At 43.0% G+C, this 61,050-nt stretch overlaps 1 protein-coding gene and 1 long non-coding RNA gene across 2 annotated transcripts; one reads left to right on the top strand and one right to left on the bottom strand.

Annotated features, from left to right (window-relative positions):
* Positions 1 to 2,070: 2,070 nt before the first annotated feature.
* On the bottom strand, positions 2,071 to 25,626 carry YWHAQ (tyrosine 3-monooxygenase/tryptophan 5-monooxygenase activation protein theta). The gene is made up of 6 exons (XM_065059561.1): positions 25,430 to 25,626; positions 23,898 to 24,282; positions 8,216 to 8,339; positions 5,665 to 5,828; positions 5,184 to 5,279; positions 2,071 to 4,100 (listed from the first exon to the last, which is right to left on the bottom strand). Exons 2-6 carry the CDS (start codon positions 24,189 to 24,191, stop codon positions 4,041 to 4,043), a joined length of 738 nt encoding a protein of 245 aa, XP_064915633.1. The 5' UTR covers positions 24,192 to 24,282; positions 25,430 to 25,626; the 3' UTR covers positions 2,071 to 4,040.
* A 180-nt stretch (positions 25,627 to 25,806) lies between these two features.
* LOC135579196 (uncharacterized) lies at positions 25,807 to 28,172 on the top strand. Its single transcript, XR_010471861.1, has 2 exons — positions 25,807 to 26,064; positions 26,243 to 28,172. It is a non-coding gene; the product is annotated as an uncharacterized LOC135579196 (long non-coding RNA).
* The last annotated feature ends 32,878 nt before the right edge of the window (positions 28,173 to 61,050 follow it).

Below are 61,050 nucleotides of genomic sequence, written 5' to 3'. Positions count from 1 at the left end.
TCGTTTCCAGAAGTAGAGGGATTTTACAATGATGATGACAACAGCAGGAAGGAGCATTTAACTAAGCGAAGAGATTGAACAACTGAGAATACCATGGGCGATAAAAGAGCTTATGAGCCACTTCTAATGGCATTTACAGAATCTCAGCTCAGGGATTCCTACACTCATGTCAACTCACAGATCCTACACTACAGACAAACTTCCCTTAAACAAGTTTGCATATACAGAAATTTAAGTTTTATAGTACTTGATCACATAGTTCAAGGCCACACTTCATTATCAGAGATGTACTTGTGCCTGTTTATCGATTTAAGGGTCCTGGCAGAAGATGACAAAAGACATTCCTCTAGCAAGCTGGAGCCTCTGCAGCATAGTGGAAATAGCATGGCAGCGATCCAAAGCTGGTACTAACATTTCACCCTTCCCACACTGGCATTTTATTCATCTGAAAACAGGCCAAGCTGTAATGGCTGGAGCTTTCAGCAGTCGCGTCATCCAGCCCCGCTCACACAAAAGAGGGCAGGCAGTTCTTGTTACAAAAGTCTGGGATTTCATTTGCAGCAGTGGGATCTTGGGGTTGTAGTCTTTCAGTAGTATCGGGACCAAGGTTCAAAGTTTGTCCTTTTCCTGCATATATGGGAGGTGATTTTAGGTGGCATCAGACCCTTTCTCAGACATATTTAGGATATTACTATTACTCTGGAAAAAAAAATCAACATTTCTGCTGACCCAAACTTACTCTGGTCTCTTTACACTGATTTGTACTGCACAAAAAATAAAAATCAGGTGCAAAGCTGCAAGTGCTCTATCAGTTTTACAGAATCACAAAATAATTTGTCTCCGGGTATAACAAGTACCCTGCTAACAAACCCAGAATACTGCAGCTGGACCTGGAGAAGAGGAAAACTGTGTTTACTGACATTACTCATTTCAGCAAAGATCCTGAGAAATTAAGTACAAAACTTCATGTTTTGCTGCTGAACTGAATTATAACCCAAATACCTCAAAAGAAAGTGGCTTAGTGTGATGTACCATCTCTACTACCAGCACCTATCTAGCAGAAAAGTGAGAACTTTGTTGTTAATATTCTGAAAATAGTAAGTTGAAATGATTAATGCACTACTGTGAAATTTGTCGCAGAGATGAAGATAATAAAATCCCACAGGATTTACCGCATACAGCCACACTGAGCAGATGAAAACCCCACCCTTAAAGCAGACACTACTGTTGTACTGAGGTGTCTTAGATTGTGCTGTCAATTTTATGTCTGGCTTACAAAGGGCAAGCACAGTCCGGAACGGGAGGTGTCAGCCTGTCCCGTGTTTCCCAAGCTGTGGGGCAGGTCCTTGGGTGAGGTGGGGCAGCACAGAAGTGCAAATGATCACCGGGAGCTGGAAACCACCATACCGCATGCATGCACCCAATTAGCCTGGGTATTGTACTAATAATGGGATTTAAATGGGACCGGGGGACTAGGCAAACTCATTTAGGGAGTTATGGTCTATTCCTTTTTTGTACCATCATCCTATTTCCCTACACCTTTAATTCCCTTCCCCTTCCAAAACAATACATATTTGGCCAAATTGTGGAAGTAACAGTGAGGAAAGATGATGCTGCATTCATTGTTATTGAAGTTCAAGAGCTGATGTTGCAGCTTCCAATACTCATTTTTTGTGCAAAATGTAGATGGAATAAACAATACAAGCTACAATTTGCCCAGCTTGGTAGACATTAGAAAGAACACTTAATAAATTAAGCTATAATCTAGATACAGGGCCCAGTTACTGTTCCTCTGAGGAAAACCGACAACTCTCCTGACAAGCTGCAAACGGAATGAAGGAAGAACAGCATTAGCTGACAACGTAGTGCAAGCTAAGGCCGCTCTCCAGAAGAGTGCAAAGAAAGCAAACTCTTAAACGAGCTGACAAAGCTGACTGCTAACACGCCAGTACCGACACATCTGTACTACAGAATGAGACCACCTAGGGGTTAAAAACCTTTATGAAACAAATAAAGAATCAATAAGAACTGTATTGGGGAGGGGAAGAAATTATGAAACCAATACACCAATTAAGAAGCATATGAGTTTATGTAGAATCCTGCCACACAATACTTTGACAGCAATTCAAAGTGACTGCATGAAGAAAACTGAATTGATACATTTTTTTTTAAAGCAATGCATGTCAATTGAAGCACATAAACTGAACAGTTTTATTGTAGGAACACTCATTGTGCACATTCAAAGAATGAACAAAAACATGGAAGGTGGAAGATGTACCATCGGAAGCCTGCAAGGACTAGTAATACGTCCTTTTTCATCATGTCATATCCTGTCTAGGCAGGACACTAATAGGAGTTAAATAGTTTCAAAAACCCACCAACATGGGAAACTAAGAGGTAGAGGTTTAAGAAATAACTCTTAGATGCTCTAAGGGGGAGAAAGGGGAACAGAAACAAAAAAAAGCAGAGCAATGTATTACTACTAAAAGCTCCAAAAATTGGGGACAACAGTAATATTAAAAGCAGTCTAAGAACAACAGAAAGCAGGTTATGATGTGGCAGCACACAAACTAATGTTCTAGAGCAGGACAAATTCCTCTGCATTTCTAAACATGTAGCTGGAATACTGTAATAATAATGATGACCATCAGTGAAAAAATGCAACATGAGGAGAGACTGGAGAACTTAGTGAGATTACCAAAGAAAAAAGTATCATTTAGATAAGATTTGATTTGCTAGCCATGGAAGAATATCAAGAAATTGGCTATTTTTTCTTAGGTCATTATTCAGGTGAAGCCATTAGCTCAAGTAGATTTAGTCATTGAGAAGTCCACATGTCAGGTTAACTGAAAAATTATCCAGGATATTTTCATAAAATGCAGTGTTCAAATAGGAAGTAAGTTCATTTAAGAGCAGACTTTTAAAAGTATGCACTAGATTTGAGAAAGACACTTTGAGCACAAGTTACTTACATTTAAGTTTAGCCCTTAAGTGATTACATGGAATTGTTACAAGTCAACAGTAAGTGGTTTATAAAATGTAATTTTATTTAATGTTACTTTGCTGTTACAGAGGGCATAACATTTTCACAAGGCTTTTTTGGGACTACAATCAATGATTAGCAACACACAATAGTGGTCCAAACTCTCTAAATAACAATCACTGGACAAACTTGACACCTTCTCACATGTGCACAAACCTGCATGGAAAAGTACTAAATTTTATACTTGGACATGTGAACTTCAATTGGTTTTCCCATTCCAGTGTATTAAGAAATGACATGCACTTTAGTCCGCCAAAAAGCACTGCCTGTACTCCGGCAGTAACATGCTGCTTCTAATACATAGTAAAGTGAATACCAGAACTACGAAGGCAGGAGTGTAAGTGAACTTTTATTGGGAAGGGATATCAACTTAAACAGCAGCAACTGAAGATTAAGAGAAGCTCCTGTTTTTGAACACACAAGCTTCTGTATTACATGATACAGGAAGCAACTCAATTTGTCATTTTCCAAACTAGAAATGCTCAGCTTGATCTGGCCCAATACTTCCATGTTCCTACTGAAAAGAATACACAGTAGCGTGTGAAAGTCAATTATGGAAAGGAAACCCTGCAGAATAAGAAGGGAATGTGGAGAATTAAAAGCTAGGTGGAACACTCTTTAGTTGCAATTAACTACATTTTCATATCTTACTGTAATACAAAACACATTCAACTGGCAGGAACTGGTTCAGATTTGTTTTTAAATACCAGGTACACTTTAGTCTGCTACATAAGTGTTTGGAAGTTACTTATGTTTATATGAAATGAAGCTATTAATACTTTTCTACAGCAGTAACCGCACACCAGGAAGGCCAGGACAAACACAAATCAAGGAATGGAGTTTTCCCAAAGCTGCAGTGTGAAAAGACTATAAATTGATTTCCATACACATGGATGGGTTTTCTTTGCTATAGGAAATCCAAGTGGAGCTATAAGGAATGGAGACGTGTAAAAAGGTTTCTTGAGAAGGAAAGGGAGAAGGACGCCCCACGTGCAGTTTAGTTTTCTGCACCTTCTGCAGCATCACATTCTTCTCCTGCACTGTCTGATGTCCATAACTAGAAATAAAAGAAAAACAGTGTCAGCTTTCAGAAGTTCAGCTTTACTTCCAAAAAGGGACAACTACGGACTGTATAGAAATGATAACGAGTTAGACTCAAGGATGTCTACAAAGTACCAGTGCACTGGAGCTGTGCAACCCTGGCTTCCAGTACTTGGTCAGAGAGAGGCAACTGGAAACAGCTCCCCATGCGCAGGGCACAGCCAGCCATGCACCTCGGGCATTAGAGGCCGAGCAGACAGCGTTCTGACCAGGCCCAGACTTGTGTGCTCAACAGCGAGCTACGTCACCCATCCTAGATCATTCGACAAGTCTGAACGGTAGCGTCATAGGCACCATCAATTTCAAAAGCTGCAGTCTGAATCCTGGAAGTGGAAATTACCACTTTCGTTATTGAAGCTAACAATTTCATAGTTCTAATAAAAGACAGTTCTACTGAAGGAATATTGCAAAATAATAAATGTTGCTGTAACCTTAAATGCAGTGAACATCCAGAGAGGATAATGCCTAAAAAAATGCATTAGTTACATGTTTTAATAGAACTTAGTGCTTCCATTAAGCAATTGTTTAAACGGTTAATCATTGTAATACACGCTCAAACATGAACGAACTTTATTCTTAATGTATTGAAATTTCGGATCTTTTCTTTTAAATGAAAATCAGGAAAATGAATAAAGCAAGCTGCACTGGATGTACAACAGGAAGGATGTTTTGTTTCTAAGGAGGTCACCAAAAAGTTTGAGTAAGCATCCCTGACAGATCCTTGGCTACTATTTTTCAACTCCTTGTTTTATCTTGCATGTTAAAGATAGCTGAATGCACCTTCTCCTCCTCCACCGAAAAGGGCAGCAAACAATGAAGAATGTGAACTATGCAAGCTAGATGACACAGCATGAAGCCGCTGACATCAACTTACGCTACATTCAAACTACGTTATGAAAATGTATAGCAGGGCAAGTAGCCCAAATCAGTGCTATGTTTTGTGCTAGAGCAAAATAAAGGGTTTGTTCCATGACAAATTCAGTCCAACTAAGCTAATACATGGTTACAGAACCAGACAGCACATGAAAAGGCAACTTACTGTTAGGTTGTCTCTAAGCAACTGCATGATGAGAGTACTGTCTTTGTATGAGTCTTCGTTCAGTGTATCAAGTTCTGCAATAGCCTCATCAAACGCCTAGAATAATTAAACCATCTTTAGTCTTTCTGTTAACTGATCATTAAACAACCAGAAGCTAAACCCATTAGTAAAGGTAGCTTAAAAAAAAAAAAAAGCAACATTACAGCAGTTCAGGTCATTAACTTCTATTTGAAACAGAAGCAAAACAGAAGCATAATAAAGGCATAATAAAAGCTTGTCATGATGCTGAAAATTTAAGTCACATTGTAAATACAAACTGCTTGTACCCCATTAATCCCACTAACAATATGAGCTTGGAAACTAGATCCATTAAATAGGATCATTTCCTGCATAAACTCTAGGAAATAATAATTCATATTATTTTGAGCATAAACTCTCTTCTACTGTCCCTGCAGGCATACAGAAGAAAAAAGTAACTTACTGTCTTTGCCAGTGTGCAGGCAAGCTCAGGGTTGTTGAGAATCTCATAATAAAATACAGAGAAGTTAAGAGCTAGACCCAAGCGAATTGGATGTGTTGGCTGCATCTCCTTCTTGCTGATATCAAATGCCTCCTGATAAGCTCCCTGTGAGTTTTCTATTGTTTCTGTTAAAAGAATGAGAAACATTAAGGTTTTGGGTTAAGATAGGACTACTTAAAGTACTCCACCAGTAAAACACTGAACAGTCCTCTGTTTAAGCCCTCTCTTAGCAAATCACTGCACTTACTTTAATCAAGGTAATGACTTTAAACCCACCTCAAGTACAGCTGCCACAGTGACAAAACACAGGGAGCAAATTAAGCTGCTATAGAGCAAAGGTATTCAGAGAGATACACAGAAGTTAGTAAATTCCAACATCCAAGATGACTATATTACTTCAATGGCCTTTGATGCTTTAAGTACAAAAAAAAATTGGCCCTACTACTTCTTGAGGAAGTTTGGAAGGCACGTCCTGCATGCTCCTGACAAACTGAAAGTGCCTCCAAAAATTAGGTGTAGAAGGGTCAAGACAAAAAAAACCAAAAAACAACAAGGTTGTGCCCAAAATAATTTGGAGAAAGATCACAGAGAAAACCAGTTACCAGGCCAGGGTGAGTACTTTAAGACTGCTACATACAGTCTATTCCAGATTGTCTTGTGGTAGATAATCAAAGGGCCAACAGCTGCCCTAAAGATGCCTGCAGAATGGAATGAGACTGCAGAAAAAGGCCATTGTCAGAGCTCAGAATACAGCTCTCCAAGGGAGCTAATGCCATAATTGCTCTAGAACGTGCTGGAAAAAAGAGTTTGGTAAGTAAAATCTGTTAAGTATTCAGAAGAGTCACAACACACACTTGGGTTTTTTGCAGTTCGCACTGTAAGGAGTGCTAACGGCCTAATTTTTGTTGAAAACAGGTGGGAAAAGGCAAAAAACCCCTAGCAAACACAGCAAATAGATTAGCTTATAAGTATATAAAATATATTTGAAGCTGAGAAAGTGAACAGATGCTTAGAGGCAGAACTTCAGAAAAGCTTCAGGTAGAACTCCTAGAAGTTTGTGAGAAGTCAAGCACAAAATATATGTGTGGTGTTACGCATAAGCTGTAACTTCCCAGCAAAACACTGAAATCTGCTAATAAGGTTGTCACTCCCCCTTCTCCAGTAAGCACCCGTATCAGCCTGCATATCACTTCAAATTCCATCTTTTTAGCCAAGACAAGCAGGTATTTCTCTGCTCAGACAAGCCCATGTATTTACAACTATTGCTTGAGACAAAATATAAACCAGATTACTTTTGTGAAAGCTAAAGACAAGTTGTCTCTGCTACACTTGGACCTGCCGTTGTCATTCAAATCAGGCAAAGGGTTAAGAATTCCTGAAAGCAACGCATCAATGCAAAGACTTTTCCTCCATTTTGTATATTTTCATCTTTCAACTTAAATGCTCTTACAATACACAGAGACTAACAAAGCCTTTATTTAAGTGACAATCAGCTCTGTCCTCCCACTTTGCAATTCAATCGGTTTAAACCAGCCAACACTGCCAGACGCTGACCATGCGCAACCCAAAGGGACAGGCCCTGCAGCGCTCCACCCGCTCCACCAGTCCATCCATCTCCCTTCTGTGTCCAATCACCATTCCAGGGCTAATTTTAGTTTATTATGTAGAAATGTATCACTAGTTTTTGCCATACTAAGAGTTTTTAACATCGCAACAGTACCCGGGCACCTTGCAAGACAGTTCTAATACTTAATTCAACACATCCTCTGAATAGAGATTTAAAATCTTCCCTAGATGAGCTTCCTGAGGTACTCAGAACCATCTACGCACATGTTCTAACTTCCAGGAATGTTCTACATTCTCAGGACGTCCAGTAAAGGATGTCAGCTGTAAAGTTTTCCAGGCCTTTTGTGCTGGATCCAGAGGGCAAACTAAAAGTACAGGAACAGTATTATTCCAGTGAATATCACAACCACTTCAAGAGTGCAGCTCACACTTCTTTGGATAGTGTACTGACCTACTAATTCTGTTGCTTCTTTATAAACTTAGGTAACTACAATGAAGTCTGCTTCACACTGATATAGTTAAAACTTATAGATCAACAGGACTCCATCATGGAGTAAAAAAAGTTATAGAGATCTGTTTACTTTTCCTCACCAACTTTATTTTAGTAAAGAAATACAAATAAATACATTAAATATGTTAGCAGACCTTCACCTAAATTGTTGTCCAGAAATCCTGAATAAGCATTATGGAATGACTATTCAGAAATTTAAGACAGATGACAGGAACACCAGCTAAAATTCCATGGCATACTATGCTTAATGTCTATTTAGAATTTTACTTTCCATTTGTATGAACACTGGAGATTTCCAATTGAAATGTAGTTTTTCCCACTCAGCTAACTCAGGTGAATTCAGAACAAGTCACTTGCACATGCTTGTTCCCTTGCTCAGGGCTGAAAACTGAAGTTCATTGGCTATTAAAAGGCTGAAGACCACAAGGTACTTACGTTTTCTGTCATCGCCACATGCAACTTCAGCAAGGTATCGGAAGTAGTCTCCCTTCATCTTCAGGTAGAATACCTTGCTCTCTGGATTAGTTGCATTAGCTATTAAATATTTGTCCAACAGCTCCTGAAATAACAACAAAAGACATTGACATATTACATACACTGTTGCATTTAAGTTCAATGTAGTTTTCAAAGAATCACAGAATAGTTTGGGTTGGAAGGGACCTTCAAGCTCATCTAGTCCAACTTCCCTGCAATGAGCAGGGACATCTTCAACCAGATCAGGTTGCTCAGAGCCCATCCAGCCTGGCCTTGAATGTCTCCAGGGATGGGACATCGACCACCTCTCTGGGCAACCTGGGCCAGTGTTCCACTACCCTCATTGTAAAAAATTTCTTCCTCATGGCCTCTCTCCAGAAAGTTTGGATGGACTCAAATGTTTGCTAGAGCATTTTGGATAGATGCACGCTTATTTAAACAAACTATGTAAAGGCATAAAGCTAGAGAGTGCATTGAGATCATCAGTCAGACACATCTGATCAGACAACAGAAAAAGTACCAAGAAAAGGTTTACTAGTGTGTAGTTTCAGGACCAAGTTTAGTTTCAGGATATGCACTTTCATTTCAAAAACATTGTTGCAAATAAGTAAGCTTTTACCGGAAAAACGAAATTTCATGCAGAATGTATCAAAGCTATTTATAAATAAGAACTAATTCCCACTTCACAGGAAAAAACCCAACTCTGCTATTTTTTTGTATAGGTTGCGTTGATTAGACTTGTGATAAGGACTCTCCAGCTCACCTACCGGAGAGCACCAAGGACTCCAACCCATGTAGCTGGTAGCCAGCCCCGCCAAACCGCGCCAGCCCTTGGCTGGGCAGTAACCCCCGCTCCTTTGTGTTCGCTGCTCCTGGAGAGCTGCACAGAGCTCCCACGCTCCCTGAGCTGCTGCTCACAGCTGCCCCTGCTCACAGCTCTCCTACCTGACCACCAGAGGGATAGGGAAAGGTTTACAAGCCTCCGGCAAGAGGAGATAAGTCTCTCTCCAAGGCTGCAAGGCCTCCTAGCACTTCTGAGAGAGGGGTGAAGGTGAAGGAGAGAACAGGCACAGGATTCTACCCCAGCAAAGGGGGAACTTCAGAGAGCTGATGAGGAGAACAGCTCCTGGCTGACCTCCTTGTCCCTGAGCCCCAGCCAGTTCACCCAGTTCACTACCACAGCACACCCATGTTCTCTGGAGTTGACAAAAGATGTGAATAAGTTCCAACACACTCAAGGAAACCCCATGATACTGAGCGCAACTTTACACTAAGAATTTCAGTGATAAAGATCTGCATTCAGTTACCTGGAAAATAAACAGGTCATAAAAGCAGCAGAAAGTTTCCACCAAGCTTGCAAACTGTGGCTAGTTAAGTAAGATTTCTGTTACAGAACGTGTAATCCAAATTCACGAAGCAGCTATGAATAAGATGTTTAAGGAACTGTAAGCTTTCAGGGCAAAAACCCTTAGCATTTTAATTAGCGACTACAGCACTATAATGAAAATGAGCTAACTTTAGACACAAATCTACTCCCTATGCATACCATCATACCATTATTACTTCCTTTAATAATCAACAGTAGCACAGCAATCCAGCTTGAAGCATTTACTCATTCCAAGTCCATTTGAGATGTTGGCAGCTATTCTAAACCGACACTTGTAGTCGGGTACTTCCAATTGGGTGAAAAAAGCATTTTTGCCTCCACACAGTGTGCTTAGCACGGATGCAATATTATACACAGATCCACAAACACGTTCCCTTCAGAGATCCCCCCACCAAGGCATTAAGAACCAGTAAAGACTTACAAGAGTTCTTATTACCACCCCAGAGAAAGCAGTGGGAGGGTAAGATGATACCGAGCCTGACATACCCTTCCACTTACCAAATCAGAAACAGACATTTTTAGGACTTTCTGTAAGGCTAGAAAACCACTGCCAAAGACTAGACACTGGTTACTATGGCACAGGGATAAGTAGGGGATTTGTCTAATGGTGTAACAGTGAAGTATGCCAGGGCTTGAGCAAGTATTTGAATGGTACACCTCACTGGTGTTATGGAAAAAGCAGCAACACCTTAGGTATATTTTAAAACAAGAGTTAAGACATAGTAGGCAGAGTGATAATACAATCCCATATTAATAACTTATGTTGCATGAGTGATTCCCATGTTACAAAGAGTTATTCCCACCCTACAGGTTTCTGCAATGAGTAAAACTTCACATTTTGGCTCAGTGTTTTCCTGATGCTTTTCTCTCATGACAGATGTCAACACCCGCCATAACAGCACAATGCTACACAAACCAGTTTCAAGTCTCAGAGATGATAATCCAGTGATCTTAAATTTAACACCAAAGTTACATTTCACAAGAAACCGCCCAGAATAATGAAAGTTGACATGTAATACACCCAAGTTTAGAAAGGTTCCTTAAATCAGTCACAATCAAAGAGTACCTACCAGCCTCTAAAGCAATCCTAAGGCTGGGATTGCATTAAACAGCAGAGATCTGATTTATCCATGTCCTCAAATTAGATGTGAAAAACCATGCTAGTCTAAAAATCACTGACCAGACAAAGAAAAACACATTGTATAGGATTTAAAACCAAATATTTGACAAAACTCTATCTTCATCCTGAAGGTGCTGCCTCCAATACACAGGTTTGAAAACTAGTGGTTTAGTGCACATTTCTGAGAAACTTAGAGAAAAAAAGTGGTTGCTGGGAGTGAACTATAGTTTTTCAGACAGCCGGGAGTGGGTTACATACACTGTGTTATTTCCCAGGTGCCCCTCAGCCGGAGGAGCTGAGCTACCCTGTCAGCAGCTCCCACTCCCCGTTCCTCTCCAGGGCCCCAATCGTACCACAGCACATGGTACAGCAGAGACCTGCGCCTCTGCCAGCCAGGGTGGAACATCCTCGTTCTGGACTTTATGTACCCGTTTGGGTTTTTAGTAGCCTTAAGTGGAACAAGACCTCATTTAGGATCAGGTAGGATAGAACGGAATATAAACAGGGTTTGAGTAAAGCTAATCATTTATCTAGCCAGGTGTTATCTTTCAAATCAATAATGTATTTGGTACATGTACTGAGCCATTTATCTCAGGACATCATCATCGTTTCTTGGAAGGCATCTTGCCCTCCCTCTAACAGACAAAATTTTGGCGGGGCAGTGAGAGCAGGCAGCACAGTAAGCTCAATGATTTACTTCACTGTGTTGTGAGTCAGTAATAGCCAGGATAACTCAAGATTTCCTACATCTGTTCTCTGTCTTTTCCCACTTGGGCTTTTCCACCTTTCCATCTGACAGCAGGCAGCCAGGAATCCTCATCTGAAACATCAGCTGACAGGAAGCAAAATGAACAGAGGCAGCCTGAGCAATGAAGCAGACCTCAGCTAACCTCCAAATTTATTATGATAAATCTCACCTAAAGAGTGACAGGCACTGCCACAAGTGGGATTCTGTGATGAAGTCAGCTAACACAGCAGACTGCCATCCATGTTCACACGCACCAGACATGCCCACCACTTCTTTTTTGGTCAGAGAAAATTATGTATCAAACTACAGTTCCCATCATCATAAAGAATTGCAACAGTTGTTATCACCTTCTAAACCAAGACCTGAACAACCAGCAACTACATGCTCTACAATGCCAAACACACCTCAGATGCTGCCATGAAAAGACACAAGATGTTCAAGCTGCTGGCCTGCCCTGGCGACCCCCAAAACCACGAGTAGTAGGAAGACAGAGGAACCAAAGCTTTGTCCTCAAGCTGGTCCCTTCGTGTCCTGGTGCAGCTCCATTAGAGCAGTTTGCACTGTGACACTCTGTGGTTGGTATCTGCTGCCGCCCCCGCACCAATACACTTTTCTCAAGTGGTACACAGGTCCTCCTGTAGCGTGACAGGTTTCCCCACCCACTTCTCATCAGTGTTGCTCATCCATCTCAATTTATTTCTACCTTCACCGTGTGCTAGCACTCTTGCCATCCTAATAGCATCATATTCTCATATACAATATTCTTTCCCCTCCTACAGAAGACAGACTTATTTATTTATCTATTAAAGAGATGCCAGCAACAATGGGCTACCAGTCCCTGGACGAGATCTGCATCTGCCTGAAGGAGCAGTGGGGAGCAGCCTATGGACCTGGCATCAGCCTACTTTCTCACCCTTTAAAGCTGAAATTCTATTTTCTTTAATTTTTCCTCTCCATTGGCAGACTTACTCATTTACATGCCAAGAGAAAGTTACATTTCAATTGTGGTTTTGGATCCCTTTCCAGTTCCACGTTTGTTCTTTCCCAACTGAGTACCTGTCTATCCTTAGTCTCTTTTCCCCTCTGCTTAAGCAGGAACAAGGGCTGGACACATGGCTGTAGCATCAGACCACTGCAATTAACCTGAGCATTGTCTGCTTTCAACACTTCCCCATTATTTCAGCTTTATGAAAAGCAAGTCCTAAAGCAATATACCAGACGTATCTTCACTTGATGTGCCTGATGCAGACAAAGCAGCTCCCTGAAGACACAGCTCCTTCATAATTATTTGTTGAGTGTGCATCCAGCCAGCTTCTCCTTACATACACCGTGCTTATATCCATCCCCTCCAATTCACATACTGGTGGTCCCACTCCACATGTGCTGTTTGTTACCTGTTTTCAGGACAAGCCCTTCTTTTAAAAGCTGACAACAAAGCAAGAAGTCCCACCAACCTCTCCCCATCTAAGCCTATTTTAAAAGGCAAGCCTGACAGAGACATCAAGTTCAACCACAACATACACTAAATACTTTCTGTACTATTTAACTACGTGGTAGGTTCAAGTGGCAGAAAAATAGCACCACTATCTGATCTGTGCTGTTCTCTCTTCCCACTTATTCAGCTATAAAAAAACTGACAGCAAAGATGAATTAAAAGGAAAAAAAATCGAATATCAAATTGACCTTTGAGCTGCCTTCAGCACTTCTGCCATTTAGAATTGGACTTCAGTAAGAAAAGCAAATACATAATTCTCGGCATAAATTCCAACACCATTAGGTAATAGATATATTCTTCACATTTATCCGTTCAATACCAGAGGATGAACATGAACCAGGTCAGCTCCCAAGATTATCTACTGATCACAAGTAGTCTAAGGTCAATTTTCAAAGGAAGCTACAGATATATCACATGCCTAGGTACAAAAGTTCTCAATGTGGTAAAGTGAAGTAACTAAAAATATTTACAAAGCCACCATTACTCAGATGTGGACACTTATGACATGTTTGGGTCACATCACCAGCACCAAGTTATTTAATGATATGATATCAAAAGACCGATCTACATTGCCATTTGCATTTCTTACCAACTTCGTATGGTGTATCATTACTGTTACTCCACCAGAAGGAAAAACAGTAAATACAAAAGCAACCACCATAAGCAGCAATGCTCTCCGGAAGATTGCCCCAAAAATACAAACTGGTTAAGTTGCTGCATGATCTTCAGCAAGGCGTGTGCTGATGTTCAAAATTGCTGGCACAGAGTTTTGTGAATAAAGTCAATATAAAGTTGAATTTTCAAGTCTGACTGTTTCAGCAATATTCTTGAGCCTAGAAGGCCCATACATCTTACTTCAAGTTGTTTAAAACACTTTATTCCAACACCACCTTTCATCTTGTAGGCATACAATTTTAAATGCTATTCTTTAAAAGCAAACATCATAACAGTTTGTGGGAAATAATTTGTATTTGCAGTTTTTAGTAATTTAAGGGAAAGTCCTTTGCTGGACTTTAACTCATATGACACAAAAAGATCTAGAAAAAAGAATATGCAATAGTATTATTCCTTTTCCATACAAGATCAAGCTAATCAATATCAGTGCATTTAATATAAAAATATTTTATATTCTTCCTCACCCCATGATGGAAAAAATTCAATGATAAATCAACTATTCGGAACCTCTCTGCTGTCCAAGTGATGGTCAGATCTGCCAGCAGAGGAGGTGCTACCATTCCACAGATTGTCACAGATGTTTCAGAGACCAGATTAAGTTTTTTTTGCCATTTCCTAGGTGTTCCTTCCTTTCCTGAGGTGACACTGAATGTTCCCTATTTTGAGCTTTTAAGTGCTTTCTTGTTTTGTTTTGTTTTTTAGGGTGTATTGAAGCTAGCCACCGGAACAGGTGTTACATGGGTGACAGCAAGGAACTCTGACTACTTAACGTTGTACTTGCTCGTAAGCACATACTTTTTGGCCAAACCCCACAGAACGAAATGATCACATGCAAGTGAAGACCCTGGTTCGAAACAAACCTATTTTGAGACAAGGTTCCTTAAAAATAATGCACACGCACAGAGTGCAAGTCCACACCACTTCTTTTAGCAAGTTAACTCACCACCCTGAACATGGATTCAACGTCACAGTCTCATCTAGAAGCTGAGCAGCTTGCACCCAACACTCTGCAGTGTGTGACACTACAGAAATTCAGCCAGAGCTGCAGCGTGCAGAATACTTGGAAAAGTTCTTCAGTCTCAAGTATTTCTTAAGGTCCATCCAGCTCCTATACGAAAAAAATCACCTACAAGCAGCATACAGGGAAATGGTTTCCACCCTAACTGTAGTCAAAAAGTAAAGCTAAGAAGTTGGTGAGGCAGCTCAGAACAACACATTCCCTTAATACTAACTGTTAAATGATAATTTAAACACATTAGATGTTCCAAAGCGTTTGACAGCACAGATGATCGGTGTAGGCTCAGATCTTTCAATAAGGCTTCTACTCTCAAATGACTGCCTGCTTTAATAGTCTAGTAAATTGGCATTAAGACTTCTCGACTATTTCAAGTATAATCAGTCATTCCAAAGTCCACAGAATGACTCACTGCAACTTAGGTGTGTTTTAACATTCAGTGGTTGTTTTCTTGACAGGAAAGGGAGAGTCCCCTGCTGCAACAGTAAGATCACTTTACTTTCAAAAGTGTAATTCAGCAGAAGTAAGTTCTTCATCCTTCTGGATTCAAGCTCGATTAATCAACTCTTTTTGGAAGAACATTAGTCTTCATATAGACCTCTTAAGACCATTAGTATTTCAGTTTATACATTGAGGAAAATATGTGTGCGCCTTTCCAGAAATGGCATGGCCTTAAGATAACCTGATGAAACACTGTCAAAAGCAGAGGCAAATGTACCTGGCATGGAAACGGAGAGGGTGACCTAATTTGTCTTTTCCATTTGGATCTGAGTCTTGGTCTACATAGTTTTAAAAACTGGCAGTCAATATTTAGGATTGGCCCTGAATGAAGTATCTGGAATCGCACTTAACAGACGCATTGGAAGCCTCAGCTGCAGCACATCTGCCCACACTATTCCCACCTGGGGCTGAGATTAATTTCATCTAGAATTTACATTCACCAGTTACATTTCTCCTAAAACAGAAGTTAGAAAGTTCTGTGGTCCCCAAAGCACTATATAAGGCAGGAACTAGAAGTGTGTGGAAATGCAAGTTCTCATTTATATAGATTTTCAGACAAAAGAATTTAAATAAATAAAAATCAACCAACCAGTGCAAGTCAAAGAATTATTCAAGCTTTTACAGAAAAGCCTGAAGTTTTCAAGTTTCCCTGTGCCAAATGTAGAAATGAGTCTTCAAACAAAAGTAATTACCCTTTTTAATAACTACGATTTTTTGCTGAAGTAATGGCCATACAACACAGCCAAAGGCTTTCAAGAAAATTTTCTTGGTATCAAACAGATTTATCTCAAATTGATTCTACCTAACATTCCTCCATAGTTGCATTTTCTGTATTTCTAATACCTAAAAATGTTATTTTCCTCTTAGTAAACATGCATTATTGACATCAAACTCTTCAGAATCCTGACTGCCTACAGTTTCTTCTAGCATCCTCCATTTGTGATCTTCTATAATACAACAGAATCTATAATACAATAGAATAGAATAGAAGTCTAAATTTGCATTTTAAAATATTTCTATGCTCTGCAGCTACCAAAGCCCTGAAGGTATGATTAAATGATTGACTGAGATATATCTAGACTAACAATACTCAAAATGAACAACAGCATGAAGGAGTTATGTGAGTTTAAGGTACTCTGCCCTCATTCAAATAAATTATTTTAAAGCCAGCCTTTCAACTCGGGAGGGCCTAGAAGTTTCACTTGCCCCAGTTCTAGGAGACCTAGATCAGAGGTTTGTGAACCCCCAAATCCAGAAAGGTAATTAAACAGATGCACTTTCTTCCCATCGCTTAGTGCAGCGGGAAGAGCCCTTTGCACTGTTTAACTTCACCTTGAAGGAAACCCAGCAATTATTTCATTCACTGTATCAAGAATGTGCCAATAATTTGTTAGTCTGCAAATGAGACAACCTACAACAATAAAGTCACAAAAACTACAAGTCAACGTTTTGGATAACCTTGTTATAACAATTTCTCATAGCAAGTGAAACTTGACTTTCTTGCTAAGGCCCTGCTACCTACTTTCATTTAAAAAATATTCTGCTTACAAGAATCTTGCAAAATGTATTCAACTGCAGAACAGAACTTCCCACAGAAGTTTTATCCAGGAAATATGAGGCTGGCAGTCTGATAAGAATGTATGTAGTGTATTCAGAAGATTTATTATCAGGGCAAATGGTAAGCTTTTAGTTTCCAGAGCCTAATGTGACTCCTATATCCATCTACTTTAGTTGATGGATCACATAAATTAAAGGACAGAATAAATGTTGCTAGAACAAAGAATCAACTTCTATAAATGTTAGAAACTGGCAAATCAAACCCTTGATTTCTTTAACAAAGTAAAAGAACGTAATAAGCAAAATCACAGCTAATTCAGGACTTTCTAATTCATAGGTCTTTACATCTGGTGTTTTGGCGGGTGCACATATGTGTGATGGGTTTCACAGGATGTGAAACTCGGCACTTGAATTATTTTTAATGACTCCTATGTCTAAGTGCCCAGTACACCTTAACCGTTATTCAGATGTACAGAGTGAATTAGCAAATTACAAGCTTACAAGTCAGCTCTATGCTCAACTGGAATGTTCTGATGTTGGTTCTGACAACCTGGGAAGCAGAAAGGACAAGGAGGAACCTGTAACCATCAGGCCAATGAACTCGGCAGAGATATATGGACTAAGTGCCTCTAATGTAGTGTGCAAGAACTCTTGTACTTACCTTACCTAGTTAGTCCATGACACAATTAGCTTCAAGTTTATGGTCAAGTACAAAAGCACTTAAACAGTAACTAACATCTAGGGGCACTAGGCCATCATTCTCAAAAGCAAAATGTATAAAACTAAAAAAGAGATAAGAACTACACAAATAAGAAAACACTGATTAATCAAGCACACACCTTCACCTACCGAGCTCACAAAGAAATTATATCCATGCACTTTTACCAGCCCCCCCCCGCCATTTACCTCACTTCCCACAAATCAGGTATCTCCCATCACTGAAAACAGAACACTATGCTTTTGCATCCATGCAGAAATTGGTACGAACTACGGCTTTAATAAGGCGCTGAACAACCCCAATCTGTGCCATCATAAAGAAATCAACCACTAATAAATCTTCGAGCTCAACTGTGTTCTTTCTTCATCAAGTTCTGTCTCTCTGATACACAGCCTTCTACGTTTTACTTCAAAAAGGTACTGATCATATTAGTATCTAAGGTAGCAGAAATGCCTGCGAGACAACTGTCTAGCAGGTAAGCATGATGGTGATTTACAAAATCTGTTAAAAGCTTCACTACATTAGCAGAAAAATGGAATTTGTGTCTTTGTTGTCAAGTTTCACCTAGTGGGTACATCCTACTTTCTCAAGGCCACCAAACCAGTAACCGTGTACATTTAAAATTATTAAATTTCCTCGAATACAGGTGGACTGACAGATAGATGGAGCTTTAACAGCCCTGACTACAATCAGACTAGTTAATCTATAGCTTAACCTCATCAAAAAATTGATATTGACACTGGAGACAGCAGAGGCTTTGGCCACTCCATTCTCAACAGCTGGTCACCTGTATCAGTATTATCATTTCCTACTTGCAGTGACTCCACATCCTGCTTCTCACAGGATGTTAACATTCAGGACAGACCTTGCAGAGCTGGTAGGAGCTATGACTTTGCAGAAGTGCAATTCTCTGGTGGTCATTTCTTTAACTTTTAAGAATAAACAAGACATTTATATTCAGGTTTTTCTACTTCCAACAGACAGACCTAAGTTAACCCTATTCTCAGTTTTACCTCAAGATGGAGATACCCATGCAAATCCAATCAGTGATCTAAACTCATCCCAGTAGCTTCTGAAAAAGAAAAATGACACCACAACACACACAAATAACATAATGGCACGAGTTTTCAGAACCTCAGACAGAAAGAATACCTTGCTGCCGTTTGCTTCACTAGCTTGCTTGCACATTTCAGAAATTCAGCATCCAGTTGCAGATGGAGGGGGCAGCAAGCAATGACTGCATGGGAATGGAGGCCTTAGCTACCACCAGAATTCTTCAAACTACTTTTAGTTGGGCTTTAACAGTTTTCAGCCACCTCAAGAACCTCAGTGCATTCTAGGATTTGCTTCTGCAAGTACCAGTCCTTTCTTAGAAAAGGATTCAGTTTTCCTTGCACAAAAGTGTAGTACTGCAGCAGCAGATTACAACCAAGGGCAAAAACTGATGTAAGAGAAGTTAGAACTATGAATAAGTTAAGTTCAGATCGTGAATTTAAATTTAAGTTTCACGCATATTAAACTAGAAAAGATTAATGCATTAAGTTCCATAATTCTTATCATTACAGTGTTGAACATTTGCTCGAAGTTGTGCTAAGAACACCAAAGAGAATCAACTCTCTCCCCACATATTACATTTCATCAAATAGATGACTTATTAGAAATTAACACATTAATTTAATATTCATTCCACAATTCTGGATTTGCCAAAAGGCAATATTCCCAACCCAAGGTCTGGCTTTGAGTCATGAAGCAGCTAGTCCTTTTAGTCTTACTTTAAAAGGATGAGTCAATAGCATTTGCTTTCGATTTACGAAAGGTAAAGAAAGTGATAATTGAAATGCTGTCCACTGAAAATAGGAAAGCAGAGAAAAAGGATTCACAAGACATGAAACTCTAGTAAATTGCTCATATAGCAGCATCAAGAGGATGCTTACTGAATCTGCCAAATTTCTGCATGTAAATAAAAATAAAGATTTCCATCTTCGGTAGGTCAAAGGTAAAAGTAGGGGAAAAACAGGGCTATGGTCAAAGCTTATTCATCATCTGACATGAGATACTTTAACTGACATGAGGAATCTATCTGCTGCTGCAAGAAAATACCAACTTCACTTTCAATGAAGCTATGAACCTGTGGTGTTGAAAAGAGCTGCTTTGAACCTTACTTTCTAGTATGGAGATTTTTTTTTGTTTGAGTGATTAACCTTAGAACAACATCTACAAAATCGATAAAAATCAGCAACAGACATATATTTTTGCTCTTGTTTTTATTAGCATTTATTGTTTCTTAATTATGCAAAGCAGAAGTAACACTGCAACCTTGAGGGGGGAGGAAGGAAGGAAGGAAAGGGGAGCTGGCAAGAGCAGCACACTAATACATGCTTTCTACAATTAACACTGCAATCTCACAGAAGATCAAATGTTTACAAGCATCCTCTCAACCTTGAGACAGTAAAAACTGAAATAAGATACACCTTACAGCTCACGACTGTTTCATTGCAGGCACTGCTGCAGGGCACAGAAAAGAATCCACAGCACAAGTCATGTTACTGTTGGTCCATTTTTAAAGTTCATGATGCCCTTGCTCATCTCTAGAAAACTAGACACAGTGCACTCTAAAGCTGTTCACAGAGGACACTAAAAATAGATGTTTGGAAACAACTGAAAAGCCTCCTATATGTAAGTTTTCTAAGCAAAAGCTTAAAAACATATTAAAATAAACTTCTAAGTTGCAGCTAGAGACATGAGGAGTAAGCAACCACCAAGATACAATTGTTTCCAAGCCCAATGATTTTAGCCATTGCACCTTCATAAAGTTTTAAACTGTGGGCAAGTAGTTACCAAATCTCATCTCTACTGGTCTGTGAAGAGCTTCAACAACATCAGAACCTAGAAACTCCACAAATAATACACGGAAAAATCCTCAAGTTGCAGGTGGAGAGTGAACTGCTCCCAGGCCAAGGGCTGGTGTCCCTCCTTAACACTATTTCGCTCCAAAGAATGAAGGAGATTGAATGGAACATGCAGAGGGACAGAGGCTCTCAGAAAACCCAGCAACTGGATCTGCTCCCCCAGAGAAGTTTCAATTCAAAAGTTACATTTTTAGAAAATTTGATGTCACTGAACAGGAGGGTATATATACAACCAAGCATTAGTCTTGTACATTCCATCTTCAAAGTTTTACATGTTATTTCACTAATTACATGAAAGTTGCTGCTGCACCCACCCCTTCTATGTTATCTATTATCCCCGTCTTGAAATCACTCAGAGAATAAAAAGAAACATGAACTTCATGCTCAGAGTATATGAAACAACATAGTCCAACTTCACCTCGAAAAAACAGTTAAGTTGCCAACCTATTTCTTTATTCAAGGACAAGAGAGTTTCAAGAACAGTTTCAACTATGATTCATAAGGGGTGATTCAACATTAATTTTCTACGTTGTCAAAGAATTAGTCAATCAATACAGGGACTTCAATAAAACCTCCTAGTGTACTTTTCAAATAAAAGATTCACACAAGATGTTTGACAAAGTCATACCATTTCTTCATTAAAGAGCTACTCCCAGAAAAAAGGCTGGTCATTTAAATTAACAGTTAAAAAGGGTTCAGATCACATCAACCCCTACGTGCAAGACAGGCAGTTAAAGAAATGTCTTCACCCCTTGGCACGATGGAATATCTTACTGTGAACACTGATGGTGGCTGTATGCTAATTAAATGATTAGTAAAAGCTTTATTTTTATTTATGTATCTTTCTATATATACCTATATAGATATCTCAAGATAATAACCACTAGAATACATACATCCAAAATTAAGTTCCTTATCAAACCATGCCCTAAAACAACACCGTACAGGCTTGAAGCATTCTTTACAGGAAAAAAAGTAAATGCAGATTTAGTGTTGTTGCCTTTCAAAATCAAAAATTACCAGTAGTTTGTAATGCTAGCACAAGTATTGCCAAATGAAGGTTTCTATAACAGCAGATATACTTCACTTTGAAAAGCTCTGCCAAACCAGTAATAAAAAAAAGCCTTTTGAAAAAAAAAACTGTTAGTAGTATGACTAACAGCAGTCACACTCCACCCAACGCATCCACCCTTGCTAAATCCAATTACTCCAGATGACAAGCAACCTTTCCATACTACTTGCCAGCAGTTGTTTCAGTTTAGCTGCCTTCCTAGAACTCAAAAAGCATCTCTGAGATTCACCTTAAGAGATCTAAAAAAGCTACAAGCAGTTACTGTAGTATTAGTAAAGAAAAAATTATCAAAGGACGAGTCAAAACCACTTTGTGGCTCAGCTTTAGGAAACCTGTCCTTTGTAGTGCCTGCACATTGTGAGTTCCAACAGCTCAGCTGCTGACTCACGGGTCATAGGAGTGGTAGCTGGAGGAGGAAAAGGAGAGAAGCAGAAAAGAACGTAATTGGACATGGCCCTCGAAGGAAGAGTGAAAAAAAAAATAAAAACAAAATCGGAAGGCCTGCAGCAGATAGCTGGCATCTCCTGCCAAAGGAAGGCACACCTTGGCCAGCAGCGCAGAGGAGGAGAAGCAGGCACAGCTGTAGGTTTCGGTCCTCACTACTGCCTGTTGCCTTCTAGGCCACCGCTGAGAACAGAGAACGACTGGAATGCAGGCACAAAATCGTCTAGCACAGGAAGATCTTGCTCTTCCTACATCAGCAGTTCGCATTAGCACGGCTACCAGGCTACCTGCTGTCCACCATTTGATGAGACTGGAATAATTTCAGTATAGACACTGCGTGAAATGGCTCGCTACCTTTATCATCCAGACATGTTCAATCCCTCTGTGGGAGCATGAGCTCCCTGTCAAAATGGCAAAGGAACCAAAGTGAGATTTTATGCCCTTTATACCTTCTCCTTAGGAACTAGATTTGGTAGAAGGACAGAGGGAGATTAAGTCTGAAGAGTGAGCTTTATGTTGAGGTCCCACGACATTATTCCTGAAGTGGGACGCTGAGTAGAGGAGATCGAGAGCAGTGACAACAGGACAAGTGCTGGCACCGAATCACACAACTCTTGTCACAGGAAACAGGAACCAGCCCCCTAAACAAGTCACATCATTTTCATAAAGGTGAAAGTTTTACAACTTAACTACACTTACGAGTTAAAGGAATTAACTCAACTGATTCACTAAGCTAATAGATTTCCAAATGATTTTTCAAGCAAAGGTAACTCATTTTGACTGATTTAGAGGAAGAAAAAAAAAAATCTGGGTGGCAGGCAACATGCAAGGAAACATATAGGTATTTTCAGAACCACCCAAAGAGGTACTCCCTTGTATGTGAGCCAGAACACCTAATGAAGAAGCAAATTCAGTTACTTCCAAACCAGTCAGCTTTAAAGTCAGGTCTCTGAAAACAATCTAGGACACATTTACCTCAAAATTATTTATTTCTTTGTAGACTTGCTTCTTCCTGTTCTCATGTTAGCAATACTGAACACATACAAAAGAGGTGTAACAAAGAGGAGCAAATAAACCGCTGAAGATTACCCGCCACACAATTACTATTGCATTACGGACATGCAGCTTCCTGCAGCCGCAACTCCCTGGTCACGTAGAACAGGGTCCAGCAGCCTCCTCTCCACACTGCTGACACGCGTCTCTTCAGCTCCCACTACAGTGCAGCGCGGTTTCGCTATCGACAGCATCTGGAATTCTGCTGCTTGCACAGAAATGTACTCCTGGGTGCATGCTTGGGGTGTCACGCCTGTCTTCACACCTTGGTTTTACATTATTCCATAATTACTGCAACTTCACCTTAAAGATTCCCCTGAGAAGTCAGTTTGGATCTGACAAAACCCATTTCTACAGATCTTAATTTCCCATCTTCCACATAGGTGTCTTACTTTATAAAATCATATTTTATATTAAAATAATCCTCAAAACGTCTCTTAAAGACCCCTTAAGAGTATTTTTCTTCACGAGAAGTAAACAAAGTGCACACGCAGTTACTTTAAAAGCCTTAACAGGTGATTAGCTCTGATCTAAAGAAATAAAGGGGTTTTCTCATTTTCTTTTCAGCTTATCTTATAAATAACCTTACTAACCACAGCAAAAACAAGCATAAGGCTAAATTCCTTGCATCTCTGCAACTACCTCACAGAATACTGCATATGGATTGCTCAATCCAAAAATGTACTCCAAATATACCCTCAAAATTGAGCATGTATCTCAAATACCTCTACACATATGGGGCCCACACCATAGTGCTGATGATCTTCATCCTCACAGTAACCCACACAACAGTTGCAGAAGTTACTGCACTGACTTCCCCTACCCAAGCATAATAGTTCACATTATATTCCCCAGTCAAGTTCCCAGTCTTATTCTCCAGTACAGAAGCACAAATTATCTTAAAAGAATAAAATAAAAACACAAAAGAAAAAAGGAAGTCCCCACTCACCAACACAGTGGTGCAGATGGACCTGAGCTCAGACTCCACCTTCTCCCGATAGTCCTTGATAAGCTGCATCTTCTTGTCACTGGTGTCTGTCTTCTGCTCAATGCTAGAGATGACCCTCCAGGCAGAGCGCCGCCCCCCCACCACGTTCTTGTAGGCCACTGAGAGCAGGTTGCGCTCCTCGTTGGACAGCTCGGCACCTTGCTCAGTTACTGCCTTCATGCAGGTGGCCATATCATCGTAGCGCTCAGCTTGCTCAGCCAGCTTGGCTTTCTGGATCAACTCGGTTTTATCCATAGTGGCTGGCAGTGGGGCAGGAGCAGTGTAGTAGCAAAGGCAGGAGAAGCTGGCGATGTCACACTATCAAAGCAAGAATGCACCTCACGACCTGCCAGAAAGAAGACAGTAACCATGACGCTGGCATAAGTGCTACATAACATGATCTTACACCGCTCCTCACAACCCACCAAAAAAATCAGGGATCGCAGCGAGCCCCACCTCCCCTTCCCCATCTTCAGGTGCTTCCCATGGCAAGACAGAATGCAGCAACCTGCCCTTCCATGCAGGGTCATGGGGTGGCACTTATCTCAAGGGTCCCCCTCATGGGAAAGCACGGCCTAGAAACACAACTGGGGAAGGCACGCTCAGCGCCAGCCAAGGGACAGCAGCCTGCACACCGAGCGCTGGAAATAGCTATTTTTCCATCAGCGTGGACTTTCTGTCCTCACACTGCTTTCCTTCCTTGCCTTATGTGAACATACTAACATACTGTCTACCGGCGGCCTGGAGGAGGACACGCCGCCCCCAGCCAGCCTGGGGACCCTTGTCCAGAGCCCCGCGTGCCGCAAGCCGTGCAGGCGAGAGCTGAAGAAAGGTGGATGCCCGAGCCAGGACAAGCGGGGAGAGAACAAATGATGAAGGATCGAGCCGAGTTCGCACCAGGGGAGGCACGTAAGGGGCTGTAACCAACGGGCTGGCCGAGCGCGCCCGGGATCCGCCTCCCGCGGGCGCCCGCGCTCCGAGCGGGGCCGGGGGAGCCCGGGGCGGGCGGGGCGGGGCGGCCCGGGGACAGCCCGGCGGCACAGGCCGCTTCGCCTCCTGGCGGCGGGGCGCGGCGGGGCCCGGGCCTGCCCGTCTCCCCCCGGCGGCTGCGGCGGGAGTGGCCGCAGCTCCGGCCTCGGAACGCCGACCCTCGCCGCGGCGGCCCTGCGCTGCCGGTGGGGGAGTGCGGCGGCCGGCAGTGGGTGGGGTCTCGGCCACGGCGAGGGCGGGGGCCAGGGGCGGCCGCGTCCCCAGGGACGGCGGGGGGCGCGGGGCCGGATGGCGGCCGGCGCTGCCCCCGCGGCGGCAGGGCGGAAAGAGGAAGCCGGCGGCCCCGCCGGCTGCGAAATGGCGGCGCTGGATGGCTGCGCCTCCCGCTCCCCGGGGCTGCCGAGCGCTCCACGCCGCGATCACAAAATGGAGGACGCGGCGGCAGCAGCTGGCAGCGGCCGAGCGGAGCGGCGCCCGCCGCCGGGACGCGGCACCGCGCTCACCTGAGTCCGCTGCGCTAGGCCGGGCCGCGGGCGCCACCCGATCGGCTGCCTCGCTCGGGGCTGTGGCGGAGAGAAAGAGCCGCTCCCGTCTCCGGCGAGAGCCAGCGCTAAAGGGCGTTGGCACAGGCAAGCCTACCCGCTGCTCAGCCCGCGCCCACGCGGCCAATCGCAGCCCGGCCTGCGAGTCCGGCTCCGCCCCCCCGCGCCCAAACAGCCAATCCGAGCAGAGCGCGCTGCCGCGGGGGCGAGCGCAGGCAGGGCACAAGCTCGGTTGGCCCGTGGGGCCACGGGGTTTCCTCCAATTAGATCCAGGGTGAGATGACGTCACTGTCGCCATGGTGATGCTGCTACAACCCCCCCTCTCCCGCCCCCCTTCCCCGGCAGCGCGGCCCGGCCGCGGGAGGGAGCGCCCCGGGGGAAGGCGCCGGCCGAGGCGGTGCCGGCGGCGGGGCGAAGGGGGCGAGGAGGCCTCAGCGCGTACGTCGGCGGCCTTACACCGCCCGAAGGGGCATCGGCCGGTCTTCCGCCCGCCGGTGGCCGCGCCCTCGGCCCGCCCCTCCCCTCGGCCGCCGGCGGGCGGGAGCTCTGGCAGGAGCCGGGCGGGCAGCCCGGCCCGGCAGCCGCGAGTGGAGTGGGTGCGTCCGGTGCCGGCCGCGGGGCTGATGCGGAGCGGACGGGCAGTTCCCAGCCCGCCTGCCCGCGGCCGGGGCTCGGCGCGGCCTGTCCTGTCCCTGCTGTGCCCCGGCCCGGGGGGGCGGCAGGAGTTTCATACTCTGCTCCTGACACGTTTTTTTCTTCATTTCCCAATGGCAGGTTCTGAAAAACCATTTTCAAGCGAGGATGTCAACGCTCGGCCCCTGGGACAGGGGTGACAGGAAAGCGTTCCTGGAGAGTCCACATTCCCTAGGCCCTGTGCGCGGGGAGGCAAGAATTTCAGATGAACAACAGTCAATATACTCACTTTTCCCCCACCCCCTCTTGATTGCACCTTTATTTTCAAGAGGCCAGAGATAAGATGGACACAGACTGGAATTTTAAGCCCATACTATGACATACAGGTAATAAAATGTTATCCATCAATTAGCAGATAAACACGAGGCACCTAATGCTGTCCCCATGTCCCAAACACTGGCTGAGTGGGTGCAGGGTTGTGTCTGCACTCACACCGCCCGGCTCCCAGAGCACACGGTGGGTTTGTGCTGCTTGTCCCAGCGTTCGGCATACAAACCCCAGGCATGGGATCAATGCATTGGGTCCGTCAGGGCTCAGTCTAGTTCGGCTTCTCTGGTGTCTTTGTGCAGTACTGAGTGTCTGCGTGAAGGGATGAGATTCCTCACCTTTGCTTTCAGCATCACCAAATATAGTCATGCTGAGGAACTTTCAGCATCCAGATGGGATGATGAATTCTCTTAATCAACCCCAGGATGTTATTGTCTCAACTCATAAAGCTCTTGATCTGTGTTTGGACTGGGACTGGGATTATGTACGTGGAAACTTCATCTATGCTGTGAACAAGTCGTTCTCTTTGTCATTAGAGTTTGGGAAGCATTCTGTTATAAAAAAGGACCTATTGATAATACCCTTTTCGAAGTTAATGAAACTCTTTCTGAAAGCATTATGGAAATTTATTACCGTGCCCCAGAAATTACTGTCTTGGTAACTTGCTACCGTTTAGATTGCCTTCTTAATCTTCTTTGTCAGTAGGATACTCTGTCATTGTCACCAAAGTCCCGAATTATTATCTTCATTTATACGTTAGAGAAAGACTAAAATTGACCAATTGTGCAACAAAACCTTTTTTGATTAACATCATGTCTCCATCAGAGATAAAACTAACCATTCCACCTGTACGGCATGGATGAGCGGGTTTTATTTGAGGAAGGACAGCTGATCTAACCAAGGCCACCCCCTCAAAAATGGGGAGGACATTAGGATTAGCCTCATGCAATTTAAATCACATCTCCCACCTACTGAGAAGTTGCATTAAGAAGCACAGAAGCACCTTAAAGTTGGGAAGTGCTGGGCACAGCAAATCTGTGTGCACAGAGCTGTGAGATGAATCCAGACTTAACCACACGCGTGATGTAGAGTCTGATACGCTTGTGCAGAGCAGCTGCGTGGCCTGGGCGTCCGGCTTCAGAGCTACAGCGAGCGGCAGCTGCGCGCTTTGCGGGTTTGGATCCTGTGGGCTTATGTGCCTTAAGGCTGCACTGTGATATGTTTTTTAATCACAAAGCCGTAATCTTGTTTTCCCAGAGGAGCCCTATTGCTAAGTAGGAATGTTGTTCTTTCAGGAGCTTTTAGGAGAGCAGGCTCAAATAATTTGTTGTGTTTAGTTTAGCAAAATAAAAGGTTAAGAGGAGATTTCATGTTGTCTCGAAAGGAGGGTAGACGTCATGGATGTAGAATTGTTATTTAAATGGAAGACAAATGTGTGTAAAATGGGTGTTAATTAATGTAGATCATGAATTAGAAGATTTGGAATTTTCAGATCAATGAGGCTGTGTAAAAACTTCCCAGTGCTGAGAGCAGAAAGCCCAGCCGCTTGGAGAGTGGAGCCTGATCCATTTGTAAAAGTGCTCATGTGATGTAGTTGCCTGAGTAGCAGGAGACTAAACTCCAGAAGCTTTCCAATTCTATGTTTTCAATTTAATGTTTCTTTTATTGCTTATTCCATGTAATGAAGAGTTTACTGCATAGCATTATCCTTCACTGAATAAAAAAAAAATTAATTTCCTTTAGAGCGTTTCAGGAGTGCTATCATCCTACTAAGCATTAATGACTTTACCCTTGTCACACCATTATGAAATGGTTGGCATTATTTTGTCTTGTATCCAGGAAATGAAAAATATCAACATTTCTGGATACCTATATAGAGAAATATAAGACCTTAATTTCCAGAGGGTTAAGTACTAAATCATAGAGCTTCATTTCCAGGGTGGTAAATGCTTTATGCTACTCAGCATGTACTGAAAGTCCACCTACCACTGACTTCGGATGCACCTACTCACATTCAGCATCTTAGCAGCTCACACCACAAATTACTCAATTGAGGTTTGGGAGAAAAGTGAGGATTAATGCAAATTCCTTAGACTTACATGTGAACTTTAGGACAGAGTTAGAATCCAGTTTTCTAGAGACTCAGTTATTTGTCATAACTGCAAGAGTCTCTTTTCTTTTTTTCAAGCAGAACCTGTCTCCTCCATCACATGCTTTTCATCTCTGCAGCAAATAAGGTAGAGATGGTGCAGCCAGCAGATTCCTTCCCAACAGTCTGCACAACAGCCACGTAGCAGGTCAAGGTAGAATCACACAGAAGAGGCACATAGCCCAGCGAATTAAGGAAAACACACAAACCAAGAACCCCCAAAGCAGACTTCTGTCACGGGATTTACACTAGTTGCCACTGAACATCAGTATGACTGAGCTCTTTGGGTCCCCAGCATATTCCTGTACGGTATGAAGTAGCTGTGTTGTGGATAGTGGTAGAAAAACTCACGCATTTTGTGTTCTGCCTTGAGTGGGATAGAGATTCTTTACAACTAGTCTCGTGTCTATTTGCTTCATGGTGAGGGAACATAGTTCTAAAGGCCCTGTGTTCTGGCAGTTACAGGACTTTTCTCATTTGCTCCCAAGCTTCTTCTTGCCCTCCTCTTTGCCTTATTATCTGCACCTTAATTTACATTGCTATCCCATCTCCTCCCCTTCTGCATCCTGCCCTCTGCTCACCTCCTGCCCATATACTCCCCACCTTGTTCCCTGCGCTATTATTCTTTCTGTAGTTGTACCCTCTGCCCTTCTTCTCTGTTCCCAACTTGTAGAGAAACTTCTGGGCAGAGAAGGGGACTTGCTTAGAAGACTGAACACTTAGCAGTCTTATGTGAGAGTTGGAGTCTTAAGGAGATACTGCCAGCAAATTTTTAGATGTCGACTGAGCATACTAAAATTACGTTTTCTCATTAGGTTTTTCATATTTGGGTAATTTTCCATGAAACCAGCAAAATGCTTAACTTCCAACTGACCAACTTCTTGATAAGTTTAAGGGTGCCACTCTGGTGGTTGTAGGTGTTGAAGTTCTTCAACAAAATGGTAAAAAAGTTTGGTAGTCTGGGCAAAACTGGAATTGCTTCTCGTTTTCTCTGTGAGAAACAACTAAACTCTTCTAGCTGAAACAGGAAAAGACATTCTAATTGTGTTCGTATAGACTGATCTGTATTTAAGCCTTTGGAGAGGAACTAAAAGGTAAGCTACAGCTTCCCTAGATAAAGTAAGGTATTACATAGATTTGTTTATGTCACACTTGGTTTGTGGACTCAGGAATGAAGGGATAAGAGGATATTTTGTTCCCCTATTCTATTTGATGTTCATGTTGTGAAGATGTTAGAGGTTGGCATGACTGCTCTTCTTACATTAAAAATAGAAAGTTGCCCATGTAACAGGCTAAGGCATCATCAGAGTCCAGTAAGTAATAGATTAATGCGAACTAGTGGGATCAAGCTCTTTAAACATTATTTAGCCTGATTCTATATTATATCTGTGTTGTGCTGTGAGGAAGGCCACAAGACTTCTTAAATTTTTGAAAATACTTGCATGGCTTGTTCATTACTGGGATAAACTAAGTGTTTCAGGGAGGACAAGCCTCTGAAGGAAGTTGTTGAGCGTGTAGCTAAGGATGGGTGCTGTTTCATGCAAACTGTTTTCTTCTGGTGGGAGAAGAAGAATCGGGATACCTGGGTTAGGAAAAAGACTGCCAGCATGAGAGAGTGGTACCCAACCTCAGTTTTGCTGCTAAGTGCCATTTGTCTGGTTTAATTCACTGCAGGATAAGTGTATCTGCATGCTGGGAGTATTTTAGTCTTTGCTGATGAAGGATGATCTTGATGAATATTGATATCTGCTGCAGGTTAAGTGCTGCTGTAGTTTGAAACACTGGAACAGCTGCTGATCATGCTTGGTAGTAAAATCTCAGCCTTTGACACTTTTTCTTCCCTCCTACCACTACAGTAGTTGATGTTAAATTCTACTCCTCTTTCTGGGGGAGCAATATGCATCACCGTCTTGCACTTCACAGTGTTTCTCTGCATCCTTTCCTGTGGCATATGGTTCTAAAGAGTGGAAAAGGCTCTGGTGAACAGAACCTAACCTGTGTTCTCTGGGTCGAGCTGTCTCCCTACCTCAGACAGCTTTCCTTTCCTCCTGTTGGCCTGTGAGGGAGGGAGGATGCTGGCTAAACAGAACCTTTCCCTTCTTTATGCTCTTAGCATTAAAAATACAGGTTTGTCAGTTCTGGTCCTAGGCAGGTCCAGCGAACCTCTTCTGAAGTGGCTCCAAAGCCCCAGGACCTCACTGTGCTGCAGCTGCCAAGGGAGGCTCGTGGTGGAGTCCCTTGGGAGATTCCTCTCCAGGAGCACCATGCACTGGTCTAGTTGGACAGAAAGTTTTTGCAGATCTCCCTTGGGCCTCTCCCTTTCCCTGGCTCTGTCCCAGCAATTATGACTTGCAAGTGGGAGGACAGAGGAGCCAGCTAGAGCTAAATGCTATCCCTGAAAGCTGAGGTGTGTCTTTTTTATGCAAATGAAACAAATAGCCTTTTATTGGCTTTTCTTCAGTTAAATGCAACTTGCTCTGCCAAAACATGATAAAGGGCAAATAGGAATGGCAGAAGTCACTGCGATTGTCAAGTAAATTTTATCCTCCTGAGGTGTTTCCTATCAGGAGGCAAAAGTGGGGCCCCTAGAATTAAGATAAATGCAGCTAATTTCCCTTTGATGGTGATTTGATTATTCTTTCATTACAAGTAACTAGTTCCCTTTTCTAATTATATGTCTTGCTTTTATCTAAGAAAAATTACCCAATTTATGGGAGTGGACCATTAAAGTCACTCATCCATGAACAGTTTATTGTGGTGCTATGAGATTGCTGTTTTCAGAAAATGTCTATATTGCAATGGATATGTATAGATTTTTGGCTCTTGTGCTGTTTTGCCAATGGTCATGACAAATGCGAAAGCGGGTAGTGGGAATGGATGTGCAAGGCAAAAATGAAATGCAGAGGGCACAGAGTGCAAATCCTGCACACATTTAGCATGTCTTTAAGGGACTGAGAGGTGTTGGAGGGGAGGGGGGTACTGGGGAACAAGGCAGAAACATGTAAATGTGCACTGGTACTTGGTTTCATCAGCTGGTTGTTCATTACATTCAGGGCAAGCTCTGCCTGTTATGCCTTTGATCTCTGCACTTCTTGCTTTTTTACCTCTATCTTCTTCTCCTTCCCCTGCAGCTGTCATATGAGAACGGTATCCGAATGGGAGAAGGGAGATCAGTGAATCAGATTGCACAGCGGGGGCTGGAGAGGGGGCATTGGAGGTGTACTTAGGAGCATAGTGAGGTGGTGAGAAAGCCTCAGGTCCCACAGGCAGGTTGCTGCAGGACACTGTTTAGTTTATCTAAACTGGTGTAGCTGTCATGGGCTAGGGATGTCGCAGGAAAAGCTGGTGCAGATGTAGTATCCCTTACTAGATCAATTAACAGATGGAAGAACAGACAAGCATTTCATCTGAAAACACCCTGTGTAGTTTCTCTGTGTAATCTAAACATACTTTTCTGTTCTATGTCATATAATATTAATGCTGATGGGTATTTGAAGGTCAAGTGCTTGTCTATATGAGGATACTGAAGGGTAAACAAATGAATAATTATACCTGCACACTGTAGGTAAGCTGGGGTAATTCCCCACATGGAAACTCCATTCTAGGAAGAAAACCACTTTTATTCTGAAGTATAGTGCCTGCTAAGGGAGCAATAACAACAAACTATAATTATCAGATTATTTCCAGTGTAAACAAACCATAAGAATGAAGGAAGGAAAGGGAGAGGACAGAAAAGACAGAGCTGGAAAGAAGGCAATCAAGCGGTTAACCAGAGATATCTGTGGGAAGATGTGATATAACTATCCTTCCTCATGTGAACTTTATAGCCTAAAATTAACCTTGTAGAAAGTCTCACGAGTTTGTTTAAAGCTAAGATATTTTTTCAGACTCAGTTTTGAAGAGTTCTTTTTCTTCCATCGGCTCAACATGGCAGTAGGATGTGTATGTGTTGAATTTTTCCTTACAACTTGTAATGACAAGGTTCTTGGTTATGAGTTTAATTAGGACACAGTACTGTCTTCCTTGTACAAAGATCAGAAATCTGAGGACTATAAAAAGTGCGTGTTAAATCTGTAGCTAGTTATGATTACATACCTGGTACACCATTAATAATGATTTATATATAGAATGAAATAATCCTTCAGTGGAAGAAGACGATGGCATATGCATATATATATATATATATGTACATTTGTACATATTTTAGACTGAAGTGCTCTTTGGCAAGCCAGGAACAGGACACTATACATGCATCTTTAGTAACTGATTCATTTTGGCAGTTAACATACTGCATCTTTGCTTTACCAAAATATTTTATCGCTGTTGTACTTAGCTGCCATAATTACAAGCAAGCTGCTTAATGATGGCCCGTGATAATGCAAATCGTATCATTTAATTACTTGCATTAATGTTGTAGGAAGCCTCAGATCCACACGATGAATGTCTGTGGAGCTACAAGCAAGGGAAAAAAGCTTCAAACTAGTGAAAGAGGTATCTAGGCAAGGGATTGCCTCCTTACCAATGGGTGGTTTTGCCTTCTGGAGAAACCTAAGTGAGAGAGACATGCCCCCCTTTCCCTCATCATGTTCTTCTGCTAATGAGAGAGCAGAACTTACAATGCTTACAACATACAGCCAAAAAAACAGCAAGCTCACATGCTGCTGTGTTGGTAGGTAATGCCATTTCTGCAGTGGGAGATACTTCGGAATGGAGAGGTTCACATGTGGTCCTGATCCATGGATGGATACAGGAAGGGTTTAGTCTGAAGGTGCTGGACGTTCATGACGTTAAACAGTGGTGCTCGAAGGAGTTTTCAGATCTAATTTCCATGTATTTGAACACTGGAGACTTTCAAATAGAACACACAGAAAAACTGTAATTATGACCCAGTATTTATTTCATTCTATTTCTTTATGGGATTCCTCCCAGGGCAGCCAAATGGCCCCTGTTCTTCTCAAGTTATTCTTGTTTGTATAACCTTCAGTAAAGTGTTTATGAAAGGTTAGATGTTATTGTTATATAGTTAACATTGCCCCCCTTCTTAAGAACTGGCAATTCTATGAATTGATCTAATTTATTTAAGTTTAAATACAATGTTTCTGTTAATCTTTGCCAGTGCTTAAAAGCCATGCATGGATCGCTAAAATAATAAGATAATTGAGGGGAAAGCTTTAGTAGAAAATGTTATGTTAAATGTATCAAATATTTGATGAACATTTTTTTCTGTTATCAAAGATTATCACCTTTCATAACTATTTTATGCAAATGTTTGCCTGGAGAAATGGTGTCTTATTTTCCTGGGTCTGATATTAGAGGAGTATTGGTGGGCCCATTTGCTTTATTGTTCCCATGCTGCTGTCATCAGAGCTGGGTAGGAAATGAATGTCCTACTCTGTCAAACTCTTCAGGAATACAGACTTCTTACCCAGCAGAAGAAGGCTGCCGAATTTTTCTCATGAGAAAAGAAATCATGTATCAATGGTGTGAATGAAAGTACTCGCCTGGTATGTGAGATCTCTTTTCAAGGTTCCATTTTGCCATTTTTTAATTCGTTGGGTTATTTTAAATGTGGAGTGATGTCTCCTGTCTTTTCTTTATCTCCAACACAAGAAACTTTTCAAAGTAGGAGTTTTGTTGATCATTAATTTTCCAGCAGCCTTTCCTCGTGTTTCAGCAGATAACTCTGGACCAGGACCAGCTGTTGTTTCCTGGCCTCAGCCCAACGTTTTCCCTGAAAATAAATACATTAAATCTCCATACTTCCCATACTATGGAATCAATGTTCATAACATAGAAGAAATGTCTGGCTGTACAATATCATGCAGAAAGCTAAGCTTTTGATATTAGTTGTAAGTAGGTTTTCCTTCTTAGCATGCATAGTTTACAAAAAATGTGGCTGTTATTGTGGCTGTTGTACTATCCCGTACTGGAATCTGTATTGGAATCATAAAAACTGAAAAAGTGCTGTGTGAGAAGAGAACCTGGAATGACATTTTCCTAGAACATATCAGAAGCAAACTTTTTATGAACAAACTAATAAAATTCATCCTTCTCAAAGCAACAGTCAATGCCTCTTTCTTAAAAACCATCAAAATCTGTGGCTTGCACACGTTGTTTCCCCAAATATGATATATATGATCTATATCATATATATGATATATATATCATATTTATCATATTTATCATATATATCATATATATCATATATCTATTTTGTCCAATGTGCCAAATGCATCAGATTTTGCTTCATGAAGGGCAGTTTTTGGTGCCCTTCTCTATATATTCTCTCTCTCTTTTTAATTCTTTTAGATAGAGGGTGGCATGAATGATACGTCTCAAGCCTGAAATTTCTGCTTGAAATGGTGTCAGTGGGACATCACACAAAGCACTGTGCTTCAGAGTTGGTATCATAATGGGCCAACTTTTTCTTTAGACCAGCACTCTGTTGTGTTGAGGTTTTTTGAACTATAAGATAGTGTCACCATTTTACATAGCTCGTCTCGATTTCGAATATTTTTGTAAGAAAATGGTCCTTTGGTAAAGGTGATCGGAGTTGAGATTCTTCAGAATTGTCAGGTAACCATTACTGAGGGCAGAAAAATCTTAAATGAAAAAGGTTATGTTCATATGAGAGGATTGTAACTGATGGCTCGGCAGCTGCCCAGATAATATTTAGGCATGGCGGGGACAAACAGAGTCAATATAGTAGTGATGTGGAATAACAAAGACCTTGTACAATGAGTAATCATTTGAGAAATAATTAATTCTCCAGCTTTATGATAAGTTTACAGAGGAATCAAGAATCCCTTTTGGAGTCTTATGGAACACTTTAATTGAATAATTAAAACTTTCATTGGATATTTAGTGAATATTTATTTATTTTTATAGAATCATACAATCATAGAATGGTTTTGCTTGGAAGGGGCCTTCAAAGATCATCTAGTTCCACCCTCCCTGGACCATGATCAGGAACACCTTCCACTAGACCAGGTTGCTCAAAGCCCCATCCAACCCAACCTTGAACACGTCCAGGGACGGGGCACCCACAGCTCCTCTGGGCAGCCTGTTCCAGTGCCCCACCACCCTCACAGTCAAGAATTCTTACTGTATAAGTTTCATACTGTATAAAGTATTATTTGTCAGGGGGCTGAATTCTCTGGATTTTTCCACTTATACATCATATACTTTCATCAAAGTGATACTTTTTCAGGTGGAGAGGAATATTCTGCATTGATGATGTAATTGGTTTTATTGTTATTCTTGGCACACAGACGTTTAATTTGTGTGAATGAACAGTAGTTGCAGGGCCTGATAAGTAGAATGATTGTCATCAAGAGTAATTTAGCGCTTGGCTTTCACAGAGCACAAACTCCCTTTGATTCACATCAAAGGATAAGGCCAGATTGTCATCTGGTGTAAATCAGAGAAAAATGCTGCCTGTTGTGCATGTGTGTCTTTTGTATTTAATTAATTGCTTGAAGATTTTTCTTATAAGCCCATTGTAGGATTTGTACAATCGCGTTTAGTCCATCCTTGCTTCTGAAATTCTTGTATTATACCTCCGTGGACACTTTCAGTTTCTCGTATAACTTTGTGATGGGAGACTTAAAACTGAACGCTGCTTGCAAGGCGAGACTATATTTATTTGACAGTGGTTTAAAGCTTTTGAGACTTTTCTCAGTCTAGTGATTCCTCATATTCTGTCAGCTTTTAGAGTGATGCTGGACATTGTGAAAATGTTCTTATTTTGCTGACCTTATCAATACTTAAATGATTTCAAGACTGTATTTGGTAACACGGAGTTTCCTCTGTTTTGTGTTGTCCTTTCAACCAGCATTTATTGGGTCTGTAGGCAGTTTTTTCACCAGCTTATCGCAGGTTTCTGTTTTGATTGTTGAATAACATTCTGTCACTTGTAAACCTGCCCTGCTCACTCTCTTTTCCAGATCATTAGTCAGGACATAGAGCAGTAGCCTGCATCTTTAGGCACTGTGCAGTTAATCTTTGGCCTGAGTGAAAAGTCAAACCTGTATTCCCACTTTTTTGTCTACATCAGTGACGAAGGCAGAACTTGATGCAGCTGACATGGCAGCTAAAAAAATCTTCTTGTCCCTGTAGACTTTAGCATAGGTTGAAGTTTGAACCAGTTTGGGTAAAAAATTATGCTGGGAGCAGCTGTGGTGGCATCAAAATCTCAGGGTGGTTCCAAGAACCCAGGAGGAGCTATAGGAGTGGAGCCCATGGATGAGTGTTTGCTATGGAGCCGTGCACTTGTTATCTGGGGTCCAAGCAGCCCGTTCTGCTCCGGCTGGCAGCTGGTGGCTGGGATGGGAGGTGAGGTCTGGGCTGAGGTGATGGGCACGTTCTGCTCTCTGCAAGGTGCACAAGCCTGGCTGGTGCCGGGAGATTGCACCCAGCAGACGTGGTTGCGCTGTGGTCAGTGTAAGGCGCTCTGTACTCTTTCTGCTCTTTCTTTCTTTCTTGTCGAGGCCAGAAAGATGTACTTCTGCACAGAGCTTGTCAGCACTGTGGCTCATTCAACAAGCATGGGGTAATATGGAAGTCCACAATCCCTGGAAATTCTGCTCTCCTTGCTATGTTACATTCCCAATGCTTTAACACAGAATGCCTAAATCCTGGCAGCTTTTACATTCCCAAATGATTACCTGGCTCCTGCTCAGCTATGGGCTCTCCACTCTTCTCATGCTGCTGAAATATTGATGCTGCTTCATTGCAAAAGATCTACTTAATGCCCACGTTTAAGTACACGAGCCTGGTGTGAGACATTCCCTTCTGTAGTTCATCTCATCCCTTGGATGCACGTAGGCAGCTTGCAGAGGGAATAGCTTGGGGTGCGGGGGGAGAGAATGTGTGAGCCGATGGGGAAAACTGGGATCAGATATCAAAACACCAGGATAGGAGTCCCAGCTGAGAAATCTGAACAAAAAGAAGTGTTTCATTAGTTGGAAGGATATGGTTATGTCTAGTCCAATTTGGCAGGGAAAATTCACTTACTTTTCAACATTTCGCTAAAGCAGCTTCTGAGGGAGTCGTTCCTGCAGGCCTGTTTGCCCTCTCAGGTTTGTCTTTAATTATGAACAGTAGAAGTATGCTGGGGGTGCCTTTGGGAAGGCGGTACGAGGGATGCTGGAAGGCTCTGTGCTTGTGCACTGAAGCACAAGAGCAAATTCTGTGCACGTTTCAAGGCAGGAGCAAGCCTGGTTGGCTGCGTCTGCCTCCAATGCTGCAATCATACCTTATGATTCACTCACACTGCCTGCAAAAGTGTAGCCTGAACCTCCTATATGCCAACCCCCTTGTATCTCCTTCTTCCCCCCACCAAAACAGCCTCAGTACCTCTTAAGCCTGAGTTTGTCTTTGTTTAACACAAAATCCCAGTGTCTTAGAGTATCCCAGCAAGATCCCAGTAGGACTTTTGGTGCTAGTACATGCACTTTGTTACTGGTGAAAAGGACTCTTCTTACACCTCCTGGCATCAGATTTGGTTTCTCAACCCTGTATTACACTGACAAGGGTTTGTCAGACTGTGCTTAGCTAGAAGTATCAGGTGCTCCTATTTTGCTGCTAAATTATGTGCTGCTAAGTTTATAGCAGAAATTCTGGTGCTAGTCCCTAAATACAAGACTTTGTACTCCATGATCTTCAGTTTTATCCTGCCTGTTTTACTCTTAGCCCACCTGTATAATACTCTGATCTTCCTCTGCATTGACACAGCCTTTGAATCTTGTGATTTGCTCTGGTTTCATTAGCATGTTTTCATTTTCTTGTGCCAAGTTTGTTAATGAAAGTACTAAATAAGATCAGTTCCAAGGTCCCAAGCTTGAAGAAGCCTTAATTGGTTGTGCAGGGTACATTTTGTAGATAAACAAAGGACACAGCACAGATCCTCACGGGAGAAAATCAGCCTAATCCTGGTGACTTCTCTAGAGTTATTCCGGTTATTTAGAAGATGCTGCTTCATTTCAGTCTTTTGTCAGATAGCAAAACAGTTCCTTGTCTATGGCCTGAGTAGCTTTATGAGGACAATGAAATATGATTTGGAAGAAGCATGGTTGGGTGGATCACACTGATATTGAGGTGGAGACAGGACAGAAATACTAGTGTCTTACTCCTGAGTGCATTTTGCAGCAACTTTGTAAGGAAAAAAAAAAGCGAGAGGGTCTTGTGTAGATGTGGGAAGAGGCAGCTGATACATGAGCCAAATGCCCTGAATAGCCAGATAAAGAGCCTCACAGAAATGCTGTGTGTGTTTGGGGGCACAGAGTCAGAAACGTGTTGTGCTCCTGGCAGGACTCAAAACAGCCACTTGCAAATAACAGATTTGTCTTTGTATAAAGAATTAGCCAAACGTATTGCATGTCTTCTTGTGTATACAATACCATTGTCGTGATTCAATGTGTACCTTTTACCTTATGTTATGCACAGAATTAATTGCACTTCATATGGAATGGGAAGATATTGTCAATGATTTTTTTAATAAATAGCAAGGAGTACATAAAACTAAACATTGAGAGACAAAAAAAATACTAACCATCTGAAAAGCAGTCAGGAGTATTAAACACCATGGTCTCCAGGAGGGTCATCTGCTCCTGCATGATCCCCAAGAGCTGTTGTTCTGCAGTGTATCAGCCTTTTTCCCGCCCTCTTCTAGCTCTCTTCTCTTTATTATACTGAAGCTCTGGGAAAACATAAAAGAGAAGAACAAGAAGCTATTTTGGAGCTTACAGGCATTAACCTAGTGCAGATGTCCTTTTACCTTTTCCACAGGTTTGGCTTTTCATTCTCACAGACCCTTTCCAGACCTAAACAAACCTGAAGTTACAAGGATTTAATCTTCCCATCTTTTTGCTGGTCCCCTGGGCCTGTAGTATAAAGGCAGTGCTTTTCCAGTAACTCAAGGAGAAATTTATTAAACACAGCATGGATTTTAAGATATCCAGGGAAGGAGCAGGAGGGTGGAAGGCTGTTAATTGGAGAGAGGCTTCAGGGGGTGTGTGTCTCTGTTAGGAGGGCGTATGGCTGGTTTTGGCACAGCGTAGTTAAGTACATGAGAGGCAAACTAGTAACTGGTCACCTTTAGGGCTGTCTGCACTTTGAAGGGTGTTGCTGTCAAGCATGTTGCCAGCAGGCAAAATCGCTTGCTTATTTTATGAGAGTAAGGACAGGAGGAAAAAGACATCCAGTTCCCCCAGAATACTGGCCCCAGACTAGCTGCGAGCACGCTGCCTCCCAGTACAAGTGGCACCAGAGAAGTGTGTCGATGCACAGTCTCCATGCTAAGGGAGAGCACTACTTTTGACAGAAGTTCATTTAATTCCGCTGGGTAAGCATGAAGTACACTGCAAAATGACAGAAAAGCTGCAGAAAATTCCCTATAGCAACTGTCAGAATTGCTTTCGTTTGGCAAGTGTCTGCATAACCTGAGCTCAGCAATTTCCCTCATAATAATAATTTATGCTGGCTCAAAGCTGAGGGCATCAATTAAACTGCAATTAAACAGCAACATGTCTCTGGAAGTTTTTTCCCCATTGTTTAGCAAGCACTGTTAGAATAAAATAACTTTTCCTTCCAACTGATGTGGTTTTCCTTCAGCTGTGGATTTTTTTAACGGATGTAATGCCCTATCATCTGAGCAATCAGCTCAGTGGAGGAGGAGGCAACATGCTTTGCGATGGATGTGGAAGGGCGTTCTGGGGGGATGCAGCAGATTTCTTGTTGTCTGCAGTCTTATTTGTTTTGAAGAGAGGTATTTTTATCGTATCTGAACATGTGCTGTGTAATGTATCATCTGATATCCTTTAGAATGGTTCCTTTCCAGTTTACAAGGTAGAGCAGTGCTCCAGCTGGGATTCAGAGAAAATCAGAGCTGTCAGGCCTTCAGCAACAGTATGGAGTAGTGGGCCATGTTATAATACCTTTTACTGATGCCCTGGTACCATTCCCGCAGCCTAGCTCTATTTCCTTTATTTTTATCATAGTGAGGGTCTAAACTAGCATTGCACCTCTCATTTGCTGTAGTTCCATGGTTGTACCAGTCCTTAGGCTTGAGCAGCTCATTGAGTGCACTGGAGAAGGAATCACCATTCCCAGCTGGACACAGTTATTATTCTTTATTGTGTATTGAGTGTTCACCTCAATGCTGTTAAACTCACAGCAAGCTTGTGAAATGCACCATACGTAACTCCTTTCCCTCTCATATCCATTCAGCTGTAGTTAGGCGTGGAAAGGAAAAGACAAAAAGCCCTCTCTTGGCTCAGCCCTTACTGTAGATCACTTTTGTTGCATTTTCCCGCATTCTTTGCATTCTTTTGCAGTTGGAGCTGGGTCTGGAGTGAGAACCAGACAGACCAGGAGCCTCCTGCAAAGCCACAGGCCTGGGGCACAGAGATGAACCTTAGCGGACGGTCACCTGCAGAAGAGGGACTGTGACTTGTGGAGCATTGTGCTCCTTCTGCTGAAGGATTAGGGATCTTTGTCTGCAAAGGAGAGGGAGCATCGGGGACAAGCATCTTCTGTCCAAATCTAGCCCTTTTCAATGATAGAGAGAGGAAAAGTTCCCTCTCTCTGGTGAAAGAGGCAGGACCAACAGTAGATTTGGTCCTTGAACTTGGGACATTGTATTACCTACCTTCCCCCATGAATTTTAGCATTTGTGTTCCCCCAAATCTGGGCAGAAGCTTCCTACCCCACTTTCAGGAGGATGTGACACACATTTTAAGGTACACTACAGGAAGTACCCCCTGTATGTACAGTAAGAGACTAATTCCCATTTTGGTTGCAAGATTTCACTGCCAAATATTTAGGAGTAGCTTGGTTCCTATGGTAATGCAGGTATATGTATGCCAGGATGGATCTGCTTCAAATGATGTTTGATTTCTCCAGGCATTTGTCTTTTGAAGCATTTACCTTCCTTCGTGCTGCCCAGCAAAGAACAGCTTGAGAAACCACAGCTATCTGCCCCAAGACAGCTTCTGAGCTGAAAGGAGGAATATGGCCAAAACACTGCATCCTACCATTAGGTAAAATAAAGCTGGGAATGTTGCTTTTTTCCTGCTCAAAGAAAGCAAAGAGAAACAGAAGCCTCACAGCCTTTTGTATCAACCTAATTGAATAAAAAATGAAGGACATCGAGTAATCTGGACTTTATAGCTGAAACCTAATCTCTGTCAAGGCATTTCTGGGATGTGCATCATACTTGTTAAAAGCATTATAATCCCAGTAACAGAACTTGCACGCTGATTTCTGCTGCCCTTGCCACAAAGTACCCTGGCGATTTTACTTCTGTCTTCATTCTGCATCGTGAGGGAGGCTGAGCCCCCATGCAGACTTGCAGTGAGAGAGTGTCTGCCTCACCCGCATGTGTCAGTTAGCTGTCAAAAGACATATAAGCAACTTAAGACAATAATTTAAGGTGGAGTCCTGTGTTTTCAAGCATTTCTGTGCATCAGGCAGTGATGATCTGCTCATAGTATCTTCAAAAACTCCCACCACTTTGTCATCGTGACCGTACTTGGTGCATCCCTGTAGGTGTGTGGTTACTGCTGCATTTGTTTATTTAGTCCCTTCCATGCCTCCATCCCAGCCCTTTCCAGAGTTACAGAAGCTGGGGAAGGCATTAGGATCTTTCTAATGAAGAAGTGTTTGGAGCATAACACAGAACTGCATTTGTGCACACAGGAGAGCTTTGCTGAGCCTGAGCAGCTGCAGGTACAGGAGGCTGTTGCACACAGCCCCTGTTCTCCTCAGCTTCCACTGCACGGATGTCGCTTGTGTGCTGCTAACAACCTCCGTCTCAAAGTAGTATCATGTTTCTCTCATGGAGTTTTTCAAGCTCTGCCTGATTCATCTATTAGATTTAACCCCTGCTTCAAGCACTGCTTGAGAGCTTGTTAAGACTGAACATTAAACATCTAAGTTATTTTCCAACACTTCCTTTAATTTCTTTCCTTTTGCACTTAATGCAGCATCTTCCTTTTCTTTAAGGTCTGTTTCCTTCCCTGTTTTTAGGGTGTATGCCCACACAATGATTGAGATTACTGTGTGACAGATATTTAAAATATTTAAATTGCAAGTCAAAGACTGATTTATAACTCATCATTACAGCTGAAATAATTAGAAACCATGAAGTACTGGTTGAGCCTTAGGCCTGAAACACTGCTCAGCTCCTTTTCATGTTTCAGAAGTTCAGCTTTCACCCACAGATCTAAAGTTCCTAAATGTTACAATTGCCTTGGTTTATGAATAATATGGAGGTTGTGTTAACAGATGACATGCAGTTTAGACTTTTAATTCCTTGTTAAATACCTCAAAAGCATCATCAAAGTCAGTGGGAGCTGGGCGCTTACTCAGGTGCACTGACTGATGGACTCTGATGCCAGGAGGGAAAGCAAAGCCACAAGTGAAGCACGTTTCACTCTCCAGATCATTTTAGCAGGTCTTTTCCTAGGGCACAAGTTGTTTACAACAAAGGAAATATTACAACTTAAAACACAGTCCCCAGGGGGCACTTCCCTGTCTCCATTAACCGGAGGAAATAAGACACAACTTCCGTGTGAACTGAGAAACTGCTTCCTAACGTGCCACACGGACCTGAGGTAGGTGGAGATGCTGAAACCACCCCTAAGCTGCTGCTCTATCTTTTAAAAAGCTGCAGCATTTGTTAACACATGCGAGCTCCCGGACACTGATATCTAAAAAAGCAATGCAATGCTTTTGAAGATCCCACCAGGCACCTTGTTCAATCTAAAGGTCACATATTGCTATGATGTGTCTTGAAATAAGAAGAGCAATACTTCTTGAAAATTTCAAAGTGGTGTTGCACACTGCTACAGATACGCTGCTCCATTTATAATGTGGATTGTTTCCCACCAGTTGCAAACTAGAGCTCTGCTTTGTGGAGATGCTTCACGAGCCCATGAAGCACTTTGGCTTTGGTGGCAGCTGGGGCTGATGTCATCTTGTGAGGGGCTCTCAGTAGTTTGCAGGAGCAGTTTTCAAGGGGAGAGCAGGTCTTTCTGTTCCTCTGGATTATAAATTGTGTCCTTAGGTTAGTCTCTATGTTCAGAGTTGTGTTACTGAAAAGGTTAATATTTTATCAATGCAGTTGTCTGCATCTCAGTTTTGAGGACAACTATATTTTAGAAGCGCTGAGCATCCATGATTTCCAGGCTTCTGGCAGTTCTGAGTTACAATGTATGTATTTAACTACGATATTCATCCTGCATTGCTTTGGCAAGCCATGAAATATTTTTTAATAAATATCTTTCATTAACAATAGGTCAAGTTAAGTTGCAGTGCTTTTTACACCAAATATTTTGTTCAGAACCTGCTTTTGACAAATGCTAAACAATTTGAAGGAAGGAGACATCTTCCATCCCTTCTAAGATAGTTGTCAAGCTGTCAGTCTTATGAGCAGACTACAAGGGAATCCTACACCTGGACTTGTGGCAGCTGTGGGTCCCACCGCCTGCAGCGAGGCCCTGAGCGAGGTGCTCGTGCCAGGCCAGGCCATGGCAGCAGGACCCTCACCTAAAGGAAACATCAAAAATACACCAGTTAAAACAGTCTTGCAGAATGGTGCCCAGCTCTAATCAGCAGAGGCAAGTGAAAACAACAGGAAAAACTGGGAAAAGCTTGAGAAGGATTCTCCAAAGGTGGTGGTTTTGAAATCTGCCCTTATATAACTTGTTGAAGTCACCAAATATGAACTAGGTCCAGCAAACTCATTCAATTTTTTATTCTATAAATAGTTTCCTCTCTCCAGTGGCATGAGTTTGAGGCTTGATAGTGGTTTGGCAGTTTCCAGGGAAAAGTCTGAACGGTCTGCCAATTCGCAGCGAGGGAGGAGCGCAGCGATGGTGAAACGCCCTGCGACTCATTCCCACCGGAGCGTACTGACTTAAGGTTTGAACTTAACCCCTTTGAGGTATTCAACACGTCTGATTATTTGGAAAACATAAGAAAATGCAAACCTGAGGGGAAGCTGCCTTCCCCAATGCCCTGCCGGCCAGCCCGACCCAGCGCTGGAGCCTCCGCCTCTGTTCACCGGGCTTCAGCACCACGGCAGCAGATCCCTGCTGGTTTATGCACACCACGTTCTGCAGTTTTTCAAACAGGAGAAAAGCACCCACAATGTGTTGTGTGCTTTTTAGTTTTTTTTTTTTTTTTTTCATGGTTATCCCTTATGAATTGCTTTCCCAGCTCAGCTCTTTGTTGCTAACTGGAAATTCAGAGTTAAAAGAGGCAGAACTGGAGTTGCTACAGAAGCCAGGCAGGAAAGAGAAAACAATGGCTTGCATAAAAACCATTCTCCAGACAGAAACAGATAACGAGGCTGAGAGGGATGAAGAGGGATCCATGAGCTCAGTCCCCATCTGGGAAGCTGTTTTGGGAAGGTTTGGGAGGTGGGCAAGCTGAATCGTGAGTATAGGAGCCCCGTAGTGAGGGAGAGAGCTGGGGGCTGCCGGGGTCTGTTGCCGGGAAGCTGGAGCCGGAGGGAGCCGGCGTGAGCCATGCTGGCTGCTCCTACCATCCCTGAGGATGAGCAAACGCGACTTGCCTGGGCAGGGAACAGAGAGGATACACGTAGGTAAGGGAATATGCTGGGAGAAGCATGTGTGTGCCTGGGGGGCTATACCTTTGCCATGTGTCACTTGCTTTTTGGTGGGGATGAATAAAAAAGGATTATTTGGGGGAAGCTGCAGATTCATAGCAATCAACTGGCAGAAAGCAAACCTTTTTCTGGGAGAGCTGAAGTAGGTGTAGTTGGTCACAGCTTCATGTGAGCCTTAGCAAACCCTCCCAGGAGAGGAGGGAACTGAGCTCTTCTGCTCAATGAGCATCTCTGCTGAGACTCCAGCAGGGAGGACAGAGTCTGTGACCCAGCAGTCACAACAGGACCAAATTCTCATTTATTACTTACTGTCTTTAGTCTTCAGTTCAAAAATTGTACAAACTCATCTGAGTCATCCCCAACTCTGCTGTGGATCCTCTGCTCAGCAGGGGCCCCGGAGGGAGGTGGACCCACTCCAGTTGCAGATCTGTTTTGTGTCACTGGCACAACCGTGCATGCAAAACAAATACACTGAGGGGTCTGTACTCTGGCCTGACCCCAAAGCACCTCTGTGCACAGCCTGTGCTCTCCTGCACAACAGGGAGAGCTGTGGAGCTGATGCTCTTTCCCACCGCCACTGCAGATGCAGCCAGCCCTTTTCTTTCAGCATTGTACCCTGCTCAAACAAGAAAGAGGGGAATATCCACTGCAGGAGACACCTGAGAGGATCAAATGAAGAGAAAGGAAGCTCTCAAGAGTCTCCTTATGGGAGTTTTTAATGGGTGCCCCTGCCACGACAGGACTGGAATTCACTCCCCAGTAAGTCGCAATACCAATGCTCACCTCCCACGGTTCTGTGTGGGTTTGACTGTGTCCTCATGCAGTAGCATGGCCCAGGTGATCCACACAATGTGTCAATTATCCTGGCTCTTCTTCCCGGTTCCGAAAGTGTTTTGCTGTTGTGTTTCAGTCTCCCTGTGCTTTTGCCCTAGGATCTCACCTCTCCTTAACAGTGTTTTCTACTCCAGGGTAAGGCATTCTTATGGTACTCTAGCGTTCAGGTCTCCATCCATGTTGTGGGGCACCTGTATGATGCCAGTGGAAATAGCATTGGCATCGCAGCTGGCCCAGGTTTTACCTGCTGCCCCTTGCCTGCCATGGATGCCCTGTGTGCCCCATGTGCGGTGTAAGGCTGGGCAGGGAGAAAAGGTCTTCTCCAAAGGCAGCGTCCCGCATTGCTGTGGTACAGTCCTTGGGCAGGCATTTCCACTTCACATAGAAAGTGCAGTCCCTGTTCTTAAATATCTTAAGAGTGAGGTGTTTTCCATTCATATGGAAGGATCATCTGAGATCCTTCACCATTTGCTTTTTCTCATTTCCAGTTATTGTGCAGAGAAGAACAGTTTTTTCCTTTTAAGAAGATAAGGAGTATGTATGTTGTTAATGAACAAATGTGTTATATATTTCATCAAGGAAAGTGTTTTAACAAGCACTCCTGGTTTCAGGCGCTATTTACTTAGGATAGCTTAGGTGAAAAGTGTTGCTCAAGGGAAAATGTGATATTCTTATGCCAAGACAATCATAGAGTCAAATGTCTCTCAGCCTGTCATTACATTTACTTGGCCATGGCCCTGGTCAGAAGAGTAGTGAAACTGGTTCATAAATGGACATTTGTATCAGTGACCTGATGAAAGCCCGGAGTCGCAGACTTTAAAGATTGTACATGGCACTATTTTGCAGAAGTTGGGCTGTTAATATACTGACTTCATTTTTATGCAAATAATTAAAACTTGTCATATGGACTGTCCCTTGCATGTGTAATGGAACCTGGTCCTACCAAAGGCAGGGTTGAACTTCACAAGCACTTAGGTTTAGATTCTCATTTGGGGTAAATTGCGTTTGATACATTGACTTCATTGTGCCTGTATTTGAGATGTCTTCATGGGAGTTAATTGTGGTTTGGGCTGTGTTTAGACATTTACATATGACTTAAGTTATGCTATTTACATACAGAGTATAGTGTGTAGGAATACAGTATGCTCTTTGTAGTCTGATAAATTGCCGGTGAGCTTGTAGGTCTGATGCAACCTATCTGTGATCAGGGACAGCTGAATCAGGGATTGAAAATGAGCTGTCAGAGATGTCGTGAAACCAGGCTCAGCACACAGTGCCAGCTCATCTAACCTTTGGCTGCAGGAGGAAGAGGCAGGTTCACGTTTTCTGTTCTCCCATGGTTTAGTATCTAAAATGGCTCCATTAGTGCCTGAAAAAAAAATTCATAAAAAGCAATCTGTTTCCATATTCTGTTTCAGCCATTAATCAAATAGTATTCTGCAAAGATTACAGTTCTGTAGAGTAAGTGGTTTGACATCAAATAATTTTCTTGTAAGTTGTGAAGTGAAAAGGGGAGAAAGGAAATTTCTGTTATTTTTTCTTTACCAAAAACTGTTGTCCTCCTTCTTGGCCATACAGAGAGGATAACTCAGACGCAATGGGCTTGTTTCCCTCTCACACACAGCACCACAAATCAATAACTCTACTACAGTCAGGATGCATCTGCATGGGAAGTCAGACCACTGTAATTATAGATATATTGCTGCAGTTATGTCATATAATCTCCCATGCGGATCCTCTTATTGCAGGATAAAGAGTGGCTTTTCTCAGCCTAGTTTAAACTACCTCTTAAGAAACATCAACTGTGTTGAAAATGGCCATGGTTCATACTGGAAGAGAAATGCTCACATGGGGAATTAGGCTGCCAGCGTGATTAATTAAATTCACACCTTCCTTTATACTGGTGTAATTCCCCTTATCTATGGTTAGTGTCAGGTTCAAGACAGTGTTAATCCTTCTCGAAGCCTTTTTAAACTTCTGTTGAGAGTGCTGCTAATGAGCCACCCCAACAGGGAACCTTATTTCTGACGTTTTAACAGAAAGGTCCTTTCTGCTGCTGCATCGGGGCTGCGCAAAGCCACAAGTCACTGGTGGAATCATGGCCCTCAGACCTCAAAGGAGTGGATGGTGTCCAATAAACATTACTGTTCCCATTTTTACATCTTTTTTTATTTGTAATTGGTACAAAACCATGAAATCTTGGCTCCACTGATGCCAGTGGCAGAAACTGGATACAGTTGGAGCGGGACAGGTGTTTGCCCAGCGACCACAGAGCATTTCTCCAGGGGTTACCTTTGTCTCAGTTCTCAGCCCTGGGCTCACTCCTTCTTCTAAAAGAATTAGTGAATTCAGTAAATCTTCTCCCTGAGACAGGTTAGTTTTATCAGCTCAAATTTCTCTAGGATGCAACCGTATGCACAGAAACTTGCTCAAGCCTGTGCACGAAGGCTGAGCTCGGGCTGGTAATAAGGACTGATTTTTAGCCCCAGGGCTGTTTCTCCTGGTTGTTTGTCATGACCTGCTACACCTTAGAAACCAGAATGATCTCTCTTCCATTTCTCAATCTGACTGGCATAAAAGATGCCATATTGTCAAATATTATAAGCAGCAGTCTTGGTGCCAGCAGGGCTGTTCTTCAGTAAATCTCCGTTGGCTGGCAGGACACCGTGCACTGTCCCATCGGTGGTGACCTGCCCTGCAGACCGAATGGTGAGGAGAGCCCGCTCTTGGCTGTTGGTAGTGCTTGCATTTCTGGTGAGCTGATGACTTTTTATTTTGTTTAAAGACAAATTGAAATAAAATGGGTACTCTTCATGTAATTATGAAGTATACGTGCTCCTGGTTTTATGCCATCTAGAAAATTAAATCCTGTGGTTTTGCTTTGGTGTTTGCAAACCTTTGAAAACCTAGGTTAGAAAGAAGTGCAAAATGTCTTTTAAAGCTGCTGAAAACACTCTGAGTAAAGATGAACCAAGAAATACCTTCTGCCTTCCAACTTGATTATATGAAAGTTCAATGACTGAAATCTGAGTTCAGAACTCTGCTTTCTGCTTCCTAGTATTTCTGTTTTTTAAGGAAAAGTGTGTTAAATCATACTGTCACCATGCCAAATTTGCTGAGTGTCTTACTATATGTAAAAAACATTAAAACTTGAATCCCGCTTTCTCCACAGCAAAGTGCACAGAAATCCCCTTCTGCTCTCTTTGGTGGAGCACAGCACATGGTACCTGTGCAGGGATGGCCCCAGCTTAGAAATGATGCCGTATGTATGGATCACAGCTCAGTGGGCACTGACATGTAAAATCAGAGGTGTTCTTTGTCTGTCTCCTGATACAGCTTTCTCTCACCTGAAGCTATAGAAGGTGAGGCAGGCTGGAGCATATTCTTTGCATCACTTTCAGAACACAGCTCAACATTTTTTGTGACAGCTACAGAGCAGTTTCCCATATAAGAAGATTCCACTCCAGCTTGCATCCACACCAGGACAGTTTCTGTGATCAGACCTGCTCCTCTTTGTGAGCCTCTAGCAAGCTTAAAACCCCATAACTCTGCAAATAGAGTCCAAAGGTCTTGCTGCATGATGGCTGATCTGTAAATGTGATGATGAATATTTATGGTGCAATATGGGATTTTTCTTTAGCTGTGATTTTTCAGGAACTAACTCAACATTGTGCAACCAGCTCTACAAGTCCTTAGGAGTGTGTCCCTATCCGCTCCAAACTCAGATGAGCTTCTTTGACCCTGTCTTCACTGATAACAGCACATAGCAGGGATGGGGATGATACAGACCTGAAGCATGAACATACTGCACTCTTTCTGGGGAGAAGGAAAACCGTCACAGCTGAAGGATGTTCATCACTTCTGCATGTTACTGCATGGATGGATGATATACAGGAATGTACAACACTGTGCCTTTCCCTACAGTTTGTGTCTGTTCCTTTTCCCTTGAGGGATTCTTGCATACTAGACCCGCTTTTAAGTCATTTTGTTGACCTGATCTGTTTGGCATGCAGCGGTGATACTGCTGATGTGAGTCACTCCCGCGGGATGAGGTAATGCTGCCGATGGCTTCCCTGCGCGCTGGGCTGGCGGCGGCTGCTCTCCCCGCAGGAGCGGTGATCCAGAGACCGTGCAGCTGATCGAGGGGGCTGTTCATCCTTCCAGACCTCACTCTTGCAGGGGGCTACTCTATTCCTATTCTTCATTAAACTGACTAACCCCATTTCTTCAGGCTTTCTTTATGCTGCCAGTCCCTGTACATCCTGCAGGCAAATGCCACAGCCTGGCTTTGCCAGTTAATGGGGGCACAGACCAGCAAATCAAGGTTTCCTTCTTACACTGAGTGTGACTATCTCTCCTATGCAGAACGTCCACCCTGCCCTCTCTACAGGTTGTCAGCTCCCACCACGCACTAGGAGCAGGTCTTCACCAGTGGCAGCTCCACATGTCACCTTGCTCCATGGCAGCTGGGTGTCCCTTCTCCCTTGGGGGTCCACATGCTGCCTCGGCTTCCTGCAAGCACCTGTCTATGCCTGCATCCCTCTGCATCCTTCTGCATCTCTCTGTGCCCCCTGCACATCTGGGTGGCCAGAGTGAGGTGTTGGGCCAGTGAGCAACCTCCCGCTCCTCTACTCCACACAGCAGGAACCAACCAAATCTGATGAAGCAAGGCTTGCTGGGCACTGTGCCTTCTCTGCTCAGAGACCAGTAGCAGTGTCTGCCCTATATATTTAATTATTTTGCTCCTGTCTCAAGTGCCATTCACCTGGAACAGGCAGGTTTTCCTCTGGTGCAGCAGTGTGAGCTGGCAAAGAGATTGTGCATCTGAGGGACATGCCCAGGTGCTCAGACAGACTAAGAAGCATGCAGTTTTATTTATTCTTTAAATGTATATTTTATATTATACGTCTTATAAAATATATTTTTATTTTAGATTATTCCTGGTCCTCTTCCCCTTTGGTTGGGTGCAATCCTCTCTGGCAGGATCATAGAATCACAGAATAGTTTGGGTTGGAAGGGACCTTCAAAGCCCATCTAGTCCAACCCGCTGCAATAAGCAGGGACATCTTCGACTAGGTCAGGTTGCTCAGAGCCCCATCCAGCCTGGCCTGGAATGTCTCCAGGGATGGGGCATTGACCACCTCTCTGGGCAACCTGGACCAGTGTTTCACCACCTTCATTATAAAAAATTTCTTCCTCGTGTCTCTAGCCTGAATCTCCGCTCTTTTAGTTTAAAACCATTACTCCTTATCTTATCGCCACAGGCCCTGCTAAAGGACCTGTCCCCAGCATCAGTATCTGCAGGGGGATGTCCCTGTCCCAGAGACCACAGAACATGCCATGGACCTCGTAGCTGATCAGTTCTTATCTGCTCTCCCGAAGCTGACAAAAGCAGGCATAAAACTATAAAGTGAACATAAATTTGGTATTATCTGATCCTACTAATTCTATGTAAATGTCATTATGTGTTGGTGTCAGATCTATAATGTACACATACCAGTGGTTTATCTCTTATTCCACAAATATGACATTGATGATTACAGAACAACAGCCACAAGTTCTCACGAAGAACTGGTCTTCACCAGGACTGATGGCTGCAGGACATGGTGCTGGTGCTGTTCTGCGATATGAAGGTCAATCAAAACGATGTAGCTTTTGGCACCTCAGGGGACTGAATTAGTTTTTCAGAAGTTTCCCATCATTGCAAACAGTAATTTATCTCGATGAGTGCTGCCGCCATTGCATCCTTCATGTTCCACTGCTGTTTACTACTGCTATTTTCAAAAGAGATTGATATGATGGAAATTTGTGAGGTTGCATGTTCCCATAAGCCTAAATCTTCCAGTGCATAAAAAAAGCAGGAGGTTTTTTTTAAGATGGTGCCTCTTTGAATGAAGTGGGTACTGTTGTGGTCTCATAGAAGGATGCAGTCATGGGGTACCAGTGGTCTACGAAATACCTGCACCCCTCCCAGATTGTTCAGAAATTACCTGCTAGATTTTATCAGAATGCTGAAGAGGCTGAAGCAACACTTGCTAGCCTTTAAACCTCTGATTTAAGTGGAGAAATGTCCTGTAAAAGCTGTGAAATTCCACATCTAGCTTTATAATATAAACACCCACATTCACTCGAGAGCAGTGGTACTTGCTTGTCTGAAGTCTTCAGATATCTTATGCATGCTGTGACATTTCCCTTCTATTTAATGGCATTAATCCTACGCTGGGATTGCCTTGGCCTGTTGCTGGAACACTCTTCTGCCCAGCCTTTTGCTAAAGTTGAACAAATGAATACTATGTGGTATGCAAAACTTGCCATTCGGGTATTACTTTGCTACACAGTTTTCCCTTAAATTCCAGCACCACTTTTCTCTGTCCCTCTCTTTCATGCATTACTTTCCCTGTAGCGCGAGCCCATCTGCATTTAGTTGGATGAGTGGGAACTGTGGGCACGCAACAGTACGTGATCCCTTCTATTACATAATTAAATTGCCATAACGTATATGACTGAGGAATATGTCTGAACAAGTTGTTATGAATCATACATTTTTCAGCCTGAAACTGCCCTATTTAGCATTTGTTAATCATTTCACTGTTCCTACATTTTGAAGGAAAGCTTCCCTTTGCTTCAACTCCAAAGACAAAAAAGATGGAAAGGGTGAAGCACGTTTCCATCTTAGTTATTCTAGTGAAATACGAACATAAGGTAAATTACGCCATGTGCAGTGAGATCAGAATCTGGCACAGTGTCTCTGTGCCTCATGATAAGAAGTTTCTGCAGTCCCAACCTACTGAACTGTCAGTAAGAGCAAGCAAGTAGATAGATGTGTAATAGTTGTAGTTCAATATCTCAAATATTTTTTGGGCACAGATCTGCAGGGCAAGTAGATGCTTTTTGGTCCTTAAATCTGTGATTTCCTTGTCCTGCCAGTTGCCATTTGATCAAAATTTAAAAAAATAAAAATCAAAAAATCCTGTTCTTGTCTGTTGCAGGATCCTGCTCTGAGTAAAATCCATCTTGTCTTTATCAGGAGCTCTGTCTGATCAGAGAACAAGGATCCTGCCAAAAACATGGGAGAGATTTCGCTAGAACAAATGTAAGAAGTCAGCGGTAAAGGAAAAAAAGGCCAACGTCTGCTTATTTACCCTGTGTAAAACTTCGTCTTCACTGGAGTCGATTTAGCTTTCACCACGCAGCTCAGAGCAGAACTTGACTCTCGCGTGCCTGAGGTTTTCCAGTCCAGTTCGAGTTTACACTCAGCAGACGGGGCAGCTGAACTGGTGTGTCTGGAGGGCAGGAGCAGGCGTGTGTCAAAAGTGACACATACCACTCGATTAAAGAAATCTGCCCCTTTAGGAGTCCCAGCCACAGCTCCCTTTGGGGAGGCAGTGGGTCCAGTGGGCCCGGGGAGCTGCCCTGGCATCGCTGGCATCGCCAGCATCGCCCACCCAGCGGGTCTTTGTGGGGTCTCGCTGGTTCTCCCACAAAAAGTCAGTATCAACAGGCAACCTGTTTCAGACCAGAGACTTGCTTTACTGTGGATTTTGGTGATTCACAATCCTTCCTTTGTTTCTACTCTATTTCTGCTGTGTCAACCGCTGCACAGCGGCTGCGTCTAAGGGACATCTTAATACCATGCAGAATTTTGTACTGAATGAGTAATTGAACCTCTGCAATATATGTTAGAGTCAGGCTTGCAAAACCTCTGGTGTAGCAAACAGGCTCATTTCTGTACAAAGGCAATGCAGAGTGCAGTCCTGCCCTGCACAGGGGCAAAGTATTGAATGCACATGTTTCGATGAGAATTTAATGTTCTGTGTCTTGCAAAATGTACTCACGGCACTGCCTGCACAGGTCCAGCCTCTTTTTCCACGACGCCGCACAGCATGAGCGCATGATGCGGATGCCGTATTATTTCTCCGGGTTTCACAAAGCAGAAAGAAGTAGCAGTTTGTAAGAGGAGGGGACTCTTTGTCATGCAGATTAAAGCTCTTGCATTCATACATGCAGAGACTTTCTTGGCACAGTCTGCGGTCTTTCTGCAGCTTTTCTTCTTCGATTAGAAGATTCAACAATGTTATTTCTGTTCCCATCTTGATATAGGTGTCTAGCTTGAACTTACATTTTATTCAGAGACTAAATTAACTGCACAATGGTTCTATTTATAAAAGATTTACTAGAGACCACAATTAGAAAAATATAGGTGCTGTGAAAGAGAGTGATCACGCTTTGCTCTCAGTGGTTATGACAATATTTTTGTCTTGCACAGCATATGGTTGTGATCCCAGGGCTGTAGGACACCTTGTAAACATTAAGTACAAATATAATGTCCTGACTTTTAGGCTGTCTGTACTGGATAATAAAAATAGAAAATGTTCTTACCTCGCATAGCAAACTCAAGCTGGTCACTTGTGTGTAAAATGCTAATGGTGGCAAGGCAGGGTTGTACCCACCTTGAGACAGTTAATGAAAGGAAATCCCTGCTGGAAGCTGGTGGTGGGAATGGCCTTCTCCAGCTACACAGAAATAAATGTGACCTGTATCTTGCCTCCCAGGGATTTTACATTCCAACATAGTTGTTTGGATATATATGCTGCAAGATACCCTGGCCCTCACAGACTTTAGCCAAAGCTGAGAGCGCTCATCACTACTGAACACATCAGACGCTGAGGACCCAAATTTCAGGGGTGGTCAAACATCCTAAAGGTTCAGCACCTCGAAGATGGTAAGTACTGTGGAATATTTGGCAGAATATGACCCTGCGGGTCAGTGTCACAAGCAGGAGGACAACCCCGGAGGTCAGCCCTGCCTCCTAGTCCCACACTCAGCCCATCCACCAACTCCGTTGCTCCATCTCCCACTGCAGTAGGGATCGCTTAGACATCTACTCTGTACAACAGTGTTTCCTTACAATTGTAACACATAAAAATACAGAGGAGGGTAGTCAGAGTTTTTTCTTCTGTAGAGCTCTTTCAAGCTATTTCAAAAATAAGGCCTAGATGTAATTTCAATGTGCACAAAATCGCACAAACTACTAAAATAAAATAATAAAACTCACCCTATTTGAACGATGTTCGTGTGCATCAGCAACGTCCACTGCACCCTATCATCTGAACACAAGAATCTGCTACAGATTTGGCTTCGTGGTTGCAAAAGTAAAGAAAATGGCTAGTGCTTTTTCTTGGCAAATATTATTGAATTTTTAAATTAATATTTTCCGATAACTTCTCCAGTGGAAATTAAGCAAATGCCTGTCAAGGAGTGCTCTGGGTCTCCAAGCTCGTGAACTTTACAAACAAAAGCATTCAGCACTTTGCTTTGATTCCCAGTACAGGCTTTTCACCCTGATAGGCCAGATACCAAGTTTCTGGGTGTTGCCTTAACTGCTTTTTCTCAGGAAATTCATTAATTTCCATCTCATACTAATCTCTTCAAGTTAACCTTCAGTTTAGAACAAGAAGTACTGAGCAGAGAAGTCATGCTTTACTTTTTGACATGAAGGATCGCTTCATAATGTGACATTTTATTTATTGTCGTGCAAAACACTATTTAACTCTTTCTAGAGGAGGATACTTCTGCATTTCTCCTCACTTTTACAGCTCCTGAGCAGTTCGGGGAAGGAATAAATGAGAAGTAACTGCAGAAACTAGGAGCCATCATTTTCCCTACTGTGTCTTTCAGTTTTTAGAACATTGAATTGCCTGCTGAAAAAGGACTTGAACAAGACATGCAAGTAGGTGCTGTTGAAACATTATGGCACCAATTTAAGTGCCCAAATCCTAAGTCGGATGGTAACCTGGTTACCTGCAGTCTTTAACAGAAGAACAAACAACCAAATAGCCAAGGGCCCCAGCATTAGAAAACTGGCCCAGATCATTGTCGGCTTCAAATCTCTTCTCAGAAAACTGAAGGCAAAACCATACTCATTTAGAAGGCATTTGTAGTCAACATTTTATTCCAGTCAAATGTTTCTTTAATTATTTCAAAGTATGTCTTTCTATTTTTGTCACTACTGATCAAGCAAAACAAATCAATTTGTGTATTAAATTAAAGAACTTGCCATTGAATCAAACTAGTTTTAGTGAGACTCTTATTTTTAACTCATAGTACAGCTAAAACACCTGCATTGTAGCAGATAATAGTTCCTCTTGCTTAAGATGCACAGATGTCCTGAAATGCAAAAGGATAAAGATTTGAGGGGACTTATCTTGTAGGTTCAAATAACAGTTATTTTACTGGGTGTTTGTGTTTTTTTGTTTTTTTTAAGTAATGGAAAGAAAAATAAACCAAGAGAACATTATTTTGCATTAAAGGTGAGAGATCTAATCCGAACTTTGTGAAATGCAGTGATTTTGCTTTGTGTTGAGTGAGCACCGGACCGAGTGCCAGGCTGTTTGCTGCAAAACGCGGCGTTTTGTGAAGGTGATCCCAACCCAACAGCTTGATTCGGTGCTGGCGCTGGATCAATACCCCAAACTATTTTGCTGATGATGGATGGGGGTCATGATCCCTTTTCCTTTGCATTTCCAGGCTGCAGTTGGGAACTGCTGGGTTGAGTGGGAGAGCTCTGATGACAGTGGGCATCTTTCCGCGGAGGCACCGGTACCCGCGGTGCGGTGGCGTGGGGGGCTGGGGGGGGCGGGGGAGCCCCGCTGGCACGCCGGGGGTGCCACCCTAAGGACATGGGCATCCTCGGCAGGCGTCACGCAGCAGGTCTGAGAACTAAACAAATGGACAGTTGTGCAGTTTCATGTGGTTTCAAGGCACATTCATGCAAATTTTTTTATAATCTAATTTGCTTACTTGTAACTGGCTTGCTAACAGCTGTAAACAGTCTTTAAAAACAATATGAATTTTGTGCTGCTGAAAGGTAGCTGTGGTGACTGAAGTTATTGCTCCTGCTTAAGGGAATGATCAGCAAAAACCTTCCCTGCGCACTGCTGGCAGCCTGCCTCATCTCTGGCCAGCAGGAGAACTGCCTTTGAAGTATGAGGATGAGTTACTTGGAAAGAGTGTGGGACTCCTCAGAGTCTCATCTCACCTCAGGTTTATTGCACAGGCAGTGGACTGGAAAGATTGTTAACGCCGACTGAATATTCTGGGATCGGTGTGGCTGATCTGCAGGCTCCAAGGCTTGCTTGCACCATGCTGGGATGTTCAGGTCCTTGTTATGCGCTGCATTACCTTTTCTAGTGTGAAGCTTGTTAACTAGAAAAAGCAGTTTATTAAGTCTAAAGCTGATCATGGTTCAGACTGAAGGAAAGCTTCAGCTCCCCAGATTGTGAAGATCTATCATATGCTACATTCAGTACATAACCCATCGTGTCCTGCAGACTGTGCGCTTACAGCAAGCACTAGGTCCACAGGTTTCACCCTACTCCAAAGAGCAGACCCTAAAAAAAGCTTATGAGTAGTTGTGAACCAGCACAGGAATGCCAGGCGTGGGCATGGCTGAGTCCTGCCTGTACTTAGACACTGGGACTTCTGACCAAATGTGTCCAAGGACAAAGATGATCTTATTGGGTCACCTGCAGACTGCAAATCTGGGAGCAAATAATGCAGTGAATCCCCAGACAGACCCTTATATGTTGTCTGCCCTCTAGAGAGGGCTCATAAAGCTTTAACAAAGTCTTTTGAATGGCCATGGTTTCCCCTACAGTGGTGCAAAGCTGCTCCCTTTGCAGCCCCCATCGGTTCCTGCTCTCCAGCTGGGGCTGAGGGCTGGTCTCCTGGTGACTCATTTTTTGGCACTTCAGTTATTTTATCTGCTCAATGAGCAAGTGATGTCTGCCTGTCCCTCCTTGTCACAGACCATGGAAAGCACACGAGTACAGAGAGCTGGATTCAGAGCACCAGACGGCCGGTCTGTGAGCGGCACCCTCCTGTACCTGCCCCGGAGGAGACGGGCAGGACACAAGTGAGTCTGCATGGTGATGCCCAAGGGGCTGAATTCCACCAGTGTTTGTATTTTGGGTTGACTGGCAGTGGTATCAGAGGTGAAAACTGTGATTAAACCTTGTGTCTGACACTGCAAAATAATGTCTGTGTACAGAAGTGAAAGCAAAGACAACCTTTCCTGAGGCTCTCTAGTTGTAATTCTGGTTGGAACAGCAGAAAGGGAAGAAAAATTATTTCGTTGTTGTTTGCTTTTTCTTTAATGGAAGTCCTCCACTGAAGGACATTATCACAACAGTGATTTGGCAGTGGAGGTGAGTTGAAGCTGAAAGACCAGGTGCTCAGGTGGTGTAAAATAGCTTTAGCTTTGTGAAAATCAGTGGAGCTTCATTGTTTTACCCTTTACGATCTGATTCATAAACTGCGACACCTTGTCTTCTGTTTCTAACTGCTAAAATCAATTTTTCTCTTAAATAACACTTCTAGGGTGTTATAAAAGAACTTTAGCTAAATTAAACAAACAGAAAATTAAAACCTTGTGACCTAACAGATTCAGTGCTCTGACTTATCCTAATTCAGTCTTTGTGCAGTATACTTTGGGGAAATGATATGACATGAAGCTAGGGGAGAGGATTGTAAATAAAAAAACTGCTGTATCACATTACTAGACAATTCTTAGTCTCTTTTTTTAAAACAAACAAACAAACAAAAAACAACAACACACACACAAATCCACAAACACTTTTCTTTTTAAATGCAACTATGTGATACAAACCCTCCTTGTTTGCTGATATGACAGCCCTGGGATAACAGCTTACCTAATGCATTGCTTGTTTTTTTTCCCAGACCACATCTGTCACATCCCATCAGCACTGTGAGGTGCTTTCTGTCCCCTTCCCCACCTGGTTCAGTTGTGGTCAGCAGCTGATGGGGAGGAGATGGAAGCTCTCCAAGCCTGGCAGCACTCTTGCTTGCCCCTTGCCCAACAACCACGACATCTCCTTTGGTCTCATGGAGTTTGGCATTCCTGTAGATTATTCCCCTCTGTCCTATGTTTGCTTGATATTCCCTGTTTTTTCCCTCGGTGTCTCAGGTGAGGTCAGAGCACTGGCTGTGATGGTCCTCAGCACATTGCAGGCAGGAGACCCCATCACACAGAGCAGGCGAGTCTCTCTTATACTCTGTGTTAACGCCCCAAGCACAGTTCTGCTGTCAGCTTGTTTGTCTCATCATCTTACCCCCAGATGATCCTCGTCTTCAGCAAAACTTGGCTGGGCTATGGCTATGATGCTGTGCCAGGCCATCCCTTCAAAATGCATATGGCAGCTCTTAAAAAAAAAGTAACAGAAAGAGATGAATAGATTTGGTACTCCAATTTTTCCTGAGAATCTAGTAAGCAAACCTAGACTTAAGGGTCTCAGCATACCCTGCACAATTTGGAGTGGTTCACAGAATGTCAGGGATTGGAAGGCACCTCGAAAGATCATCTAGTCCAATCCCCCTGCCAGAGCAGGAACACTGAGATGAGGTTACACAGGAAGGTGTCCAGGCAGGTTTTGAATGTCTCCAGAGTAGGAGACTCCACAACCCCCCTGGGCAGCCTGTTCCAGTGCTCTGTCACCCTCACTGTGAAGAAGTTTCTTCTCAAATTTAAGTGGAACCTCTTGTGTTCCAGTTTGAACCCATTACCCCTTGTCCTACTGTTGGTTGTCACTGAGAAGAGCCTGGCTCCATCCTCGTGGCACTCACCCTTTACATATTTATAAATGTTAACGAGGTCACCCCTCAGCCTCCTCCAAGCTAAAGAGCCCCAGTTCCCTCAGCCTTTCCTCATAAGGGAGGTGCTCCACTCCCTTAATAATTTTTGTTCCAATAACAAAAATAATAATTGCAAAAGTGCAGACAACCACTTTTGGGCCAGCTGAACCCCAGAAGCCCCTTCCAGCCTCAGCCATTCTGCCAACCTGCACTGAGAATCTTGTGCCACGCAGTTGCAGAAATGCAGTCGCAACCTCCATGTAGCAATAGCTCACAGACGTCTTGATCCTCGGTCAGGGTAAATGAAGTGGCTGTGCTGAGGAGGACCATGGTCTCTGGAGCAGGTGGGTTCCCAGTCTGAGATGGTGCTGCATAGGATGCCAGCACCTACCCTGCCTTGTACAGAGACTTTGCCTTCCCCTTCCCTTCGCCTGAGATATCTGGGACTGTTTGTTGCCTTCCTGTGTACAGATGATGTCACTGCAATCCCCATGACATCCTCTTCCAGGTGAGTGCCTGATGCAGAGGGGCAGGAGGAGCGAGGCTTGCTTGTGCCATACCCGTCCCACCGGGTCTGCTGCCAGCAAGGCTTGGGAGCACTGACGCAGAGTGAAAATGTCAGCAGCCCTCATAAAAATTTGATGTAGCACTTTTTAAACTTCACCATCCTGAATGCAAAGATCAAGAAGGAATTGAACCCACTGGCAGATGAAACGATAAGGCTGGAGATAAATGAATTTGAACATTGTCAGATTTATTTCTATGGTACTTTTAATTAAAGACTAAGTAAATAAATAAATAAGATTTCATGTAATTGCTGGCCAATATTAAAAAAAAACCTTGGCTCTTGACCCTGGGAAACCATCTGTCTTACACTTAGCAGGAGTTTGCACCCAAGTAATATTTTCTTTTTTTTTTTTTCTTTGGTCTGCTTGTAGTATGAGTTATTCCTTACCCTGGATTTCCTCCATCTCTGCCTCTTGTCAGGCTGAGACAGTCACATATGTCAGGTTTCAGCAGGCGGCAGGCTGCCTGCCCAGGTAGCACATTTAATGACAATTCTCTCTTTTCCCATCCAAGCAAACCAGTTATCACCCCGCATGCGTACAGAAAAGGTGTAATAGTCTCCCAGGCCAAGAGCTGTCTCGTCAGTGACAGACCCCTGACGAAGGGCTGCCAGGGACAGTGATGCGCTCATGAGTGTCCTGTCCTGCCCAGGTCCTGAGGATTTACTGTGCTTGCTGACGTCTCTGTGAACATCCCCTTCATTTCTGTTTCCTACTTCAATATATTATTCTTGTTGTCACAGAAAATCAGGCAAGCTATTAGTACCACAACTGAACTGTAAAGTGCATC

The sequence above is a fragment of the Columba livia genome, chromosome 3 (genome assembly GCF_036013475.1).
Source record: "Columba livia isolate bColLiv1 breed racing homer chromosome 3, bColLiv1.pat.W.v2, whole genome shotgun sequence".
NCBI lineage: Eukaryota > Metazoa > Chordata > Aves > Columbiformes > Columbidae > Columba > Columba livia.
This window is presented reverse-complemented; position numbering and strand designations above follow the sequence as displayed.

What these genes read in the sequence shown, in the direction of transcription:
- YWHAQ (XM_065059561.1), bottom strand. Translation starts at nt 24,191, where the DNA reads ATGGATAAAACCGAGTTGATCCAGAAAGCCAAGCTGGCTGAGCAAGCT. An exon ending in CCATCTGCACCACTGTGTTG is followed by an intron (nt 8,340 to 23,897) that starts GTGAGTGGGGAC and finishes TTGTTATTTCAG; the next exon opens with GAGCTGTTGGACAAATATTT. An exon ending in ATGTGGCGATGACAGAAAAC is followed by an intron (nt 5,829 to 8,215) that starts GTAAGTACCTTG and finishes TTCTTTTAACAG; the next exon opens with AAACAATAGAAAACTCACAG.